The sequence below is a fragment of the Leuresthes tenuis genome, unplaced genomic scaffold, assembly GCF_036924035.1.
Source record: "Leuresthes tenuis unplaced genomic scaffold, fLeuTen1.0.hap1 SCAF_19, whole genome shotgun sequence".
Taxonomy (NCBI): domain Eukaryota; kingdom Metazoa; phylum Chordata; class Actinopteri; order Atheriniformes; family Atherinopsidae; genus Leuresthes; species Leuresthes tenuis.
This window is the reverse complement of record NW_027325373.1, coordinates 6,357,962-6,417,259: the sequence shown is the minus strand read 5'-3', so window position 1 is coordinate 6,417,259 and position 59,298 is coordinate 6,357,962. Positions and strand designations below refer to the sequence as shown.

The 59,298-nt window shown below is 38.6% G+C and overlaps 1 protein-coding gene across 2 annotated transcripts; it reads left to right on the top strand.

Moving 5' to 3' along the window:
* Nucleotides 1–19,568: 19,568 nt before the first annotated feature.
* On the top strand, nucleotides 19,569–53,981 carry phf24 (PHD finger protein 24). Of its 2 annotated transcripts, XM_072372177.1 has the most exons (9): nucleotides 19,569–19,985; nucleotides 31,964–32,382; nucleotides 34,425–34,610; nucleotides 43,211–43,289; nucleotides 45,045–45,247; nucleotides 47,207–47,370; nucleotides 50,250–50,282; nucleotides 51,815–51,892; nucleotides 52,588–53,981. In XM_072372177.1, the coding sequence occupies exons 2-9, from the start codon at nucleotides 31,966–31,968 to the stop codon at nucleotides 52,682–52,684; spliced, it is 1,257 nt and encodes a 418-aa protein (XP_072228278.1). In that variant the 5' UTR covers nucleotides 19,569–19,985; nucleotides 31,964–31,965; the 3' UTR covers nucleotides 52,685–53,981. The 2 variants fall into 2 exon arrangements, with proteins under 2 accessions (XP_072228278.1, XP_072228279.1); XM_072372178.1 differs by lacking the exon at nucleotides 50,250–50,282 and having other exon boundaries at nucleotides 19,571–19,985.
* Nucleotides 53,982–59,298: the final 5,317 nt, after the last annotated feature.

The following is a 59,298-nucleotide window of genomic DNA, read 5'->3' as shown; positions in this document are numbered from 1 at the left end:
TTGAATACTCATGTCATTAATTCAAGACAGTGACGTCTCCCCTTTGTCTTCCGTGTGTATAGTGACATCTTGAGTTTGAATAAATCAAACTAGATACCCAAACAGCAATAGCTTACAGAAATATGCAAAAAAAAAGGGCAAAAGGTTATATAAGTCACACTTGCAGAGACCAGTGTTAAATTGATCAGAGCAGCATCTAGAGAATAGGTTTTAGATTTCACAGCTAAAATTAAAAAGGGGGCAGAGAATACATATGGTGCACTGTGCTTTAGACAGTCATTTCAGACACAGTATCTTGTCCTTTCACAGCCAGTCTGCCTGTCTCCTCTCTGTGGCCGTTTTCACAGCAGGCATTTTGATTTGTCACAACAGGGGAAGCACAGGTGTTACTAATAGCATTAACAATGGATCACTTCTGTGTGCCTGGAAACCATGGCAGTGTGACAGTGAGCCTGCCTGCTCAATGCCAGGTCCATGAAGTGGAAGCAGCTCATGGAACTGAGTCTTGTCAAATATCTTCTGTCAGGAAAAAAAAGCTCTATTTCTGAACCTGTCATTCCCTCATTTTCTTCCAGCCCAGAGTGCACTCCCACCTGTCATTACCTGAGCTCTGGATCGACCTGCACACATGTTCCCACTTCTGTAATCAGTTCCCTGGAAGCCATACCTCTTTGACATGCTGTTTTATGACGTTTGTGCCATTTGTTTTTTCCATCTCCTGCAGTTTGGGGTTTTTGTCACTTCATTTTTGGCTAGTTGTCTGGTTTGACTGCTCTCTTTTATGTAGACCTCTTCCTTGTTTCTGGACTACATAAACAATGCTTTTACCTTACTATTTGTGAGATTATCATTGAACTATGAAAAATCAAAATGACTATTTAGAACAGGTCTCTCTTCAAATAACTCAGATGCAAGTGATTTGTGCTTTTCAATAAATTTCTTCAGTATCTTGTTTCCAAGTAATGTCTTGATAAGTTTTTTTGCAAGAAAGGCATGATAGTGATTTCCAAGTTTACCGCGATGACAGATTGAAGGATCAGCAATAACTCACTTAATGCACTGCTGAGCCCCATTAAATCACAGCAAGCTTTCCTGCCGTTTTAGTCCAGCGCTTGGCCAAATTTAGGCATTTCTGCGTGCCTGGAGGAAACAAAACAAGCAGCTCAATACTTCCTTCCATCTAAGGTGCAAGAAGTGGGGAGCGCTCTGAATCATCTGGGTTCTGATTTAGATTGCATGTGTTCTGCAAGAAACACATTCATCATAAGCAAACCATGTAATAAATATATTTTGTAGAGTGCAACAACACTTGCCTTGATATGGGTTGAGTGTACATTTTTAATCAATTTGCAAGGTAATACATATATCTTGCAAAGGGTTATATATATATTTCCCTTTTGGATATTGTAAACTTTACAATAAGACTAAAATATGTATATGTTGGTGTGATTGGCAACATGCCACTATCCCATTACACCTAATGAAAATTTTGTCAATAGATCTGTGTCTCAGCTCTTTTTTGATCTATCTCCAAGTTGCTATTTTCATCAAGATTTGTTTTATAGATCATCATTGAACAGTTTCATTATGGTTTCTACTCCCTACACATTTTTAAGCTGTTCTGTAGAAGTACTTGCTGCAAACGCAGGCAGGTACTCCATTTTAATTCTGCTCGATGTCAGCTTAGTATCTGACACAGTGGACCATGGTGTTTTGATTAACTGTCTGTAAACCATCTTGTCGGTGCTGTGGCCCCAGATTGGTATATTTCTAATCAATCAGGTAATTCCTTGTGTTGTTTTCAGGAGTCTTCCTCTTCTGGGGTCCCCCAGAGGTCCAATATGGGCCCCTTTCTGTTTTCTGTAAAATGCTTCTTCTTGGCAGAATTTGATACATAATGTCACTTTCCACAGCTATGCAGAAGACATAATCAATTGTTCCACTTAATCCTGACACCTCAAAATTTGAATGATGAAAGATTTTCTGTAGCTCAGTGACTCAAAATCCAAAGATAATACAAATACTCTTGTTTCCTGCAGTATGAGCAATATTAGCCCAGGTGTGTTCTCTCAAAATATCCATAAAGAGGCATGCAGCCTAGGTGTCATATTGAATTCGCACTTTTTTTGACATTCAGCTAAACAAAGGGCTACAGTCCTGTTTTGCACAACTGAGGCAGCTTTCTAAGATCAGTCATTTCCTATCCCCTGCTGATTAATCCATTCTTTTATCTTGTCCAAACAGGACACAATTTATACTGGTATCAGCAAGCAATATATACAAAAGCTTCAACTTGTAGAATTTTGCTGCCAGGTTTTTAACAGGTGCAAAAGATGTGGGCATATTAGACCAGTTCTTGCTGCCCTTCACAGATTGTCTGGGCGTTTTGGAATAGAATTTAAGATATTTTCTGTTGTTTTAAACTTTAAATAATCATGCTCCTGCCTATTTAGGTGACCCTAAACCTTTCATGATCCAACTTGATCCCTGAAATCATCCAGTGACCCCTTGTGATGGTTCCAAAATGATAATTTGTCACTTAAGGACTAAAAGAGCCCCTGGCTTTCAAGTTCCCCAGTGGATAAAAATCTCAGGCAGGCAAGCCTGGTGTCTTTCTTTAAAAATATTTTCTTAAAAACTAACTTTTATCATTTTACCTTTTTTAACTGCTTGAATTTAATATTATATTATTTGCTTGTTTTGTTCTCAGCTCCTGGTTATATTACAGCAGCTGTTTTATATGTAAAGCACTTTGTAATGTGATTTGAAAAGAGCTTTATAAATAAAATATCATGAATGGGCAGAATGACTCTTCTGCAGAAAGTGGACCTGAGTCCAAGTCTCAACTTGTCACCTTTTTTCCTTAAAAGGATCAACGGAAAATCACCAGGTGACCATAATGCCCCCATCTGATTTATCTGCTCTTCCTTCCTCCTCACTGTCTGATTTAACAGCTGCTCTGTAGCTCTTGCAGGATCTCAGCTCTGTGACCTTTAAAAAAAATTAGGACGCAGACATGAGAGAAACCGAAGGTCTCCCGCCAACACAGGAACCTTTTAAAAGCTGCTATGAGTCGTCTTTCACACTCACACAAACAATGTTGGATCAGATCGCTATCTTATCGCAGCCAATCCTTCTCTTTCACACTTCAGTCGCCTACAATCAGGGACTGAAATATAATCACTCAATCAGTCCTAAACCTTTTGTCTCTAATGTCTGTTGTGCTGCTTTTGTTTCCTCCAATTCATGATGTTATTGTACTCCAAAGGCAATGAGTTTATAAAAAGAAAGACACTGAACATACTTGTCTCTGTTCTTCCTGCACACAAAGATGGAAAGTGTATTTGCCCTTTAAGAAATAAAACAACATGGAAAAAAACAGCAAACCGACTGAATGGAGAGGTGGCAGCATGTGAAATACTATATACAGAATCCTGGCATTAGCTCTCGTGGCAGACTCTGCTGATGCCTGAATGGCAGGGTCAACCTCTTACTGTGCATTTTCAAGCTCTTTTTATGGAATTCTTGTTAGTTATTTTCTTTTGCTGGAAAGATGGCATAAAAGGTGTTGAGTAGAGTTTTATCGCAACTTTTTTTTTTTCACATTTTAAAGGCTTTAAAGATCCATCCATTTTCTATACCCGCTTAATCTGTCTGTTGGTCGGGTGGTGGGGGGGCTGGAGCGTATCCCAGTGGTTATTGGGCGAGAGGGGTACACCCTGGACAGGTCGCCAGTCCATCACAGGGCCACACAGAGACGAACGAGACAAAAAACCATGCACGCTCACACTCACTCCTAAGGACAATTTAGAGATACCAATTAACCTAACATGCATGTTTTTGGACGGTGGGAGGAAGCCGGAGTGCTTTAAAGATCCAATTCTCAGAAAGAAAAAAAATCTGCGCAGAGCATTCAAGGGACACACTGTTCTCCTTAGATAATATACACATTGAATAAAGAAATCTCTTCATGGCTTTGACATGGCTCTCTGAAATAGAGCTTACATGCATGGAACCTTATTGATCCCCCATGTATTCATTTGTTTCATATGCATGTAGTTGCTATGATCAGGCTGATTTGTAAGGTCCCAACCTACGTTTGTACATCCCTTCAAGCGTGAAACTCACTTATTCCTAACACAATTCTCTAGTTTAGTGTTTGCCAAGGCTATTAACCCTCAACTGGAATATGTCCAGATGTATGTTATCTATTCTGTGTACATGCTGCTTACACATCCGTGTGTATTTTCCATGTGCAACAGGGACATACAATGCAGTATATGGCATGTTTGTCTTATGGAGAGTTAATAAGGGAGCATTCAGCAGCAATGGGTTCACCTGAACCATGCTGCTGTAACTGCAGCCCAACACACAGAGATACTGGTATCATTGCTCACCAGAGAGCAGATCATTACATTTAATCAATATCATAACATCTGGCTGTCGTATGACAACATGAAAGAAGAAGAAATGAGCATATTTAAGTAGATGATTTATGATTTGTACAATTAAGGCAGAGATAAGTTGTTTCATCATAGTAAAAAAAAAAAAAAAAAACATGGTTCTAAACTTGATTCTCCTAACACTGAAAATAGATAGGCAACCTTCTTCAATAATGTAGAGTGTAGACCATCAGAGGATAATTAAGATCAACAGCAGACACTGACAGCTACTCAGTTTTTCCCATGGGAATCATTCTGTCAGTAATATCGAGCTCTGTGGTCATCTCTGGGGGTAAAACTGTTCAATTTAGCCATCCCACTCTAATTTAGGGGGCGTGAAATACTGCCATTTTGACAAAGCCTATAGCATCTCTGAGATAAGCATGAAGTGTCCTCTGGCATGAGTGCTGCTACACATCAACTACAGTATTATGTGATGCCAGGAGGGAATGGTGCCTTATGCTTTATGAACAAATGCCAAAGTCTGCTCCATTGTTTTCACACATTTTCACCTTGGAGGCTGCAGTTTTAATTTTTTTAGTCTTGTGGGATACCATTGGAAAATATCCTGGTTTGGCTTGAAATACAGCGTTTTCTTTTTGTTTTTTTGCAACTCAGTATGTTGAATACCCACATCTACAGGGAATTCCTACCTTTACTGCACAGCTGTGTGACTTTCTTTTTTGTGGCATTCTGCTTTGAAAAGCCAAACCTGTCCCTTCACTGAACATGTCTTTGTTTTTCTGTCCAGTCTTTAAATTAACCCTTTATCCTCCACAGGTTTCCCTCCAACCCGGAGCGTAGACTGTGTTTGAATTGTCCACTCCTTCACTCACTCACATGCCTATATGGGGTCCAGTACAGAGGACTCACCAGTGGGTCGGTGCAGCCAGCTTCGGATACAATTCAGAGATGACTTTAACGCAGCAGTGCTTCATTATTTTGAAATGTACATCAACAGTTGTGTGTCAGATAAACCAATGCCAGCAGGATGCATACACACCTAAATTGATCTTAATGGACAGCAGTAGATTGCATTAACATTTCTCTCCCTTAAACTGCCTTAAAATTTAATACCTCAATTGCATCTACCCACACATGCATTAACTATAGCTGTAGATATAATTATAGTTATATATTATACTCATAATGAGTGAATAATACCCACAAAAATCAATTGTGTCAAAACATAACTGCTGGTTAAAAAAAAGCTGTTAAACAATTATTGCTTGCCTTAAAAAATTTAAGAGTTACACACAGTACGTATACCCAGCACTGAATAACTTCATTTTCAAATGATTCTTGTGGACTATACAGTGGACAGTATAGTGGGAATGAGTGGGAAGTTTGAACACAGCCATTCTCTTAAAAGTTCTGACCTGATCAGCTTCTGATTCTGTTTCAGATGACACTGGACACAACTACCTCATAATTGTTCATTAGTATACAACTCCCTCCAAGAGACACCATTCAAGAAAACATCACAGACCTGACAAACAGGCCCTGTGGTTCACTGATAGTTAAGGAAGTTAATGTCCTCTCAGAGGGTGGCATACTGTACAGCACAGTGTTCTGTCTGAACTCCTATGTCCTTCTGTTGATGAGTTTTCATCTAAGCTGGCACCAGTAGAGAAAGAAAACATCACTGCTGATGTCATTCCCTGATCCTGGCATACGCCATCATACTGAGTTTTTTTTCAGTCTCATATTCAGTTATTAAAGGTAATTATCAGTTCTAGTCTTTTCACATTTTCATTTTAAGAGGGCATCCAACATGAATGAGTTATGCCCATCTCCTGTTGGGATGGAGATATTCTGCACTCTGATCAAAACTAAGACTTTGCTGTGGAAAATTAAATAATTTTGTCTCACATGATGACTGTGTGCAGTTAAGTGGCAATAGAACATAAGTAGTGCTTAGCAATAAGCTATAAATTTTTACATTTTATCAGTATTTCTGGGAACACAGTCCTCCTTGGTACAGCTATTGAGGAGTCACACACCCTCCTATTTTCTCAGAACACTGCTTGTAATCCTAACTCCTCTATTCTCTGTGGAGGGCTTATGCTCTTTTATGAATGTCCTTCGTTGTGCTGAAATTGTGAAGATTAAGTGTCTCATTTTGCCAGCACTTAAATGTACTGTAAATGTACTGCTTATAAACATTAGACAATAAATTGTAGTTATAGTTGGCATAGACATATCAAAGTAATTTGATAGTTTTTATTTTTTTTAAGTTTTTAAGTTTTTATTCCTCAAATGTATTCCTCTATGTTGTATGAATGACTTCCATTACTATCAAACATACGATAATGTATATACTATACCCTATATACTAAACATACTAGACTGTAGCAGGATTGCTATGCCTTTGTGACATTCCAAGGACTAATATCATCTCATCCCCCCAAGAATGTAAAATTCTTCACTTGCTTTATAAGTATTTAGGATTTAACAATCAGAGACCAAAGGCCGGATTGGAATTGACACAATGAATGTGAGCAGATCAACAGCAGATGAATCTGTTGCTTTAAGGAGAACACTGATGCATATGCTGGATAGGTTAGCTTATTATCCAAAGGCAGTGGATAAAACTCAGTTTTGTTTGATGTTCCAGGAAGACCAGATCAGAGTCAACTCACCCTTAGTTTCACCTTGTATACAGGAATTTTCTTTTGATCAGGTGTAAATTTGGGAGACTGATAAGAGCAAAGGTGGAGGAACTGTGAGAGAGCAATTAGAAGATTACTTGTGCTACAAACAGCAGTGCTGTCAAAGAAAAGTTTGTAAATGTGAACTGGCAGAACCAAGACAGAACTTTATCCAGCTGAGATGTCATTCCCAGAGAACCCTCGCGAAAACTCTGAAATCTGGAGCTCTGACCACTTGCTTCCACCTTAACAGCACCATATGTAAAATGTCTGCTCCTGAGTCAATTCAGTTTATTTCCTTAGGAAAACATTTGAAAACACAAATGAAAGTTAAGAGTAAGAAAATAATTAATACAATACAATATAATATATACATTATTCTGTCATGTTGGATATTTTCTCATAGCAGTATTTCAAATTTCCTGAGACTTTAACTATCAAATTCTTTAAAGGTTAATTAATGATATAGATGAACCAACTTTAAATTACTGCTACACTACATTTGCATTTTTCTGAAAAATTGTATTCATGGCATTCATCTAATTTTTATAGACATATTCTTATTTCAACATCTATAATCATATTCAATAAATAATATACTAACCAGGCATTAGAGAGAGATCAACATTGCTTTTTCACATTTCAAATCTCTCTTGTGATATATTGATATACATTTTATAGGGGGTTTGGGAAAAATTTTTATTTGAGATACCCAGGTTTGATTCCAATAGGAAGATCCATTCATCCATTTTCTAAAACCACTTAATCCAATTCAGGGTCACAGGGTCCATGATGCTCTGGTGCAACAGTGCTTACCACCACACCACTGTGCAGTCCTCCAGTGAGACCTTACTCTGAATAAGATACTGACCTTTGAACAGCATCTTATGATATTCACCGAATAAATTCAGTCAGATTAAGCAATAATAAAATTAAACTATGTGGGATTTTTCAATCCTAGTCGCATTCTATTAACACAAGACGTGTATACAACTTGATGATGCAATCAAGTCCTAAAAGAGTTTCCACAGAACATTATGACAGTGCCGCTGCTTTGCAATTCATATCCTAGTGCTGCGATTGCTATACCAGGAAAGAGGGAAGTCAAGATTAAGATCTTAATGGACAAAGTTGGAAGAATGTGTCAGGAGTGTGATCCACTACTTGTTATGTTTTGGTTATGTTTAAGTTGCATGTTTATTTATATTTTGTGTTTTTGTTACAATTGTGTTAATTATGATTTGCGTTCTTGCATGTATTGTTTTGTTAGTAAGTGGATCCATCTGTGGCTGACTGTGGCGCCAGCCAATCAGGTGCTGGGACTGGCGCCTAGATTGTTTTAAGGAGGCCAAGTAGTCAGAACAAGGGAGGGCAAAACATACACAACAGGAGCGGTTGATCGGCGCGGACGTGGACAAGCGGGAGGGGCGGCGGCAGGAGGGACTCGTGGGCTGTCCAGAGACGCCGGAGCAATACATTGGTAGCTGTTGGGACGCAGTTGGGAAGCTGTGAGTCCCTGATGTACAATGCACTGTTAGCTGTAGGGTCAGGCCCACTGTAGAGGAGAGCGAGTGACCCTCCTGTCCGCATAGTTGTCTGCCGCCCATGTTCTTTGTTTTTTAGGTCCACGTCCGTAACTGGGACCACTGAGGAGCACCGGGGACCAGCGGAGCCGACTAACCAGGAGCCGGGATTGGCTGGCGTGGTGGAGTGGCAGGGACAGTGGTCGTGGCACACAGACTGTATTTTTAGTTTTTATGTTTTAATGTTTTTTTTTTTTTAAAAGAGGGATCCCAGCTTTTTAAGGACATTGTTTTTTATAATAAATGTTTCTTAAATTGTGCGTCTCCGTTGTGGCTCGTCAGTACCGCTCACACTCGTAGTTTTAAGGAAGAACTACAATCGGTGGAGAGGGGTGGTTGGTAGTTTGTTGTGGATTATTGTAAGTAAACGACCACCCTGTCTCCCCGTGACAAATGTACTTGATATCATTCTGGGAATGATACCATTTTCAACCGCACTGGGAAAAACTGGACTGCTGTTAAGTTGGCTCCAATTCTTGTAATCAATTACACTTCACTTAACAAATGAGTTGACTAAAATGCTGTAAAAGTTATTTGATACAGAATGTCTTAGTTGAAGAATAACTACAAAAAATGTTTAGTAATCTCCCTGGGAATGATGTGAAATGAGACAGTGAAGGTTGACACTTACTTTGTCTCTTGACTGGGAAGCCCAAATGATTTCTTTTATATACGTTTTCATAAGAAATGTGGCTCTTGCAATTATTTCCAACATTTTGCTTGTATGTCTTTACGCTTTTGACTGTTATTGACATGTCTTTTCATTCCACGATGGTGGAATGACCTACCAAGCGCTACAAGAACATGGGCGTCCCTGTCTAGCTAAGAAGCTCTTAAGGACCCAGCTCTTCAGAGAACATCTCCTACCCTAGCACTTACCCTGTACTTCACTACCCCCTCTCCTGCATGTTCTCTTCATGTACTTCCCTCTATGCTGGACTCTGTCTCTACATTGTCACGCCTGTCACATCTGACAGTTTGTCTAGTGGTTCCCTTCTATGAAACTTATTGTTAGCTTTGATGTTAGCTGTAATGTTATATCATTTGTAAGTCGCTTTGGATAAAAGCATCTGCTAAATGCATAAACATATTGTATCATTAAATAGAACTGAAGGACTTTGAGCCAAACCCTGTGCTTCTAATCAAGTCTTCATCTGATCCATGCATTCTGTCTAAACTTCACTTTCTTTCTTTTTTTTCATTTCTATTCATGGGGATAATTTGTCTCCCAGGGAAAGTCATTTCTGCCTGTGTCTTAGCTGCAATGAGATCTGCAGTGAAATGTTACATGAATTTTGGCCTGTATACATCAGAGCCGTCTCTTCTTCCTGAGCCGGCTCAGGTCCTTCAATGTCTGCAGTGACATGATGTGCATGTTTTATCACACTATCGTTGAGAGTGCATTGTTCTATGCTGTTGTCTGCTGGGGAAGTGGCACTACAGACAAACCTGTAGCGCCTGGACAAACTGATGAAAAAGGCCAGTTCTGTAGCAGGCAGAAGGCTAGACCCTCTCAGTGCTGTGGTGGAGCAACGGATGAGGAGGAAATTATATTCTATTTTGAAGAACAATAAACATCCTCTCCACAGCATCCTGGCAGGACAGAGGAGCAGCTGCAGTGAGAGGCTCATCTCACTGTGCTGCAGGACTGAGAGGTTCAGGAGGTCCTTTGTTCCCACAGCCATAAGGCTTTTTAACAGTGACTGCTGACATGTTTTTCTTTCATGAATTAGATCATTTATTTATGTATTCATTTATCATTATTGTTGTTATTGTTCTAATATACACTCATTGTAAATAATTTTTTTAAATAATTTTTTTTTGCTACTTTACTAATTTTGAATTTCCCCCACTGGGGATGAATAAAGTATTTTTATTTTATTTTATTTCTATGAAAAAGATAAAGCAAGCGATATATTTCACCATCAAGTCATATTGCTCAGATACATTACTTGGCGATTAGTGATACAATATCATTTTCCTTGGGACATATCAATGTTTTTTTTCCTTTTATTTTCATCTGACGCAAAGCTTGCTAGCTCCTGAAACTTTTCCTTTATCAAAGATGAATTAATCAGCTTTTAAGAGAAGCATCTTAAACCCCCTAAAATCTCATTCCAGTCTATTGTCCTCTTGGGTTTAGTGGATCCCTGTTAATATTTACAAGTATTGGATCCTGACGTCAAACCTGTCATATTTAATCCTTAAAATATAAATGTTTCTTGTAGTTGGTAAGCAATACACAGCCTAAAAAAAAGCTATTTTTATACCTTATCTTCTCTCTAACCATTTATTTCACATGCATGGGATCTTATTAGAGATACACCTTCAAGTGCTCAAATTCCAAAAATATGTTGCTCTTTGTTCACAGTCGGAGATGAAAGTCGATTTCTTGCTGTGCTTGCATGAGCTCCAGGCTGTCCCTATTGCTTCTCCCAAGCCATAAATAGGCTGAAATCTGTGACACATTTAATTAAAATCAGAGCTCAAGCTGTCAGATGTTATGTTTTCCCCTCCCTTCTTGTAGTCCTAATGGATCCTTGTGGTCCATAATGCCTCGATGCCAAACCCCCAGTGTCAGCTGTGATGAGAAATGTTGAATAATGGGGCATTGTCAGATCCTGTAATAAATCTGAATTGCCAGATGAAGATACCAAATTGTCTGAGAAACAGACACGTCTACATATCATTAATCAAGATCGAGGATTGAGGAAATGACCACATACATCCACATTTTAAATTAAATTTAGAAAAAGCTGAGATTGTTGAACATGTGATGGGTAATTGGCTAAACCAAGAGGTAAACAATGCTCAGTCTGTCAGAACAAATCCCCTGTTCCAGTTTGATGGGGAAAGAAAGAAGAGATTTCTGTGAAAGCCTTGATTTAAAGGGAAAGCTATAGCGCAACATCACTTGGTAGGAGCATCTGGGTAAAATAACACCAACTGTGCTTAATAAGTGGATAAGCCATATGTCATCGAATTAACACCACTACGTGACAGAAAACAGATGTGCTCCCGAAGCAGCTCAACAAACAGATAAGTTGGCACCCTTCATTACTTCTCTGTCAAAGGATTCTGCAATGAGTGACAGGTAGATATGAGAGCAGCAGTCTATCGGATTTCAGCAGGAGAATAGATAGTGTAGAATGAGTAACTCGAAAGAAGAGATGCATCGAGTAGTTTCAGAGGGGACAAACACTCATTTTAAAGGAACAATATGCAGTTATTCCCACATTTGGATAACAATAGAAATCTTAAAGAACATAAGTTTCAGAAACAGGGTGCAAGCATGAATTAGGGAAATCAATTAATAGAATATAATGTAGCTTCAAATGTGCATTTTATGCCAAGTTAGACTCTCAGCCTTTTTATTTTGTTTAACTGTTGATCTAACCCTAAGCAAAGAAAGAACTTTTGGGAATAGCTCTACCTATTTGTCCACCAGATTTTTCATACATCCCTGTTTTTTTTGCAGCAGAGGCATTAGATGTCAGCTGAACTTTAAGGAACAAAGTACTAAAGACTCTGAACTCTATAGGTCTGTTGTACTGTGTACGAACACTTTTTTGTGACATTAATAATTTAGATGCTGCAAAAGGTAGTAAAACATGCCAGTATGTGATGTACACTTACTTTGCAATATTGATTTTCTTCACTGAGACGGAAGGCCACAGTGCGTCAATTGTGACAGAACTAATAACAGAAAAACTGAATTAAACAATTTAGAAGAATATTAAACAGGTCACATCTCATGACAGAAGACTGCCTTGACCCCCATTTCAAGATGGCATTAGATCCCAAACACACCCATCAGCCACAGCATTAAAAGCACTAACTGGTAAACTGAATAACATTCATCATCCTCATGCAATGCAATGTTCTGCCTGGAAAATGCTTGTGGCATTTATGGGGATGTTACTTTGACATTTACATGTCTGCCTACAGTAAATGTTGCTGCATGCAAGCACATCCTCTGCTCAAAAGCATTTTTCTCCAAAAGAAATTGATGTGCACAATTGTAGCAATTTTCATAACAATAACATTGTCAGCGTTGTGCTGCAAAGCTTTTGGGACGCTTAAAAGGAACCACACTGCATCTTAGATTTAAATTCTAAATAGAAGACATTTTATTTAAGCCTAGCTGAACTAAACAGGAAACAAACTGCAATCAGTCTGAAATGTTTCCACCTTTAAGATACACATTCACAACCTCCTCCCCCTCAGATATTTTGAGTTACTGCAGTAACACCTTGAAATGGCTTGTCAGGATGATGGTGAGAGTTAAATAGCAATTAGACTGTACATTTTTATAATCTTTATAATATTTTATACTAGTGGTTTCAGATTAGCATCTGGAGGTTGTAATGTGTATTGACCACTAGAATTACATTAAATGATATTACAGTAGAACAGAACTACAGTAACAGAATATTAAGGGTCGTCTTCTTGGAGTCCTTACAGTTGGAAAATGAAATGGTTTGTCTGCAAATGGTCAATAAAATTCTTCTGCTTAGTTACATGAAATAAAATAATCCCCAGCGGGAATTTAAAAGGAAGATTGGAAGCATAAAATGGGAAATCTAATCCATGCAAACTTAATTTCGTCTTTCAAAGTGTGAGCGCAGAGTCAACAACAGTGACTCGAACTACAAACCTGCTTGATATGTTAGCGTCTCAGGGACAGGAAATGACGTTTCCTGGTTGCAGTACTGGTATCTGCATAAACAGGCATTAAAGTTAGGGTGGCTACCTGACTACTTGGATATACATAGATTTAGGAGTCACATTTTTAAAGTGAAATTGATGATCAAATTTACACATGATCACAACAAGATTCCTTGTATACAAGATGAAACTAAGGTCTTGCTGGAGCATCAAACAAAACTATGTTTTATCCACTGTCTTTGGATAATAACCTACTTCGTGTTAAGTTAAGAATTTTCTGGAATTGTTCAGACAATATGACATGAAAAGTAGAGCAGCCACATAAAAAATTTCAACGTTCCTAGCAGTCGACCTCCGTTTGACCACTGTATCTTTGACTTTCTGTGCACTGATTTTGAATAAAACAGCATTGTGAACTCCCTGATAAACAAAGTCAACTATGGATTTTGCTAGCTGATATGACGGTTGTTTGCTGATTGTTAGCTAGCTAAATGAACTAAGGTTGGCTCTATGAGTTAGGGAAAAAAATGCTGTATTTGCCACTATTGGCTACAGTTGGGGAAAAAACTGTTTTCAGTGAGTGTTAAGCTAAAAGCTACACACAAGTGCAAGCCTTACAACATATGAAAGAACTTAAATCTTAAAAAGTTTTAGTGCTAAAGTGTTATACAATATTTTTCTTCCTTGCAGCTTTTTCTTCTCTCCTTGATAAGCAAGTAACATTCTATAATCTATAACAACACTCATCTTCAGTTTCTGTGGGTGGATTATGTGCATGTTTCCAGCTGTCACTGTTTACAGTTAGCAGCTACTACTGTGTAAGTAATGAATCATAGGTCATAGTAAAGAAGGCTACTTAATTTTTAAAAAAAGAAGCAAAGCCACATTGTATAAAGACAATGAATAAATCTGATCAGTTGTAATCAAGTGAAGAAACTGGGTTGTATCACCAACATGCTCATAAAGTTGTCACCGTACAGATTGTATATTTAAATTTTTTTTCACCTTGTGGTCAATTCTTTGTTTTAATAAACCTTTATGCAAAAATGTTTTTTAATCTGAATAACAGGAATGACTGTGTACTTTTTTATTAGTTTCTGTTTCTGTGAAGTCAGCCTTCAGTTTACCTCTGAGTGGTATTTGAAAAGTCTTCAAAATTCTTATAGCTCGCTGGTTTTAAGCTGACCCATGAATAATGCATTATGTGGAATTGAACAATTTGTCAGACATTTTTTGAACAGCTGCAGTTTCACTATTGGAAACCCTCATCAATGCTTGGTGTAAAGGCTGCTTCTTGATGCTGTGTATTTTTGGTTTTCTTCAGGAAGACCTTCTGAATTTCTCTTGCCATATTTCCTCAAACTCGTGAATTTGTCCTTAAAAGTGCAGGACAAGTGTTAATTGCTGTTTGGCGGACTTGTTACTTTACTATTTCAGCTAGAAGAATTGACTAGAAAGCTTAATGTTTCATTATCTTTGGATATTCATAAAAACGAATATGGTTCAATGCAATTTCTTTTATTATTACTATGGTGAAGCACATGTAAAGAGCAGTAGTAATTAACTTAATTCTCTTTAAGTGTCTGACCACAATAATAGAATATTTGTTCTTGCAGCATTCAGTAATTTATGCAGACTTACACTCAACAACATACTGTGTATTTAATATCATCTGATACAACGACTGAGATCGTAGGATCAGAAATGAGTGTTGGTCTCAGGTGAAGGTTTTCCATGAGTCAAAAAGACAAATGTAGCTTCGAGACTGCAGTGAGACTCTGGTATTGCTCTAAAGAATTATGATTAGAGGGAAGGAACAATACATGCAATAAGCACATAAAACCCGTAGTAATTCATAAATAATTAATAAAATAAACACAATGAAACATGAGTGTTTAGAATGAGTGACAATTGTGTATGGAGGAGTGCACTGCGTGAAAATGTGAATGTAGACTGCAGAAAGTAATAATTTCACTTCAATAGAAAACAACTGGACTTCTTTTTCTTGTAGATGTTTCACCTCTTATCTGAGAATTGAAGAGGCCTGTCAGATGAGAGGTCAAACGTCTTCCAAAACCAAGAAAAGAAGTCCAGATTCTTTTAAAAAAAAAAGAGTCCAAAAACATATTGCTGCTTTAAACCACAAACTAGAAGAAACTCACCAAAATTTGGCCAAGGAGATTGATACCACAGAAACAGTCGTGCTCCTTCTGTATGTCCAAACGAAAGAATGACCTACATGAATGCAGGCAGTGTATTAGCTTAGCAAACACACATCTACCTAAGAGTTACACACTGGAATTAGGAGCGATCCCATGTCATCTGGATGCAGTAGAAAATGACAATAGAATGCAATGATGTTGAATGATTTTATTGGCAACAGGTCAGTGACATTATTCAGAATAAAAGAGCACCCTAGAGTGGCTGAGACTCTCACAAGAACAAGTTCTGTTTCTCAACTTAATTTCCAACAGCTCAGGCGTGACTTTGTCTATAGCACATATAATCATTAAAAGATTAAGTAAATCTGAAGAAAATAATTTTAGTCAAGGTACAAAGTTTAAAAAAAAAAATCAGTAGTTCTGCTTCAAAAACAGACCTGATTCTGCAGTTGAAATTATTAAACAGGGCATCAGTGCATACAGTTCACAGCAGCAAGTTAAACTCTGTTATGCATAGAAAAAAACCCATATACAAACAAAACTGTGAAACACTGCCACCATTTCTGGCACTTTTCATTTTCAAAGCTTCAGCAACTGGTCTCAGACTCAAGCACTCAAGTACTGAAAAGAAGAGGTGATGGAACACAGTGGTGAACATACCCCGGCCCCAACTTTTGTCCAAAGTCTTGCTTGTATCAACAGTTGCAGTGATGTTGTTGCATCTGGTCTGTAGATGGTCTGAATCGGCCTGCGGACCCCCCAAGAAGAGCTGGACCAAGGTAATGCACACAGGAAGGCCTGAACGTGTGTCTGCCCCCACAGTTGCAACAACCTTGAAATGGACTAAGTGTCTATGGATGTGTTCATGGATAAATTTTTTCACTCACCTGTAGGTGGAGCTCCAATGATCAAAATCACTCATTCAGTCATACTGTTAGCGACACTAAATCTCTGATAGGTTATACTCACTTGGCTTGAGATTTTAGTTGATAAGAGTATGTTTTTGCATGTTCAAGTACACAGAAAACAGCTGAGTGTGCTGGAACCAAGTCTGTAAGCTTTTCTAAAGCTTTAATTAAATTACAATGTACATTATACTGCAATACTAACACTGACTGGGTCAACAAAGCTGGCAGAATTGCTTTCGGTAACCAATGGTAACTTAATATAAGCAACATACATATTCTGTGTTTGTAGCACATTTCAATAAAGTTCTTTGAAAAATAATTTGTAGAGCGATTCACAACATGACGGTTTCTGCTGACGTGATCAGTGCTTAAAAAAAAAAAATCAATTATCCTTCTCTTAAACTGACCAATCAGGTACAATCAGGCTCATTGTTGTCATTCAAAACAGACATAAAATAAGACTGAAGTGACTGAAGTGCTCCAAAAAAAATCCAACTCCAAATCCATGGGAATGCCATTAGGAATGCAGCTACACTATGAATGGACTGTTAATACTGACAGACTGCTCTACAGAGACCATTACAGCCACTTTGAAAGAGGAACTGAGGCCATTACTATTTGCTATCCCAGTCTAATTCTTCATTTTGAATGGTTCCAAGCTTGGCTCTGCCTCTGACATTTGTCGTCATTTAGAGGCCATTTGTGTGCAAATAAAAGGGAAATAAAGTTATAGTAATGAGTTGTGGCACTGTTTTTACTGGCCTCTTAAAGGATTTGACTCATGCACACCACAAAGTGCTCAAAGCCTTAGATATTAATTCAGACAAGAAATTCCAACAGATGGGCCACCTGTGTGAGCAATAGTACAATAAATGGTAAAATGACAACTTTCATAAAATATTGACATATTTTTCCCAAAAAAAAGGTGACTACAAGGAAAAAAAGTGGCGCAAGCAGGTATGTTGAGTAGGGTAAGGTTACACCGCAGCCGAAAATACCCCCCCTTAAGCCATAAGACTGGTGGGTCAGTGTGCACTTACAGTTTCATCAATAATGCAGGGCATTCCATTTGAAGCAGCAGGCTGTGGAACAACACAGTGGCGCATGGTGGATACAGCTGTGCATATATTAACCGTACATGCTGCTGTGGAGAGGAGTTGCAGAACCTGCTGTCCAAATCACTCTGGTGATACTAACTCAGCTTTTACCTTTTTGTGAGCTGTCCACAGTTTGTGTATCTTATGCTTAGTATAAGTTTAAATTTACATTTTTTTAAAATGATTTCTACAGTTTCTCTGTATGATCATATATTGCATGGATGGATAGCAATGGATGTCAATATAGTGTGTGAAAATCCTCTGCATGCGTTTTTCTGATGCTGGAGCAAATGGACATCACGTTGCAGAGCATACTAAACAGATGGCAATTGCGGGACAAATTTGAAATATTTTCCTGCTCATTTGCTCTGATGAAGCCCAGTTAAATTTTATCAAATTGTCCTGCTATTGCCTCAATTTTAGATTGGATGACATGACAAAAAAAACTAGGATCACTAAATGTGTTCAGGCAGGCAAAATAAATGCTCAGACAGTGCCATTCAAAGGTGAAACAACAACATTATTTCAATGATGATTCTTTCAAAGGTGTAGTAGTTGTTAATCCCAAAGACATATTTTCCTCAAAGAAGTGCACTCCAAAGTTTTTGCCATGAAAATCTGTCATGGCCTTAAAATGTCCTGTGTACTGTATATTTCAATACCAGATACTTTATGTAAATGTAACACTTTGTGGTGACTGAGGTGGTTTGATTCCCAGCTTTTCCACGTGTCGTAGGGTCTTTGTGCACGACCTTAAACCATGCATTTCTTTGTGATGTTCATCTTAGAAAAGATGCTGTATGAAGTAAAAAGTGCTATGACTAAACACCTTGCAAAGTGTTTTGTAGAACCTAGCTAAGAGTAAAAAGAATTTGCAGACCACTGTCTGTTCAGTCCCCAACTCCTATATGTCATCATGTTCTTGGCAAAAACACGGAACGTTAGATAGCTCTACATGGGAAATGAGGGCCTTGCATGGGAGCTGAAGTTGTGATCGTGTCCATTTTGTTAGATGCTGGGGAGGACTGGATCCAAAAGCGAACAGGAGACAGAAGGTAGAAGTCAAAAAGGGATTTATTAGGTGAGGTGGAAGGAGGCTCCGTGTCCTGGTGACTCCGTGCAAGGCTCGGGAGATGAGTGGTTCCAGTGTTCCGAAGATCTCGTGTGAGCTCGTGTAGTGAGTCTCAGATACAGGCTGCGGGTGGGCTCGGTGGCAGGCTGGGTACCGATCTCCGACAGGTGTATCCAGTAGTCATGCGTGTTCGTCTGTTGTGAGGCAATAATCCGACACCGCAAGCCAGAAGGGAGCAGGCTTTAACAGGTGCCAGATTTCTAATGGGACACAGGTGGGGATGGTGAGAGCGCTCCTCCCAGCCGTCCAGCCCAACCTGAAAAAACAAAAGAAAACCAGCCAGCACCCAGGTACAAACATACTTAAACGAAGGCAACAAAACGTCACAATCACCACACATTTTCCTGAATTAGTTACTTTATGACAAAATATCCATCAGTATCAATATTGGTTGCAGTACCTTGAAAAAGAAGCATCTTCCTTTGCATTTATTTTAAACATAACATTGTATGATGATATTCAGAGCTATACTTGATCAATCCTGGTGCTTATGGGGGGAGGAGAGGGTGGTTGGAGGCAATATTCAAACACAGCAGACACTTCATACCAATGGGGAAAACATTAACAAACAAATGGGAATGATTATTGCAAAACCAAAAGTTTCATGTGTCATGCCTCAATTTCACCTAAAGTGCTAAATTCTGTCTACAGCCTTGCCTTAATATGAACCCCCCCCCCTCTCCACTTTTGCCAAAAACGTGACTCAGATGGGTTCAAACCTTCAAGCCGCACGCTGATTCTCAATATGACTTTGTCTGGAAATAATTGGCTGCTCAGGAAGCATCTGTCCGAACGTCACGGCCCGTGTGGTTAGGGCCAATGAAGACACTCCAGGGTCAAGGCTGATGAGCCCTCGAGTTATTAACCTGAATGATCACGACTGAGTCGTAGGGACTCTCTTGAGGGAGGAGCGGGTGCAAATAAGAAGGTCATAAATGAATTAAACTTCAGTGGCCGGCCGTGAGTGTGCACTGAGCTGTCCTGCATGAACTGCCAGCAGGCTGCGCATCTTCTCTGAAGCTGAGGGAGTAGCTCAGGAAGGAGGGTGTGTGTGGGGGGGTAGAAGATTTCAGCACCGGAGCTGTCCGCGGCTGTCTTGGAGGAGACTATCCCTGCAAACAGAGAGGGGCTGCTTCCGACTGTAAATTTTCTCTGTGAGACCGAGGGCAGGGGATAATAAACTGCTGTGCCATCCATCTCTCCTGTGGGACCAACGACGGCCGAGGAAAGGCGAGCATACTACATTCGAGCCAAGTCTTGCCATGCTGGACGACCGGCATTGAGACAGGAAGGATAAAAGTCTCCAATAAGTCGCGCTGAACAGCGGTCTTCACCCATTACGGTGAGTCAACACAAAGACGACTGGCTTCGGTATTCTATTCTTTATTTTCTTACATAACAAACTGAAAACTGCCTGAACGACAGACTGCTCTGGATTCAGTTTTAGGCTTACAGGGGCAGAAGAATATTTAGGTCAATGTCCATTTGGGTGTGGATCCACGCGGTTGGTATCAAACTACAGGAGTTGTCGTTGCAGTCTGGTTGCCTTTGTGTACATCTCTTTCCACAGCATAGCTATAAAAAATAGTTGTAAAAGAGGGGATCCTACTATAGTTAGCAAATGTGCATCATTGAGGGGGTTGAGGCTGTACTACAGAATTTTCATAACCTCGTACAACAAGTTCTATATATTCATGTGGAGGTTCTGCAACTCATGGCATGGCTTTATGATTTGGAATTGACATTACTTTGTCCTTGCTCTGCTTTTCCCAGCACTGTTGGGATTGTTGGGATATGTGGGATTGCTGCTGTCCATTATGCCCTCCAGCAGTCTGTCTTTGTTGTTTTCTTCTGGCCCTCATAGGCTCACAAACAAACCAAAATTGTTGTTAACCTTGGAGTGAATCCTGCCCCCCAGTCTGTGACAGATCCCTGCAGCCTGAGCTGCCTCTTTGCTGTCTGCTCTGTGCTCATTGTAAAACTCTCTCAGAGCGTTTTGGCTGGCACAGGCTCTCTGCCTCGCAGCGCCTGAATGCCAACATGATGTCTCCAGTCTAACGATGCATTGAGATTTAAATTCCTCCTCCATTCAGCCTCTTCTCTCCCTCTCTCTATCTCTATATATTTTTTGCTCCATTCACAAGCCCAAATTTCAAAGCCCTGTGTGCATTTGTTGAGCCTTAAGTATGCTCTATTTTATTTTCTGTTGTTGTGGAAGGATGGGATGAGAGCATATGAAATACCACAGGGAGACTTGTTGTTTCAAAGGCATCCGTACATTTCCTCCAGAAGCAATGAAGAATCAGATCATTATAGGGTAGCAGCAAGCGTGAGATTAATGCACATCTGTGTGTCTGAACGCACGTACATCTGCGTGTTTTGGATAGTTGTTAATGATTCCACTCGCTGGGATCTGGGTGAACTCGTTAGTATAATTAGTTCCAGGTCTTTGCTTCCCTGGTCTATGGGTGAGATCCTTTGCTAAAGGCGGACTTTAGCATTCATTCCCATGAAAAAGCATGCTTTGTGGTCCTTCCATTCAACCCCCTCTGCTTCTCCCCCTGAAACAAGTAATGAAAAGGAGGGCTGGTTGGGATTCAAATCGGCACATACCAGTGACAACCAGCTTTGGAAAGGGAATCATACAGTCAGAGAAACACACACCCCCACATATAATATGAGAGAGAGTCAGGCACAGCTTAGCTTTCTTTTCATGCTCTTACAATTAGAAAACATGCAGCATTGTGTAATAGTGTGTCAGACAATTGAATATAGAGATGTTTTGTCTAAGTTTGAATTTTAGGTGTTCGAAGACACTCCAATGGATGTTTTAAAAAAATGTAGAGTTTGCAGTTAGAGAAGAAAACAAATGACCCCCCGCCCCAAGAAAACAGACCTTGAAAGCAATCTTATTTCATTAACTGACAAGAGAAGTGATAAGGTCTAGCTAACTTTTGAACATGGCAGTGGAAACGTAGCACATCATCATACTGACCTGATGCTACAGTACATCTTAAAGTCATAGGTTCTCTCAAAGAACCGATGACTTACTGATTGGTCATATGTTCATGCGCATAACAAGTTCCTGTAAAGTACTGCCCTTACAAGCGGCATGATGGAAATATGACTCATGAGCGTTTCCACATCAGAGCAGACATCATCTTTGAGTGTTTTCCTTTAAGAAGCCACGTAATCTTCATAAGGAGGATGGAAGGGGGTTGGGTTCGGGGTAGTGCTGTAATGTGCAGCACTTTCAATCATTCATGCGTTTTAAGACATTAGTTCAGTACCTACATTTGTCAACTGCTTTTTCATTTGATAATGATAGTGTTTTACAAAAATACTATTGTACTTTATGGTTAGGTTTAGGCAATAAAGATCAGTTCAGAATTGTTCAGAAAATGGTCATGATCATGTTTTAGTATAAAATATATTATTTTTTTAACGATCATTTTGCTGTTTCTCTTGGTTACGAGTAAATGGAACATATTACAAGAAGACTTTATCACTTTCTGGCAGGCTTTAGCCAATAGTTTAATTTGGTTAGAGTAAGAAATAAAAACTGGTTGCTCACATCTCCAGGACGCTACATGTCTTCTGCAGAGAGGCAGGATTTTTACGAGGTATATAATAAGTGGATGTTTTAATGCTATCCATATTTTCCTAACCCTCACCACGTTTTTGACCCCCAAATAATGCCAGGTTTAAACTTAACGTATTGTAATGGCTAAACATAACCATCAACATTTCTATACCTAAACCAAACATCAGCAGTTGAAATGGAAGGTGAAAGCTTACGTGAGTTAAGAAACCACTGGATGTAATGTGAGAGGACATCACAGTGATGTTTGGCTCCATGCCCAAAGCTATCCAATCTCCAAAAGCAAAGTCTTTCATGAAATGCCGTAAGACTACTGCATACATCATTTCTGCTCAGGTGACCAGTTCTAACATAAATTATTTATTTTAAAAAGAGGGGTTACTATGTTTTTTCTTTTACATTGGTTTGTCTGTCCATTGAAAATGACATTTTCCTTTGACTAACAAACGGAATCTTAGTAACATCCCCACAATGACACTTGAACAATAAGACTACTGACGACTGACTAAATGGAATGACTAGTCCATTTCAACAGGATTTTCAGTTCGAGCAAAACAAACTCAGCTCTTCCCACCTCAGTAACCACAGGTGGAATTAGAAAATGTCAAATGCCGATAAGTTAAGTCTGGACAGATTGGAAAATTAATAACTCAGAGGAGCAGAAATAATCACAAGGTTTTAAAGAGCACTTTGGTTGTCAACTCCCTCATAAATTATCAGTATTTATGCCGATACTCTCCTGAGAACTCCATCAGCTGAAAGCTAGTCTACTGACACTAATCAAGAGCGTAAATCCACATTGAACCTGAATTCTTACTCTGGCTCCCATCTAAATGTACATAAAACATCGACAAAAAGGGTAAATGTACTCCTCCTGGAGCTCATGTTGGGATGAAAGAAAGGATGGGTCGCACAGGACATAAAAACGAGTGACCTGCTGATTTTCTTCGCCATCTCCGGAACATTCTGGTGCAGTGCAACTTGACAGACTAACATTTCCTCAGCCATATATGTCAGGTTCTGCCCCAAGGAAAGGCTCTGTTTTCCCTCCCATCATCCAGATCTTTTTTTATCCTGGGGCATTTAAATCATTCAGAGGGGTCTTGGAGAGAAAGCAGAGCCGCAGACACAGCCGCTTCTATGGGAGCCAAGTGATCGTACAGCCTGAGGGTGTTCCGTCCTGCTTGTATTGCCCATAAAACATAATATGGAGGATGAATCTGGAGAACCGCTTTGACTTAGTGGAATCATTTTAAATATAGGTGGTGGATGAAGAGAAATTCAAAGCTTAAACAAAATGTTGACTGGTGAGTGAAGATGTTTATAAGCCATGGGGGTTCAGCTACCAGATGTTTTTTTTTGGATTAGTTTTTTTTTTTGTGATCATTTCAGAATCGGACTTTATTTCATCTTCTTGTATTTTTTACATTTTCAAATACAGTATTAAACAAATGATTATTACAAGAGCATTATGAATACATTCATTATCCATTAATTATTTTATAATAACAGAGACGATTCAACTAAAACCTGTAAAAAGAACACATCTACACATATAACATTTTTCACATTGTTCCACCCCCCCCACCATCTCTTTCACAATTTGGTAACATGGTTTCTAAGACAACTCTGTTGCCAATGATCTGACAGAAATTCTCAGTTGGCTCAATTTCATTGTTTTAGAAAAATTGCCAAAAATATTTTCACTACAATTTTTGATAAGAAGCTTATAGAGATATCTGCGAGTGTACAGATCTCTGGTGGGGTGGGCAACATAAGTGTCGTCATCAGAGGGTGTGCAGGCAATATTGTGGCTAACTGTGACCATGGGGTCTATGATCGTGACTTGAGTAATTTTGCACATGCACACCGGAAGGTGGTTCTCAATGAGGAAACTATAATAGAAATAGCTGTTACCATGGGGACCCAAAGTTACCCATGTTTGCATTCATAACTGAGAATTGTCACCATCTTAAAGCTTTTACACACCAAGAATCAGGTATTTTTAGTCTGACACTGTTGAATGTTAAAACTAAACATGATGCCACGATAAGTTAATAATATTTTCACATTGATTTAGAAGCTTTCGTCTGTCATTAAAGTTTTTAAACCAAGCTCAGCTTTTGGCATTTTTTCCTCACCAGTCCAATGCTTTTGGGGGGTTGTTTGACTGCCACTGCATGTACAAACGTATCTAAAATGGCACCTGGCAAACAGATTTACTTTGTTTCTCAGCTCAAAGCACATCACGATAATCAATATTAGAAACAGAAATACTGCAATGTAAGCACAATATTGTAGAACATTTTGGAATTGGAAATTAGTAAGCTACAAACCACAAGACAAGAAATGCTGGACAGTTGTCTTGCATATTTAGTCTTACGTGGACTATGAGCTCTTCTGACAGTCCTCCTATTGGCTTCTATCTTACGGACATTTCCATTGTCATATAATTACATATGAATTTACAAATACAGGTAAAAGCATTAGCATCAATGATTGTTCAATGTTTATATTTGTGATATATGTATACTCCAGTTTTGTTTGAAACTTTCCAGTTAGTTATATTTATTATCTGAAAAAACATAAAATATGTATTGTGTTTCAGCTGCAGCCCTTCTGCTCATGTGAGGCTGACTTTAAATTTGGATGGGCAGTAGCTTCTAAATATAGAAAAAGTCATTCTTTAATTCATATCTCCAATAAATGTCTGTTCTTCAGAAACTATTTGGTGTACACACTCAGTAGCAAGCTGTCAAGGATGAAAAGCAAATCCATCACCTATCTCATTTGATCGTGTGATGCACACACAAGTGTTGAGCTGCACAAACGTTTTCAGTCAGGCAGGAAAAGGAGTTGATCAGTTTGACAGGCTTGTGGTTAAAAGCTCTGGGATCTGAAGCTTGCAAGGCGACCAAGTGGCAGGTTGTGCAGCACAATTTAATGCACTTAGGTATCAAAGTCAGGCGCTGACCCATTTGTGTCAGATTCAGCTTGTACATAGAGAAAAAAAAAACAAAGCCCTTATTTAAAATTCATAAGCTAACCTGGAAATATGACAAGGTCTTGTGCGTGCACAGATATTTCCTCATCAGTGTTGGCTTAACTCGCAGCTCTATAAGGAAAATGCAAATGTTGGAGAGTACATATCTCTGCAGCATCCTGCCTCCTTCCATCTGGCAGTACTACAAAATTATTATTATTTAGCTGAATTTGTTTTTTTAAATGGATTTATCAATAAGGCTAATGTATAAAATACACAAAGCTTTTTTGTGTTTTATGATTTATTTACTACTGGCATTGACTAAGGGGACATTAGAACTTATATTTCCTCCCAGCTGTGTATAAAGCCTACAACCCTGGCTGGCCATTAAGGAACAATTTGTTTTCTGTTTATTATCTTGTTTAAAATAGCACAGCCCATTAACTGCACTGAACTGTAACAGAGGATCCATCTGAGGATCCAGCTGTGGTAGCAGCTCTTAACTAATATCAGCCACAGTTGGCCTATTTTCAACCTTGCCTTCAAGCATGCAACATTTCAGACTTTTTCTTCTCCATTTGCTCTTATGTTCAAAACCTGATCTTTCCAGGCATCTTTTGGCATCTAAAGTCTGTCACTGTCTAATGTCTGTGCAAAAGCTGCTCTGAACCAGGGTAGATGTTACTACAGTGGGTAATTAAATCTCTACAATAATTAGAATGCCATAACGTGCTGTGATAACCGTATCTTCCCTCTTTACAGTCTTGGTATGGACCCAAGCATTATCAGGCCTTTTTTTCTTGCACCTTTTTTCTTTAAATCCGTTTGTGCATGTATGGCTGAAATCACTGTGCAGAAATTGTCTTTAAGTTATAGTCTGGAAATACTTTAAGTGACCACAAGTTGCAATGTCTGACTTGTTGCTGCCATCTGACAAAAATAAACTAATTGTATTGGATGTAAATGACAGCAGCTTTACTGCGAATTCAGTGCATGCATTTTTTTTTTTAAATTGTGATTGAATTATTTCCTTTTTGACTCATCTCCCAGTTTCTGGTGTGTCATGTACAATGTAATAAACTTGCTGAAAATTAGGATAAACAGGAGGGCGCAACATCAAGGCCAATGGGACTTAATCTCATACACGCAGATTATTTGTTACAGAGAACAATATTGGAGGTTGCTGCAAGAAACTGGAAGGCACTTTCTAAGAAAATCTTAGCAGCTGATTGAATGAACTGTCTGTCACTGGCGTGCAATCACATGAGCAGAATGGAGCATTCTTCTTTATAATTCTTTAAGTTGAAAAATAATATTCAGTTCTGTCATAACCCATACTAAAACAGCTCCTGAATGCTACCTTATTATGAGTCATCATTATTGACCATCACTATGTCTAAAACTGACCCACAGTTGCCTTTAGAGAATTGTTTCAAACCCCTATGGACTGGCAACAAATGCATTGTCTGAATGGTGGCAATCAAAACTGATTGTGAACCATAGGAATCAAGTTATTGTTCAACATATGGAGGAACCTATACTCATAGATGTGCATTCAACCTGTTTGTTTGAATGTTTGATAGTTGATAAAGAGGTTAAACAGTTAATTCACATGAAAAATTAAACTTATGAATATCTCAGAGAAGAAAGGCTGTTTTTTTTCTTCTTCTGTGCTGAGATTCATCTTCATCAGCCCTATAAAGGACTGGATATACTCCAAAACTGACATGACCAACAAATATGCACACCATTCTTGTTTATTACTTTGGGTATCCATATGCATTAGATACTGTCCACATCTATCTAATGCATGTGGGCAGCCTCCAGATTTTATGTAAATTTTCAATTTATGAGCTAATTTAAATGCAGACAATTTTTTCTTTTATATAGATATAAACAGGAAATAAGGTGTGAATAAGAAAAACTTATGATTAAACCATTCAAAAAATGAATAGACCAAGAATGAATAAACCATGGCAAACAAACATTTCCTATATCAATCACATTTCAGCACTGTTTTCCAATATTTTATGTTCGAGTGGCACTCTTTTGGAGTTCCTCTCCAGGCACTAAAATTGCAGCTTTAGAAGAATTGCTTGTGAAAATTAAATTTACTTTCATGCTTTGAAATGGCTAAGACATAACTCAACATTTCTGATAAATTACTTCCTAAAAATATGCAAACTGTTTTCTGCCTACATCACTTGCTACAGTTGCTTTTCCACTGTCCTTCAACTATGTCTGGGAAACTTGGTTGTATTTCATTGTGACTTGTTGGCCTTGAACTTGTGGCATGAATGCATGCACAGTTGAAAACACTACACTTTATCTCAACGTCCAACCCCAGATTCATTGGGGTAGTACTTTACAGGACTCTGTTATGGTATGTAAGGATATAAAAAAACTACCCATGACCATAAGGCTGGAATTTGACTTGATATTCTTTAAATATTATGATGATTGCAGTTTTTTTTTAAGTTAGGACATTTCATTGATTCTTTTTTCCTCTCAATATTATGACCAATCCTAACCATTTCTGCATTAAGCGATGGAGCAGAACCTTTTTCTGTGAGCTTATCTGCATTAAAAAGACTACTTTCTGTTCAGAGTGTATTTTAATCCCTGCAGTTAGGATGATACTATCTTTTAATGACTACAATCTCAACATGTTTCTGTAGTTAATTAGCCTAACTGCAGGAGACACTGTTCTTGCTCAAAAGAAGAATTTGTGTTTCACGTGCTCTCCACGTTTTCTCCAAGTTTCCTTTCAGAAACTCCACTTGCATTATTGGCTGTAGCTGTGGCAGCTGATGCAGTCTGTCAGACAACAGGAGGAAGAAAATGAGAAAGATGCTTGTTGGTTTGAAATTCACTTGACAGTCCTGTCGAGTTAATGTGGATTTAGAGTTGCTTTTTTTGGAAAGAATATTTTTTTTCCTTAGAGAATCAAGGAGGAAAAATCTTCTTTTGAAAAAAGACTGACTGGGGCTTTGTTGTGTTGGACACAGCTGGTACTGCAAATCCAAGCATCAAGCAGGTGTGCTGTGCCTCTGCTAACTTGACCTCCACTTAGCGAAATTCCATACAAAACAGATTACGTAACATATCAAGTGTGTCTTGCTTGAGTTTTGTCAGTGTGAAAGCAAATGGTATAGGCTAAAAATATGTTTTACTGTTTTATGTTTGTCTCTACTGTATAAAACCACAGAAAATGCAAATTAGTGTTGTAACCCCTACTGTCTATGAAGCACAAGCCCAGCTGCAGCCCGAGAGCACTCGGCCTGGCAGGCTTTTAGAGTTGCAGTCTGGAAAGGAAGAGAGAGAAAGAATGACTCCCATTTCACTCAGATAAATGCGATTACGTTTTAAACAAGCACTTATGTGGAGCATGGATAGATGGGATTGCATATCAGAGCAAAGATGCATGTCCCATGAGTAACGTTTAATCAGCTTGAATTCATGATGCTGCCTTTTTCAACAATGCAATCGCATCTCACTTAAGTGGAAACTAGAACTGTATCTTTTTTTCTTAACCTACCATTCATTTAAAAGTGAACCACATCTTATAGTGCTTGATTTCACTTGGCTAAATTTGGTTCAGAATGATACAATCACTTCTGAACAAAAAGTGTAGAGTTTCTTTGAAATTTATTGGCCAAAAAGAAGGCAAATGCCTACCTTTTAAGCAAAAACCATAAAAGTCACATTTTAGACCATTAAGTGTATTGCAGGCATGCATGGGATTCACAAAGCCCACTCTTTTCATTGTTTAATAAAGACGCTAGAACAATAACTTTGTCAGAGTGTCATAAAAATGCTGGTGTGTAAAGATGTAGGCTTCAACAACTTGCAAAATCTAATTCTGAACTGGCAGGAGGCATGAAGTTAATTTTATCATAAGGGATCAATAAAGTAGATCTTAATTTTATCTCTCGTCATTCCATTTGTTGAGCTGTCTCAAAATCATGATGTCAGTCATCCAGAGCTGGCTGAACTCTGAACATCACCGACGCTATCTCTGTGGAAGTCTTGAAAGGAAGCTGATAGTTCATTGTGCACTCACTTAAAGTTAACTCTCTTGGGTTTTTCTGAACTCTCAACAAAATGTGTCCATTATTTAATCTAATTGACCAGTATGCAATCAGGTGCAGTCAGGATGTATCCTGATGGAATTTACAAAGCAAGGATGGGACATTGAACAGGAAACGCCATCTTAAGATCAAATTAGGTTACCTTTAACATGTGTAAATATGATGTACGTTGGAGGTAAAAGGAGTCTTATCTTTCCTGCTCAAATAACTGAAAATCTATTGACACAGACATTTTTCATGGGGATCTTTCTTTAGGATAAAACTCCAGAGAAAACTCTGCACAGCAATGTCAACAGAGTGTCCAAACATATCTAGGGCATTGGTTTTGGACCAAGGGCCTTGGTTTTGCTGGTCTCTTTCCATTGTTGTGAGCATGACAAGAATTTTTTTTATATCACCACTGAATTTTTTATGAAAATGGAAAAAGCTTGACAAATAGGATCAAAACTATATTTACAAAGTTGGACACCAGCAGAATGTGTGTTTATGTGAACTGCCACTTTCAGTTTTTAACTTTGTAGAAAACAGATAACTATATATATTTATAAGGCTTTTTTAATATTTGTTGTCACTCTAAACTTAGCTTAAAAGAAGAGGTTTGTTATCCATTTATCCAATGTGAAAAGGTTGAGTGATGTGGATGTTGGCACTCGCTGTTCATCACGTACTGATGCTTGGTCTGAAGCCTGCAGAATTCATTTCGAACCCAGAAGGTGCTCCCAAAGTGTCACTTTTGGATTCCTGATCTGGTCATGTAACAGTCACGGGATGTGTCGCCTTGAAACGTGCCAATAAGGCTTTCCACAGTAAACTTAACAAAGTACTTCTAATGCTTAACCTTAACTAATTGCCAAGACATATGAATTAAAGATTGGAAGCCAAAATGAAGAGAGGAAAAATAACTGAAAAACAGCAGTCTAAAGGCTGAACTTAAACACTTCTCTTGCTTGGGAGTCTTTCCCCCTCCTTCTCCCTGACCTCCCTGACCTCCTTAGAGGTATGTGTTAGTTGTTGATAAATCAGCACTACAGAATTACATTTTCCTGTTGCTGTTACTATTGGCGCAGCAGGCGTGTCACTTACCACATCAGAAGGACAGATAATTGGCAATATGCAACTGTAGAAAAGTTCCCATTGCTTCAGAAATTAGGTTAAAAAACTGACACAAAGGGCCCTTGACCAATTTTAGTATGTGTTTAATTGGGAATAAGTTGGGAATGGAGATGTTTTGATGGTGAAGTCTAACTGCTAAGCATTGCTGTTAGGGAGTTTCTTGTCTTTCACACCTAATCCATGACATGTTGAGCTGTAGCGAGCGACATACTCATTAAAACATGGTTTGGATTTCTGCACCGGTATCCACAGGATCCCTGGCTCATGTTGATATGAAGAGGAACATACATTGTAGATGTGCTTGCTCTTACTCTGCCTCTGATTCAGATACATTATACAAGATTTGACTTCTCACACAGTATTTCAATGATTTGTGGGATCAACTTATTGGCCACTTGAATCATTCAATAAAACTTTAATCTCAGTTTATGTCTGCATCTTTATATGTGCTGAACCGTTTCATGAAATACTAGCTGATGGTAAGGGGATGTGGCAAAAGAAACAGATTGGTTGGTTTTAACGATAATGAGTTAGGGAGCTCAGGGGAATTATAGCAGATAGAATGAGGTTTTATGGGACCAAGCTTTCCAGTGCACACAGGACAAACAGACATTTGGGAACACCAGTAACCTGATGAGCAGAGGTAACAACTAATGTTCTTGGTTGTGCTGTAACTAACAGCAATAAAACAACAACAAACTCCTCTTTTAGGTTGAAATAATTCAAATAATTTGGCTTTGATTTGAAAGTCACTTTGTTTTTTATGCTAGGACATTTGTTCCATTTGTTACGGCACTTTATTACTCTACAAAAACAAAGCTGCAGACTTACCTGCAAGGCTGCTGCCCAAGTGAGGCGGCAGAGAAAGCCCATACAAGCAATTCAACATCAGATGTTCCCTGTTGTCTGACTGCCTGCTATTCAGAAAAGGCAGCTACAGCAGCCCTCTTGCCACATTCCTGTAAAAAAAAAAAAATGTATTTGTATACATTTGAGGAGTTGTATGTTTGTATGTATTTCAAATATGTTTAATCTTAATTTTTGGAAAACGTTACAGCACAATTGATCCAACCAGATAACCTTCTTCACTGTTCAGAGAAATTTGCAATGATTATGTAACCCACTTATGTGTTTGTGGTTATCTATTTGCATTTCTCACAGATTTTAAGTGGGTAGAGTTGGTGAAAAGTTTATGTAATTGATTTGCATGCACCAATCACAATGCAGCAATGTTTGATCCAAGATCCAATGGCATCTGTGGACTTATCTGCTTGTGTTGGCAGTGCTGTGAGTCAAAGTCTCTAAGTTGTAAATGCTGGTTTCAATTAATTGTAGATACAGTGTATTTCTGTAATTGCACCAATCACAATGCAGCAATGTTTGATCCAAGATCCAATGGCATCTGTGGACTTATCTGCTTGTGTTGGCAGTGCTGTGAGTCAAAGTCTCTAAGTTGTAAATGCTGGTTTCAATGAATTGTAGATACAGTGTATTTCTGTAATTGTTATCCCCCCCTCTGCATCCGTCTGTAGCCATGGGAGTGCTCATGTCAAAGAAACAGCAGGTGGAGAAATGCAGCGCAGTCGTCTCTGCCTTCCAGTCGGGAATTAAAGATCGTGCTCCCACTGCCAAACCAGCAGAAGGGGAAGAGGAGGAAGGTGAAGGGTCTGCCAAGACTTCAGTCAGTCCTGGTGAGAAAAAGGCAGAGGAGGTGGAGCAAGAGGAGACAGACAATAATGCGGGTCCGTCAACCTCCCAACAGGCCTCCGCACCAGTAAGAGACGAATGTAAAGTCAACCAGGAGGCTTGGTCAAGGTTACGGGATGGGAAAGGGGTGGAACCAGAAGATCTTGACAAGAGCCATCAGCTCACACCTCCTGCATTTGTGCGACCAAAAAGGGAGGCCGATGATGACCAGCCTGTAGATGTGGAGCTGGAAAAGAAAGAGCAGGTATTTAATATCATAAAAATTGTTGACTGAGTAAACTGCAACACTCACAAAGCTGACTAATAACATGGTATCATTAAGAGTCATTGCCAATGTGGTGCTTTTTTGGTGAAAAAAGTCTCGACACCCCTGGGAAAAGTTAATGACTGAGAGCAGGTAAGTAAGCAATATATCATTCAATTTTCAAAATGCAGCTTTCTGAATTTGCTTTTCCTTTTGCTTTGAGGAAATCGGAGTGCTAGAAAGCTGCTCTCTGTAGTTGCTGATTGCTTGGACAAGTATTGCGGAGTCGAATACTTTACATTCAAAGCCATTTCCAGCTGAGAAATTTGCATTACCTGACCTATCACCATCAGCTGAACAAACCATAACCCTAATCAGCTAATTAAGGTTTAAGGACTTGGTAAACATTATCGGAGAGCTCAGATAAATTCTAATGTTTGGGTTTCCACAAGTTTTGAGTTCATTGGGTCTTTTTCTTTTTTTTAAACTTTTTACTATAAAACTGTTAAAAACAAAAGCTATTTTAATCTTATTTGAAATAATGAATGGAAGAAACTTTACACCCTCTGGAAACCAGTTCACTTTTTACTCACTGAACTATCTAACTAAACCCTATTTTCACCTAAATTTTTGGATCCTAATCTATGGCATATTGATAAACTCACATATGCAAATAAACTTAGAATCCACATGACTAAGGAGATGATTACAATATGTCGAAAAATGTCTATGATGATAGTGGATTATAAACTCTATTATTCCCTCACATCAGCTATTATGACCACGCGATTCAGGCAGGCTGCAAAAGTGCCAAAGCATGAATTTGAAGTTGTTTTCTGGAAGACCAGTTATTTCCGCATTTGCTGCGATATGTTGTTCCTGATGTGCTTGAGACTCTTCACAGCGAGCATCTTGTAGGCGGGCTGCTTTACCTGGCTGTGAGAGGTGATTATGTCCAGGGTGACGCTGACTAATGGGACGGAGTTCACAGAGGAACTAACACAGACACCGGGGCTTCTGTTTTTCCAAGAGTAAACATTGCACAACAACTTCATGTATTCACAACAAGAGTTAGGAAAAATAAAAGCATCTCCTGTGCAATAACAGAAATAGAAGCAAAATGTAAATTAAGTATATCTCCGGCATATTAGTCTTACCTGACCACAATGAGTAAAAAACTGCAATGGGGTAGTTTTGTCTCTTGATTAGTTGTCTCTTGATTCTTGACTGTTCATTACCTTTTGAATCAGATTTTGTTATCCCATTTCAGTAAATGTCATTGTCATTTTTCTTTAACTGTATTTTGCATTTATTTAGTCTTTTAATTATTTTTGCTCTTATCAAGTATGTTTAAGCTCAAATCCACCAGGCATCATTATTAAAAACCCTTTCATTTTGAATATATTCAGCCCAACACTGCGAGTTTCCCCCAGGCCAGACTGATAATGCAAGATGCTATTGCAATATTTTAATGAAATTGTGTCTCTGCCCTCTTCGTGACATCCAGCTTTTCACCTCGCTGCCGAATGAGGCCATATGGGGCTTTTACAAACACTTTTGCCTGCCAGCGTGAACAGAAATCCAGCATAATTTGTCTAGACTAAAACAAACACAAACAGCATTTGCAACACTTAAGACACATTCTTTGTATTCTGTAGCATAACAGAAATTGATGTCAGCGGGATTAGTTGTCTTCCTCTTCTTTATGTAAAGTTTTCATCAGGTCAATTAAGGTGGGATGGAACAGGGAGGTTAACTATGGGTGGGCAACATGAAAAAGTTTAATGTGGGATTTATCAACAGCCCTGAACCCAAATCAAAATACTAAGAAAGAGAGATACAGTCTTTGTGTAGTTGATTAGTTGAGTTCATCTTGGTTGCTAATCAGTCTACATTTAAGTCGGACAGAGACTGACCCTTAACATAAAATAGAGGTGGACATCCTTATCAGTCTTTTTAGCCCTTTGGATAGGGGACACTGTCACAAAAAAAAACCTTTATGGAAGCTCATTCTGATTCAAGTTTTCTGCCTTCTCTTCCAGCCACCGAGTGAAGAGATGTGTGACGTTTGCGAGGTGTGGACAGCTGACGATCTGCACCCCTGCAGGATCTGCACACGGGTGTTCCATGATGGGTGCCTGAGGGAGCTAGGATACCTGCGTGCTGAGGCATTGCAGGAGATGAGAGATACAGCCCACACCGTCACTGGCTGGAGCTGCTACTATTGTGTGAGTCAGCACAGCTCACTACTCCTGTTACTTTACTGGCCGAAAAAAAGAAAGAAGAAACATACAGTATATTTAAATGCAAAGAACTTCAATAAAACATTAATTATACACCATCTGGGTTTCAGCATTAAGATTTTTACATTAGTTTTGGTGGTATGTGCACTTGTACTATGTACTTTTAATCAAGATCAGCACAGTTCTTGACTAATGGTATGTATGTATGATTTAGCGGCACCTTGTGTCAACTTTACCACCAACTGAATATCCCCCGACTCCCATTTTCCCTCAGTCTGTAGGAGAAATTGTACTAGTCTCAAAAAATGAATCAGATGAGCTCCAGAATTTGGTTTGTCCATTTGGGGGTGATGAACATAATAAGTATACATTCCCCTAATTCCTATGTACTGAATCCTAAAGATAATCCCCAGATACTGGATACTGCTGTTGATGAACAAGATGGCGCACTGGCAAAGTTGGCTTGACCTCCCGCTGTTTCTCTCTTTACAGTGTTCAATTTCTTATTTGTTATCAAAAACGTCTGGCTTGATTGTTTAGTGATAAATCAGCAAGGGTCTACACGTGCTAACAAGCAAAAAAAAAACTAAGCCTACGAAGACAAGAGACAATGTCAAAGACATCAGCGTTTATGAAAGAATCAATTCCAGCATCTTTACCTGTTGCTCTTTTGTTTTGTGACTCCTGTGATGGAAAGATCTCTGGCATCTGGGATCTTCTTAGCAAAGATCTGGTGGAATATACAATTCAATTGTATTTTTCTGATAATTCTCATCTGAATTACTTTTGAGGCATCTTACCTTTAACTGTTTAAATCAAGATCTGTGCACAATCCTTTGCTCGCAAAGCAAACTTAAACCATAGCAAAACGGATAGTTTCCACACAAGAGCACATCTTTATTTTTCAGTCCTGCTAGTGGGAGATATACAGCTCTTAACGACTTTAGCTCTCTTTGTAACTGGAATAATTGTTAAATATTGGCGAGCTATGAGCTGAAATTGCCTGGGCAGGTAATTGACATCGAGCAGGCAGGTGTACCCGTTGATGAGCTGGTGGAATGTCTTTAGGACAGTCAGGCCAGGCTGGAGTTTGCTGGTCTGGATTTACTGCACATTGATGCACTCCAGATGGAAGATAAGCGGCAAGCCAATGGTGTATCAACTGATTACCTTCCAGATCGTTGGAAGGAATTGAAGGTTGACAGATTAGCTATACCTGGTTCAATTATGGCTCAGCTGGACGTTGAGCAATTGGAGCTGCTTGTAAACAATCATCTGGCGTAACCTGGCAGGTCAAGTTGATTTAATCGCATCAGAAGTTGGAAGAGCCAGTGGAGGCCAGACTGGACCATACCTGTAAACTACACTACCAATCTATGCTTGAGGTAAAAGATGAATAACTTCAAGACGGAATGCAGCATAGCATACCAATGCTAGAGCATCCCAAACATATGCATACAAGAAACAAAAGCAGACTTTTTTTTTTCCATCCAGATTGCCTCATCTTGACCTCATTTCAACCATTTGAAAGATAAATTGGATAAATTTACTAACATAACATTTATACAAATTTAGTCTCTGACAAAATGCTGCTGAATCCAATCCAACAGTTTTTTCCTTTCGACTGAAGCCACCTAGCTTGGACTGCAATTTTTTTTACACAGTTTTTTAAGATAACATTTTCACAACACATACTTTGATTTATCACAGCCAAAACAATCCAGGGGGAAATAATATTGTGCCACCTGTTTTCATTAATCAGGTATGAGACTGTAATATAAATTATTTACAGCTGAAAAAGTATGCCAGCTGTCATTATACTTGGTGAAATCAGCTATGCTGCCCCCTTGCTTGAATTATGGTCAGTTGTAATAAAAGTTACATTTAAAACTTCAGCTGTAGCATACTGAAAAACCACAGTTCTTCAGGTCATAAATGTTTATATACAGGAGTTGCTGCTGCTGTTTGTATCTTTTTAAAGAGAAGGATAAGGAATACTAGCTAGTAGCACCAACATAGTAATTTTGCACAGCATGCAGTTACCCCATTCAAAGAGATGAAGAAACGTGACAGTTGACGCCTGAAATGCAAGTGCAGTCTGTTTGTTTCACCACTGTGAGATAAGGAGAGTGTTCTCCCAGACCTGGACCTCTAGACATTTTTGAATTTCAAAAATGTGAGCGTGCATGCTGTTACTGTGAAACTATTTCTGCTAGAACCCAAATAAACAGAGGCAACATTCTCAACACAACAGCTGCTCATCAAGAATTCAAAGCAGATGCCAAAACTCACAGCTCTCTGGTGATCATCACCCTGTGAGCAGATGATGCAGTCTGTTTTTAGTCAAGTGTAAACAGCTGAAGAGTGCTTTTGATGGAGGACTCTTCAAAGTGGAGTATGGGCTTCACTGTCTTTTGCTTGCCCTGAGAAGCAAAATCACTTGCCAAAGCTTTTAAATTGGGGGGACATTTTTACACAATCTGAAAGAGGACACTGAAAGGTTCTTTGGCTAGCTCCTTCAGTGTGTTACAGGAATGCAAGCGGAGGGAAACAATTCACTGAGTAGGAGAGAGAGTTTTGTCATTTAAATAGTGAATTCTGGTCCACTTAGTGACAGAAAACAACTATTTTTGTTTTTAGCCCATAGTCAGTCAGCTGTTACAACCCCACCATCCACACCTCTGTCACATCTGATGTTTCATTTCCCACAGGCTCCAGAGGCTGCTGCTGGCAGATGGACTGAGTTCTCTTGAAAGTGGATTTATAGTCAGCCTTCAAAGTAGACCACTGCAATAATGACTGAGCCCCAACCAATAGAGGGAGGAGGGGGTTTATGCATGCAGCTGACCCTTCTTTGAAGCATTGGCTTAATTTTGATGCTTGCAGCTAGCCCCTAAGTGTGCAAAGGACTGAGGTGCCACATGGTCACAACACACTCAAGTTGAAAAGTGGATTTTTTTTTGTTATGGTTCAACGGACATCCAGAAAGTTTTATTCTCTTTGAACTGAAAAGAAACAAATTATGATTAAGCAGTAACAGGAGACTTGATTAAGGTTTAGGGCATTTGTGCATTCTCTGGACACAGGTGGGCAGTGGAATCTATTTGCAGTACTTGATATCTGGACAGCATGTAAGGCATATGTGTAATGACTGGCATTAATGAAAGTTCCTTTTTAGTGCCCCTGGAAACTTTGACAACAAAACAGCATCCTCAACAGCAGCACTTCCTCCCAGGTGTTATGCAGACATCATTAAGACACTAATACATTTCCTTCAACACATGAAAATATCTGCTGTGAAAAGAGTCTAATCATATTATACTCTCACTCTGCCTAGTCTTCAGTGTTACTGAAGAAACTTAGTCTTCAAGTATTACTATTCACTTCAATTTAGTTTTATTTAAAAGAAAATAAACTGGTCAATTCTAAATAGATGATATGAATCACATTCTTTTACAAATTAGTAATTACAAAATAAATACTTAACTACCAACCAAAAGTGTGGGTCTTCTATTTTTGAAAATGGACAAACCTTCTGTAACAGATGTTGTGACAGCAAACAGAACTAATATGAGGTGCAATTAGCTTGTGAGCTAAAAGCTGTAGCAACAGTCTCTATTAGCCTGATAAATGGAGGTATTGAAAAGGTTTGTGTTTATTTAGCCTTTCTTACAAGATATAAATGTGCTAAGCATGGTGCTGATGCTATAATGTATATTTACTATTGGTTACAGATGATCTGCTTGGCTGGTAAGCAGGAGTAGTAGCACTTGTGCTGCACACACATAGATCATCAATGATATTGCACTCCTAGAAGTGAATTCACGATGTATGGAAAGATGTTACAGCATGTTGCTGGTGAAATAATAATTTTGCAGATAGAAAAGCTAGCACTGTTTTCACCTTTCCGTGTGATATGTAGCCATGCTTTGACTGCCTCCTCCATGTGCTCCCCATTTCTGTGGCAGCACATGGAGACGCTAGTGTGTTGCTGATTTGTAGTCATTGGGCATTGCTGCATCTGCTGACACCAATGAAAGAACTGGGAAAGCTCAGAAGCATGTGATTCTGATACATATGAAAATTTCTTAAAGGGACCGTTTCTCAATTCTCATCCTTATCTGCACTGAGATGATACGTTTTCTTATTCACCTAAATAAGGAAGCCTTAATTTTCCTGGAAGTCCTTTTGTGAGGTCAGTGAAAATGTCTGTTTTTTTCTGTATGGAAGAAATTTAGGGTGTCTTGAATAGGCAATTAACTACAAATGAAATGTAAAAATAACAAAGATAGAACCTTCAGAGAAGAGAATTAATGTCTATAGAGTTAATACGTTATCATCTGCAAAACACAATACAATGGAACTGCTTTGCGCTGAGGAAATAGCCCCTGTTAGCCCCTCTCTTTCCACAAAACACCATTTAACAGCTTACTACTACCCTACTTTTTTCAGACTCTGTTATGCATGTGTGTTACCTCTGCTGCCCAGGCTGATTTTAGGAAACAGACAAACAAACACACACACACACACACACACACACACACGCACACACACACACACACACACAGAGCTGTAAGTGTTATCAGCTCCTTCCAGACAGACATGTTTTAAACTGACACTGCACTGATAAATATGAACATGCTTATAAAATGCAAGGGATAACTGTTAAGAGTAGGGAAAAAAACAGCAAAACACGAAGTCATTTGGAGTCTCGTTTCATTTTGAAGTCCATCACTAGCCTTTAAGCTTTGATTTTACAGCACCAACTCTTAAGAAAAATTCTTTGCTGGACAGTTCCTTAAGAAGCTTGTATACAGGCGTCTTGGAGAATTTTCATTAAAAAAAAAAAAAAAAAGACAAAAAAACATCTGCTCACGCTGCCGTTAGGGGGAAAAGGTGAAAGAGAGCAATTTAAGTTTACTTATCAGTGAGGGAAGTGTCTGAGAGGAATTATAGTTTAGCAATTAGTCATTCTCATCACTTAAGACATGATCTAGTGATAGATAGCATAGAAATAGTGCGATCTCCAGCTCAAACTTTACATAGCTTTTTTTTCTCACATTACTGACTCTTTCAGTTTTCTGACTAAAACAGTCTCAAATAACTATTTATACAAGCTTTCGGCACAAGATTAGAATGTGTTGTTATTTTTATCCTCTATTTCTCGAGGGCCTTTTGTGTGCATAAGAACATATTTTCCAGTCACGTCAGTAGGTGCTGCATAAACCCTTTAATCAATTTTAAGCTTTCGCTGAGTATGATTTTGGAATAAAATCTTCTAAGACATACACAACAACATCAAGAAAGAAGCTATTTTAAATGGGGACTTTGATTGTTGCAGACATTTGATGTTGCTATGGGTGATGCCTGATCAACCAATTAGATTAGAGAGGCACAGAAAATTATGTCTTGCAAAGAGTAAACACAGGAAGCAGTTTCCTGATAGCATAATCATTTGTTCTATTCCTTTTAAATGATACAGATAAATAGATTTTTTTATGAACCCTTGAGCTGCAATAGTGAATACAATCATGACAGTATAGACAAAAAAACATCTCTATCTAACAGGATCAATTAAATCAATGCAGGTGTGAAACCATTGTTCAGAATTGCCGAAAGCTGTTCTTGTTGGACAAGAATCAAACAATCTGAATGGAAAAATTAAGGACATCCCAGTGTGACACCATTGCCCTCCGTTGTCTGTGTCCATAGCTTTCACTCAGCCTTGACACTTTATGGTAGTTCTTAAATTGAAAAGATTTTTGCGAAATGGCACTGTGTCCCAGACTTGAGCTCTGCAGAGAGATGTTATTATCACGATTCAGTATTTCATTTTATGGCTGACATACGAGTTTATGATTGAAATACGAGTTGGTTGGTCCTGAATGAATAAATGGATGAGTTGCAGGAGATGGAAAGAAAGGAGGGGGATAATTTAATTTACGTCTTTTTTTTGCAGGGGTGGGCACATAGCAGAGGCCCTGCTATGTGCTAAGGCCCTAATGAAGACTCACCTGTGGTAGAAGACGAAATAATATACTTTATTAAATAATGAGGGAGGGTGTTCAGAGTGTCAGACCAAGGTAGGAACAGAACAGAACAGTTGGCACAGAATGCAGGTGTGGCAGCCAGCAACAAAACAGAGCCGTTAAACAAGGATGGGTAGCAAATTTAAACAGAAGGCATGAGGGGGCAAGTTCTATGAAGTAAAACAGGAAGTAAGACATACTAGGTGCAAAGAGAAAACCCATAACAAAACAAAACAGAAAGGACCTTGAGTAGAGTACAAAAGACAAACCCAAATCATAAATCAAAGAACCAGACCAGCGAAAAAACAAACCAATAACACAAAAAAAACCAATGTCTATGGTGGTTTCTTGGAGCTGCAGTGTAAACTCCCATCTGTAGATTGTATATAACTGAAAGAATAAATCCTTCCTGACAACACCCTTTGTTTTGGGTTTTGAAGTCTTAATTTGAGCAGTTGGCTGCAACCATGCTGACAATTCTAGAGCCAAAAGTTATATTTGTTCAGGAGGATGGAGCTGAGGAGCGAAATTTGATAGCTGGTTGGACAAACTATGCTTCTTTGAGGTTTTACGGGTGTCTCTTAAATTCCATAATATTATGATAATATTGTATGAAATTTTCAGGAACACCTGTACACTAGTCAGAGGGGACCAATCTAGCCTAGCTTACAGGACCGTCACGAGAAATCAGCAAAATGGGCTTTTAGTAGAGAAGTAGACATTTTCAGATAGGTAGTCTTTGCCTGTATTTATTACTGAATGATAGTAATTTGACGATACATACATGTATTGAATCATTTACAGATCAATCTTAACTTAATCAAATCTGTTATTCAGGAATAGGTGGTTTCACATCTCATAATGACCCAGACCATGTGAACAAAAAAGAACTCACTTACCTAGAGATTCTCAAGTTTCATTAAACTTTTCTGATAATGTACTGTATAAATTAATAATACAAATTCTGTATGTCCTGTGGTCGACCTCTCCCATTTATTTGCTGATATTTAGGCCAGACTGTAAGAAAATCTAATATTATATTTTTACATCAGACTTTTCAAACTCTGGTTATCAAAGGGTCATTTCTTATTTTTGTCACGGCCTCGAGTACACGGGACACAGATGCAGGGTCAGTTCAGAGTCAAGAATGTTTTTTTTATAATAAACAGCAGGAGGATCTCCAAACAGAGCAAATGAAGAGGCTGTGAAACTCCTGAAGCACTCTCCTCTATAACTATGGTGGAGGAGAGTGTAGAAATGAAAATTAACAAACAAAAACCTCTCCACTCTGGGAGGAAAACAAAGGGCTATGAAACGATAACAAATAAAACTCACGCTCTCTCACTGAGGTGGACTTAAACAAAAGAAGCTCTCTAGGAAAACAGAGGCACTAGAAATCTTAAACAATTAACTTAAGGCACACCTTTAACGGCGGCGCAAAGATCTTAAAGAACGAAACACAAATCGCTCCACTAACGGAGCTTTCTATGAAACATTAACAAATCAAAATCTCTCCAAACGGGAGGAACAAAACCAGGCTATGAAACGTACCGTGGTGAAAACTAAAACTATGGCTTAAAGAATAAATTACAACAAAAGGATGTGCTCTGCAGGAGGATCGCTCACTGCAGACTCAAGGATTCTGTGGCGGTGGAAACTAGGGATGTGGCACAAGACGCGCGTAATTAAGCTCAAAACGGAGACAACACACTGGCACAAGACAAGGGAGACGCAGACTATTTGAGCACATGAGGAACCAAGGGGAACAGGTGGAAACACTTTGGGAATCAGGGAAGACAATCAGACACTTGACACTGGAGGAAGGGCAAGGTACCTGAAACGAGAGGGAAGTCAGTGTTTCAAAATAAAACAGGAAATGACGCGCAAGACATGAATCAAAACCTAAATCGTGACAATTTTCATGTATTATATGGTGAAACAGTGGTGGAGTGTCAGTCAGAAGATCAGTGTTGCGATCACTGGCTCCCTGGCCCCCTGCCAAGACACCGAGCCCCACGAAAGGACTGTGTAGCCTCTAACACCTTATAGACTAAGATATGCTATGAGTATGCATATGAGTCAATAGGTGAATGCGACCTGTAGTGTAAAAGCACTTTGAGTGCTCAACAAGACTAGAAAAGGGCTATATAAAATAAAAACACATTATCTGACTTGTTGAGGAGAAAACAGATCTCATAATATTAAAAGGAGTGAATTGACTGTACTGACTGTACTAAAATGTCTTGGAAAATTTTGTTTTAAAGCTTTAGATCACAAATTGATTAAATGGATTAAGTGAAGTAAGTGCAGGAGGACCATATACAAATAGTATGAACAAACTCGCTTATCAGTATATTTGTCTATGTTTATGCATGAATGTATCATATATGCTTGCTTTCTCATGTCTGTGTTTAGACACATTGGTATAACATGTAATGAAATGTGCTATATAAATTCAACTGCCTTTAAGAAATGCACCGCTTGGTTTTTAAAGAAATAACATGCGTATCGCTTTTCAAGTGAAAACATGTGCTCTAATCTCATTCTACCCTGCAGGACAATCTGAATCTACTTCTAACTGAAGAAGAGATGTACAGTCTAATGGAGACATTTAAGCAGTGCAAGATCATCCCAGGTAAGTCACTGCAGAGCTTAGAAAATTCAGTTAGGTATCTCAGTCGGCCGCTTTGGTCTAGAGTCTCCAGACCTTCAGTAATCTTGGCTGCACTGACCTTTCCTCCAACATCATCATGAGGTAAGTGTTAATTTGCTCAGTGCTTTTGCTTATGACCACATACTTGACCACAAAATTTTCATGCTCATTAGCAAATGTTGGCAGTCTGTCCAGAGAGTAGCCTGCTTATTGCCCCATGTCAGAAGGGATAGGCTCCAGCTCTCCCGTGACTGGAAACTGGATGAATTAGGTGTAGAAAATGGATGGATGGATTAGCAAATGTAATGTGGATATGCAGAACTGTGTTGAATATAGTATGTGTTATAACTGCTCCCTTTCTGTCCGGGTTAGTGGTGATGAGGGGACCCAAATGCAAATGCAGACTAGACAGGAGGTTGTGGAAGAACCAAACTTCACTTATTTTTAAAACTATAGTAAAAAGCATGGCCAAGCCAAAAACTGTGACTATAAACATGAACATGAAATTACAATGAAGAGAAAACATGAGTAGTAACAGCAAGGACCAGACAATGACTGAAATGACTTAAATACTAGGGAGAACTGACGGGTGAATGGTAGCAGCTGAGGAGATTGAACACAGGTGAGTGAGAGGAGTTAATGACCTGAATATCGAGACTGAGGAAACTATGGGTGAGAAATGTGAAACAAGAAACCTACATGACTGCAAACAAGATCAGACAACAGTCTCCAGAAAAAATGACAAAGATAAAACATGAGTGTAAACAAGACTTTGCAGAATAAATCTTAATAAAAAACCCATGACTACACAAAAAAAAAAAACTCAGAATAGAACGAAATCCAGATAAAAACAAGACAAAACCAAACCAGAGTCCATAAGCCCTAACACTATCACCACGTTGCTCACTTTGTCTAATCTGATATAGTAGTATTTAGTAAGTGCTTACTTTTGTATTGTTGGAATTTTGACAGGACTGTTTTGAGGTAAAAATAAAAAATGACAAGTTGTGTTCTTGCTGAAAATGTCACATCAAAACACCTGATCATAAATGTTGAGCTGTCTGCCACAGCTTTGGCAAATTATCAAGACTAGATTAGTATGGTAAATAGTATAATAAATCAATGATTCACACCAAACAATGCTACAATACATGTGATAAATGTCTGATGAAGATCTGATGCTTTAAGTTAGCTATTATTAGCATAGCCACTGGTTGGTTGTATTTTTCCTATCTGTTGTATACCCAGCGTGGTGAACACTGAGGGTGAGAAGTGTACGCTGCATCTTCCAGGGTGAACTTATTTTTACACTCAAAATATGAAATGCAAGTACAGAGATAATGAAAATGACACAAAGAAATTGTCAACATGTTAGCATGCCCACATTATCTAGCCTAAGCACTGCTGTACATTTTTACCAAACTTCTAGCATAACTATAGACTCATAGTGTTGAATTTGTATTTTTAAATGCCAAACAGAATAAACTCAAAAGAAAAAAAAGCATAAAGATAGAAATTGTCTGGTGTTCACAGCTCCAGCTTTGTGACAATACTACTTTGCCCTCAGCCTAGTCTTTTTCCAAAGTTGTGCTTTAATTCCACAGCTTGGCAGGACAACAGTCAGTGGGAGGGGGTCTTGCCTTTGTTTAAGATGAGTCATCATAAGCTAATTATATCTGGATGACTGCAAGGTGATTAATTTGTTCTGATGTGATAAATTGTTCCTCACTGTTGTAGAGTCGTGCCTGGTGTCAGATGAGCTGCTGCAGTACCGCCACTTTGCATCCAAGCAGCAGTTTGATAAGGATCTGACTGATGAGCAAGAGGAGGAAGTATTGGCCCAATTTGCTGCTCTGGATCCTGAGAAGAAGGGTCACATCGAATGGTCGGATTTTCTCTACTTTGAGTCTCTGACTATTTTGAAGAAGTTTCGCACTGAGGTATACTACTTGATTGAGTAAAAAAAATATTGACATATTGAAATACAAAGTAGCTTGCACAATCCCTGCTTTTTTAAAAATCATCCAATGGGACTTTAAGATCATACATGTCTTGACACTAACATTGGGTGTTAGACCAGAATGGCATGTTGAGATTTGGTATTTCTATAGGAACTATGTTCAACAAGCCAGTGTTGTGTCTTATGAGCCATACCATGGAAATGTATGGACAATCTTTTATTCATTGTGTCATGCAGAGCAACTCTTTTTCAATTTTGAGATTTTACTTATCAGATCTTAAAATGAGGTAAATACAAGCCTCGGTAAACAACACATGACATTAGAAAGGCTCTTATATAGTCTCTATAAAAAAAGAACATGACAGCACAGCTGAGGTTAAGAAAGTTGCATCTGAACAAATCACAAGACTTCTTGAACAATCTCCTTTGGACAGACAAGACCAAAGAAGAGATTTCTTGACATAAACAGTGCAGCGTTTGCTAGAAACCAAATGCAGGACATCAGCACATAGACCTCAAACCTACATTCAAGCACGGTAGTGGAGCGGTGATGATTTGATTTGGGCACCTAACAGTTATTGAGTCCATCATGATCTCCTCTGTAACCAAAAGGGATTAGTCAAATGTGAGATAATCTATCTGACAGCTAAAGCTTGGCCAAAATTGGATCACGTGACTCACGGCAAGACAGTACCTATAAGAGGAAACAGTAGCCTACCAGCTGCCCATGGTCAAACTTCAGATGAGGGAAATGTTAGTAGGCTATTCACTCTGTATGCTCTCTCATAAAGTAATAACATGCTCCAAGAGTTATTAAGTACTACAGAACTCAAAGAGGCAGAGACTGTGGAAGAGAGGGGTGGATTGGGGTCGACTAGGTCACTCCACGCTGTAAAATTATCTGCTTGACTGGAGGTGGTGTAAATTAATGGAAGAAAAAAGAAGCTGCAAAACTGCCTCTGTATCATTTTGACCAAAGCATGTCACAGACACTTCATTTGGACCTCAGGAAAATATATCAGCTTTTAAAGAAATAGCTGGTCTCCTATAAAAGCTGTGCAAATAGGAATTGAAGCAGTGTTGTAAGGAAGAGTGGGCCAAAGTTAATCTACAACAATAGAGGCTGAAAATATCATTGAAAAATCATTACTTGGCAGTTCGACAGGCTGTTGTATCAAGGGGTGTCCTTAGGTTTTCCACATTAGTTTTTCCTGCATTTTGGCTTAGTTATATGTCTTGTGTTGCTGTATTCACCTGATTTTAAGACCTTGTAAAAACTGGTAATGTTCTGATGCATAAAAATTTTGAATACTGTAAGGGTGTGCATCATTTTTCACTTCACTGTAGATGCATTGATTTCATGTTTCCAAAGTAAAGATGGGTATATTTAACCAAACACTGCTAACATTAATGCCAGTGGTGTTTTTGGCTTGCATCCATCAACTTTAATCCCTTGTTTTATTGTCATTTGGTAAATGCAGAACTGTTTAATATTGTTCTTTGTGTATGGCTTGGTAAATAGTTTTGCATTTCATAGACAGTGTGTCTCTGGGGTTTGTGTGGGATAAAGCAACATTGGTAAAATTTATCAGACAGTGCTAATGTAAATGAGCATGATTCACGCAAAAACCTAAACAATACCTTTGCCAGACTCCTGAATTAAAACAGCTGAAATCATAAAATGTGAACAGAAGGAATATGATTGACATGAAGGTGTACATCCAGAGCGCCCAGTCACTGGGGTGCACGAGCCAGTGTATTTGGATGATGAATTGTGAGGGTTGTGTCAGAAAAGGCATCCGGCATAAAGCAAGTGTTAAATTGATGATGCGAGATCGACTCGCTGTGGCGTCCCCTGTAAAGGGAGAGGCCAAAAGAAGAAGAAGGTGTACATCCAGGCCACCTTGTGTAAAATCTCTCTTTTTTTCCCTATTTTTAGAACTCAATGGTGCGTCTGTTGACTGCAAAAGAAAGAGACAAGGCAAGGTCAGTGTTCCTTGATCTGGACATGGATAACGACAGTATAATCACAAGAGCAGAATGCCGCCAGGCCCAGCAGTCCTGGTTCCACAAGCTCAAAGACTCTCAATCCTGCAATGTGAGGTAAGGACACCACGTTACTTTTAATGGCAGGAGTCGAGTTCTCATCTGTATGCAGACAGCAGCTGTCAGAGGCAAAAAACTAGGTTGCTTAGAGAACAGTTAGGAAGAAGCAAGATAACAACAGTGCTCTTTTCTCATAACATATGCTTGATCGCGTGAACATAAATCATCATTTCCATTTATATTGCAATCTGTTGACAGACAAATTCCTGCACAATGCATGACAGTGTTTCCACAAGTAGTTTGGATACTGCATGAAAAGTAAATGAAACATAAAACAGTCTTTTGGGAATCATTTACATCAGCCTGTACTCAGTACGTAGTATAAATGCTCGTTGAAACTTGGAAATTGTATTGTTTTTTAAAATAGACATGCTCTTTTTGAATTTAACAACAAGTATATATGACGTTAGAACAGGAACATGTTTACCACTGCGTTGTCTCACCTCTTCTTTTAACAACTTTTCTTTTACTTGGTGTCGCTTTGAAAAAAATTAGGGCAGGGACTTGATTAAAAAAATGTTATCTAATTAATTAGAGGCTTTTTAATCGCAAATAAATATTTGACCTGAGAACAGTGAGAAGAATTTTTTTCACATGGATTTTAGTATACCATTGAATAATAACTGAATACATAAGCTTAAGCAACAAAACATTGTTTATTTTTTTGTACTTAACCAACTGTGCTCTTATCGACGCTTCCATCCATCCGTCCGTTTTAAAAAAAAACTTTTTTTATGCCCTTTAATGGACAAGACAGATAAAAAAAGACAGAGCAGAGAGAGAGGGAATGACACACAGTAAAAGGCCATCTGATGCAGGATTTGAACCAGGGCCGACTGCAGCGAGGACTGTAGCCTCTGTACACGGGGCGCCTGCACAACCCATTACTACGCTACCGACCACCCCATCCATCTGTTTTTAAAACAAAATTTCCCCTCCACGGGGGCCAACCAAAGCGGTCTCAACAGCTTCTTTGTTCATGTTTAACTATTGTTCACTGTGGTTTGTTGTTGTCTGAAGTCATGAATGTTAGTTGGTGCTCAAGTATAATCGGTATGCCTAAAACTCTTCCAGTGAGAAACATTCTGCGGTGCAAAAATAAGTGCGATTAAACTGCGTTAATTAATTAATCTTAATTAACGCGTTAAAGTCCCGGCCCTAAAAAAAAAAAATGTTTTTAAATGACTTTAGTCCATTATGCGCCAGCAAGGTGATAACACTGTGAAAGGCATACCTTTCAAACTAGAGTTTTTCAACCAACTGCTGTTTTGGTTCACTGTTACTGTTACAGAATTTCCACCCTCTTGAAAGAAGTTCTAAAATCCCTTGGACGCTATAGGCATAGCCCAAAATGATACACCTACTCAGTTGGACATACAGATAGTAATGTAATAGTAATGACTTCTGATGTGTGATGATGGCCCAAAAAACATCTCTCCTGCCTCTTCAGAAATATAGTTGTGGTTTTTTTGTTGTTTTTTTTGTTAGAGAGACTCCTACACGATTGTTGGAATGCTGTCAGTTGATGAAATGTCTGTTGGCACCATTTGCTGATGATAAATTTGCACATCATTATGCTTTTCTTCCAACATTATGAAAAATAACTTAATTCATCATCTCATCAAGGGAGCAATGACAAAATAATACTCTAACAATACTTTAAGTACATATTATAGTTTGAACAGTCTTTAGAAAATGAAATCACACAACAGCTAAACAACTCTGTGCTTCTTTACATTCTGCACTTGTGGGAGGATTTATTATTTAAAGTGTTCCCTGGCAGCGAAAATCAGGCTCCTCAGAGATGTGCTTTAGCTGAAGTCTGCTCAGGGTCACGAAATATACTGTCTTTTGCATCCAATCATCTCAAATATAATTTTTGATTTCTCCCCTTGTTTATGTTGACAATGAAAATGTAGGAATGGTCAACATGCACTGTAAGAAGACCACCAAACTATGCTGTTTTTCTGTCCTGCAGCAGAGGAGCTTTGGGCTTAGACAGATAGCTGAAGAATCCACGGCATTGTTTCTACTCGGCATGAGGACCAACGTAGAATGCAGTTATGGCTTGAAAAAAACAACAACAACAAAAGCACCAAAAAATGTGTCAAACCTGGCCAACTTAAATCATGTCAAGGAGAAACATTTCAAAATGGGAAATTAAAAAGCATACAGAATCTAGCCCATTTTTTTTCGATTAGACTAAAAGCACAGGCGGTAAGCTGCCTTAAAATTCTAAATTTTGTGAATCTGAATTGAGGCAGACAGTACAGAGCTGTTAGTGTGTCATGTTTTTGACAACCCAGTGCAGCAGTCTGACAACAGAATCCACCTTTTGTGGAGCTTTTTGGTTGAACCAGATCAAAGGAGAGACCTTCTAAAATATTATGCAATCTGGTGCAACATCACAACAAAGTGTAACTTTATTCAGCACCTCTCTGACAAAACCTTAAAAAAAGGACAACATTGTAACCTTTGAAACAAGTGATAAAAAGCAGCCTTTATTCCATTTTCATTGTACAGTGGTACAATTCGTGTTTTGGGATGTCCTTCTCTGAAATCTACATATTTATTGGAATTTTTAAAAGTAGAAAATGCTACAAAGATGTGCCTTACTCCCTGCAGGTATTTCCATTTAGTCCCAGTATTAGTATCATCAGAAAACATGCTCTGAAATAAATAACAAGGGTTGCACCAGTGCAGTGGATTATATTTTTAAACTCTTTTCTTTTTTCCTTATTAAATCTTTGCATTTGTTCTGTAATAGATGCACATTACTTTCCACAACTCTTTGTGTGCATGTGCTCGTCTTAACATCTTGTGCTGTCAAATCTCCGCTGCTGTACCATTCCATACCTCTCACCTATTCCCCACAGACTCATGGGATTCTGCTCTCCTATGAATTGTGGGTGAGTGTGACTCAGCACTGCATGGCTCGTCTTTTTCTCCTCCCTTTAACAGCCTCCTGCACTCTGCAGTCTTTATGCATTCTCAGACAAACCCTTGATTTAGACTTTAATAAAGAAACTGATAGTGAGAACCCTCTTATCACCAAACTCACACCCTTACTCAGCATGAATCAATCAAAGATGCACGTAGCCCTAGAAGTTTAATGAGAGTTCTTCATATTCTCAGGTCTTGTTAACGGAGGGCATGTATAGGACTGAGGGTGGCATCCAATTAAAGGGATCAAATGAAAGCCTTTTCCTCTCTTTAGAGGAGTTTCTGTTTAAAAGCTTCACTTAATGGAGGACATGGTGGACAGCTGGAGGTTGTGTGTGTGCACGGTAATGCAGCTTCCTTCGTCCTCATTAAATAGCCAAGAAATATATGTGAGATTTCTCAGTGTAGTTATATTTATTGGACTGTTTTCATAATATGAGAGTGAATGGGAGTTTCTCAAGAAATCATTACTCACTGGGCTTATCAGAGCAGATTCAATCAAAATCCAAGCTATTCAAGCTAAGAGAAGAAAATCATTTCGGTTTCTAGAGAAATGGAAATTATTCGAGTCCTCATAAACTATATTTCTATTAATGCCATTCAGCTTAAAAAGCCAGCCAGATAAGGAATTGACACGTCCTCTTCATCTGCTTCAGTGACACAATCAAAATATTTTTTAATTCATTTGGTTTTTATCAGCTAAATGTGAGCTTACTCCAAGTGCTGAGGGGGATTCTGGATGTATGACATAAACGCAACAATTAGAGTAATTGAGTTACCTCCGCTGATTTTCAATCACATTGAAAATTACTCCCAAAGATGAAAGTAATTTCAGAAGAAGAACTCTCTATTTTCTTTTTGGGGCTGTCCACCTCAGTTGTTGTTACTCTTTGAGGTTTGTTTTAAATCTAAATCTTGCTTCCTCTTCCAATGCTGCATAGCCTAGTTTATTTACCCTCAAACCAGTCACAAATTTTTTTTTTTCAATTCACTTTTCTTTTTTTGCGGCTTTTCAAAAGATCATTTCACATTTGCAGAAAAAGCAGAAAAAGAGAGTACTGAATAATTGCAGTAATGAGAGTACTGAGAGAGTACTGAGACGAGATAACTATTCACAATTTTCTCCTTTAATAATTATTCAATTCATGCCAAAATATTCCCTTCTGTCATAGAGAGATTAACATATTTGAATGGCTTAGTGCATTAAAGGTTGACAACTTAAATATTAACGTTTCACATATTTCTTACCATTTAGAAATGAGAAAACATTTAATTGCAGATTTTTTAGGTAATTATATTGATAGTCATATATCCCGATATCAGAGTAAATGGGACTCCTCATGTTCATGTAATGTAGGTGGAATGATTATTACTTTGATGCATTTTCCCTTTTAATGATTTACCACTTTATTTTTCATTTTGTTCAGGGCAAGGAACTGTTTATGTTTCTAACTGTTAACTGTTGTGCCATACTATTCTTCCCTTTTCTTTGATACAGTATAAGTCATGTTGGCCCAATATGTGAGAGCAGTCCAGCCAGCTCTGGCAGTGAAAAGAGCAAAACTGATGAAAGCAGGTTTGTCATTTTATTCTGTGTTCTTAGTGATTGTAAGTAGTCAAAATGATACATATAGATTATAAGAAATATGAAATACCAACAGTAAATTGAAGCCCTTTTCTCACAGGCCCTGCACTAATATTTAAAAATGCCTTGCTCATACTGTCAGCATAATACTTTTCCCACATGGCTGTTATGACTCTGCAGTGGTCCCCTCTGTCAAAAAGACTAAAGACTGTTATGAGGCAGACACATTAATTTTGAGTGAAACAATTCAGCCCAGAAGGCCTCCACAGGGATAGTGATGAGCTGCCTGCTTCAAGCTTAGCTGACTTTAAACCCTTTTTAGAGCTGTCACCCGAACCCTTTATGGGACAAGATCAGATTGTTTAGACTTTTCTGCATGCCACATTAATTGATTTTGCAAAAAGCACCAGCTAATCACAGGGTACACCAATTAGAAAGGGAGCTACAGAAGAAACTGCAAATAAGTTGAGTTTTGATTTAAAGAACATGTTTCTCTAACTTTCTAGCAGATTTTTCAAAGCATCAAGAGGATGATGGGAGAAAAAAAAATTCCAGAAACAAAAAATATCTACAGCATAGAGAAATACAGCTATCTATTGTGAAAATCAAGAAATTCGGTCTACGTTTTGATCTTGTCTTACCGTAATTCCAATAGCAAATTCTAAAGGCCTTTTTGTATTCTGCAGGCCTGTGACCTGGGCAGACTTTTTAAGAGAGAGTGCCATCTATATCTTGGCTGCTCGGCCCAATAGTTCTGCCATGCACATCCGGCTGCCTCTATAGTCCAGGATCCTCCATTATAGCCAGCAGTGAGTGGGAGCACGATATAGGCCATGAGACAGATGAGCGGGGAAAGACGGACATGCTGACACAATGACATGAGGATGGCGGCGGAGAAAAATGGCTGAAACTGTGATCACTAGTTCAAGCCATCGACGGAAATCACTCCTCCTCTGCATCACCTCGACACCATAACACAACACACACAATGACTTACATACTGACGATGCAAGTGATGAAGCTGTCACAGGTCCCGACTCCAAAACCTGACAGTTCCCAACACATTTGAGAGACGGGATGGTAAAGACAACCACCCACTCAAGATTAGTTGGGTTGTGATATTTCTGAAGCTTGGCATCGTCACATTTAGACAGGAAGCTAGGCAGTTCACATGGGTGCAGAGCAATGTAGGCCGTATAAAACAACTTTGCAAGTGGGTAAATTAATATGACAAGACTGCAACTCTTTGAAGTATTCATCTCTTTGGGCTTCACTGTGTGCTCATGCTACAACTTCATGCTACAGTAATGGGATTGTTTTCACCCTCAAAATCTTCATCACTCTCCACGAAGGCACGTACAACTTTATTGTTGGTACTGTTTGTTTTCCGGGAGATTAATCCCACTGCTGCCATTATCATAACATACACGAAATAAGAATAAAAGCTATCTGCATACAGTATATTACAAGTGAACTGCAACACATACTGGTATAAATTATTATGCATTAAAAAAATCTGTATTTATTCCTGTATCCTATGATATATCCTCTGTTTCTCCCATTCATCCAATAATCTGTGTTCTTTTTAAATGCTAAATATTGAAAAGGAAGTCTATATTGATGAAAGCTAACCCTGTAAGTGATACAATATATAAATAAATTATAATATATATATATATATATACACAGAATTGCTCTTTCTGTTCTAATGTCATTAATAGCACCGTGGGAATGACAGAGTTGAATTATTGTGTGATGTAATCACTGTAAAAAAAAAAAAAAGAAAAACATTAAGATGTGGGACATATTTTTCCTTTGTTAATATGCAGAAGCACCATTTAAAAATTGCTATGGAAAAAGTGATGAGAATTCTATCATGTTACATGTGTTAAATGCACATCAAATTTCCCTTTGAATCACTGGAAACATACTGTAACCACTAGGACATTGTGTAGTGTTTATGCCATGTAATGAAGGCTATGTTCCAGGTCCTTGTAGTGAATAAAGTATTGTAATGACATGAAACTTGTTTGCTCAGAGGGTTGTGTCACAGTGCTGAAATAAAAGCATGGCATTTAGACTTTTTTGTGAAAGTCTTGAGTTTTTGTCTTTGCCTTGTTTCTCTTTTTCATGAGTATAAATGCCAAGAAAAAAAGAAAATAAAAGTAATTAGAATGTGAAATATAATTGATTTGCAGTTTGAATAGAATTAGTCATTTGGAAATATAGTTAGATTGTATTAACTATACAATCTTGATAAGGGTTCTGTGAAATTATGCAACATTGATAATTTTAATTTAGTCTTGGAAACCTTCAAAACTCTTAGGTTATTTGGAGGAAATGTATATACAATAAGTATACGTTTAGTAAGGGAACCTGTCTTAGATCAGCGAAAAGTTGGTCGAAGTGCAATAATGACTGAGGCAGGTGTTCTGTTTAGTTTTCTTTCCAAAACCAGAAACATACATGGAGAGGTGTTAAAATATGTTGTGGTTAGAACTGAGTATATCCCTTATAAGATATACCAGGCAGTCCAGGCAAACTTTATTTTTCTATCTTCTTTTTCTTTTAATGTTGCCATTAAAAAAAAAGCAGTTGCCACCTTCCTAAACCAGTTACCACGTGGTAACAGAATACCCTTACAGTGACAGCTGCCCTCAGTAGGACAGTAGTGGGCCCCATAAATACTGCTTAGGAAGGGCCTTTAAGAACATAATAGAGAGTCTGCATTCAAATTTCCCAGATACACATATCATGAGATCTGATAGCATCTATTGGCAGAAATCTCAATCCAGAAAGATCCCACCTCACAATCCACAGGGGCCGAAGAATCCCATGCAAATTCCAAACAATGTGGATCAGCACTTGTTAACTCCTCCTTCTTTAGCAGCACCTCTGCAAATGTTTGTTAACGTTTATTTCATTTCTTGATTGAAGAGCCCTATTCAGGTCATGCCACAGAAATTCAGTTCTGCTCAGATCTAAACTTGGATTCCGACATTAACAGAACAGTACATAATATTCAACGTTTCTTCATTTAAGAAATAAATCGGAGTAAAACTGAAGTCCCAGTTGAAATATTATATCATTGGCTCTCTTTCAGTTTAAAAAATGCCCACAGTACACTATTCCATTCAGAATGGTAGAAATGTGGCTACATCGATTACAACACAGAGCAGTCATGGAGCAGATCTGAGTGTCGTGCTCTACGGTGGCTATGACCTTTCAAATGCCTGCAAGTAAGATGAAAATGGCTGTCTCTTGTGCTCTCCTACCAAGAGGCTCATTGCTCACAAAAGGGAGTTCCAGTTAGGGAATTATATAGAAGGTGATTCGCCCTAAAAGCTGGACAGGCAATGGAGAGCTGGTAAAAGTGGAGAAGGAAACACTGTCTGTAGTCTCTGTTATTGTTTCACCTGTTGGTATAAGATGGCCTCGATAAGAGTCCAGTAGTTTCACTATCCCAAATGTTAAATGGAAGGTCAAAGTGCTGGGATAAAGGAAGCGAAACACAAAGAGTGTGGGAGTAAAATGATTTAGATGATGTTATGTAATTGTTTCATAACAGATTCAATGATCATGTTCTTGACCAGGCAAATTGCCACATTGAGTGATGAGTCAAATGCGAAACTAAATTACAGTTCATGGTTATCCCACCCAAATGTCAGAATCAGAAAATCCCCATGCTGGCAAGAAGGATTGATTGACAGCTCTGTGATACAGAGTTTAGGGGAGAATTGAAAAAGATGTCTTACTTACAGGGTTGAAAACAGCAAAGGACATGGTAAATATTCTTCATATTCTTTTTTAAATGACTTGAAGTGTAATGTGAATGTTAAACAATTAGGAAATGTCAGTAAATTCAAATGTGCCTGCTTTTAGTTAACACTGTCTGACTGTTTGCAGGTTCACCAGCCATGTCAGCTGAGATTGGCTCAGAGGGGACCATAACAAATCTTTGCAAGAATAGTGGCCAATTGCTCAACTAAGCTTTAAAGAAGTCTTTAAAAAAAATAGACAGACATGTCCTGGAGTTCCGTAGGAGTATTTTTATTGTATAAATTGGACCTCTTTAGTATTGTTTGGGTGTGTCTCTGTGTGTCTGTTGACGAAATAACACAAAAAAACTACCCATGAAAGTTGATGGAGAGTTTGAGTATGGTTAAAGGAAAAAAAAATTGCCACTTCTGTTCGGATAACAAAAACTGTTCTAAGTTTATTCAAAATATGATGCATTCACGCAAGTAAGTTTTAAGACTATTATTACTGTGCATTTTATAGAATTTTCCAGATGTCATGGCTGGCATGTTAACAGAGACTCGTGATGCCATTTTTTTATGAGTCTTAATAAAATCTCGGTGACATGCTTTGATAAAAAGGCTTGTACAACAGCTCCTTTCCAAACCATGAATTTAAACACCTGTTTACAGTTGCCAGTGTAAGATTGTGGAGTGACTCACTCCATCCCTCTTTTCTGCAGGGCATTTGAGATCTGCGCAACCATGCAAATGCATTTTGGATGCAAATTCCACTTTATAACGCTTTTTTGTGGAAACGCATATGGTATTTTGACCGAGAGCTTACTCTCTTATTTACAGCTCTCGGGCAAAATACCATATGCTCAAAATCGCATTCCCCTTTCAAATGTCCGCTCTATAAACTCTGGGGTTCACTGTTTGTCCATTCCTAAGTGTTTGGTTTTTACAGGCTAAAATTGAAAATGCAACATAACTAATAGCTGAAACATTGAGGCATGATCACAGGCAAAACAAGCATCTTGACTTTAATAATCAACTGGATGGCAAAAATGTGGTCCTGTGATGGACTGGCGACCTGTACAGGGTGTACCCCGCCTTTCCCCCGATGACTGCTGGGATAGGCTCCAGCCCACCCGCTACCCGATTAACGGATTGACGGTATAGAAAATGGATGGATGGATGGATGGCAAAAATAAATAAACAGATGAATTAGTGAAGAAAGAAAGGACAGGGTATTTAGATGTGATTTTACAACTGTATCCTGTATCCTCCTTGATTCACAAGTTAAAGAGTCGAGTTTGGCTGAGAAATACTTGGCTGAGAAAGACAATTTTTTTTTTTAATGTTTTCTTTTACACGGATTGCAAGTGATTTAAAGGAACATCAGATAAGTTTGTGAACCTTAAAACTATGTGTTTCTGTCTGCTTTTGAAGGACATTAGCTTTTTTTATGCATATTCCCGAGGCTGAAACTGCCCTGGAGCTCCCGGAGGCAGAGATACTGCAGCTCATGACTTTGCTTTACAGCCCCACATCATACCATTTTCCTTTATGGTTGCTTGACATTTTGTCAGGTTTTGATAGCCTCTTCAATGCGACAGTAAGTTCATGTGTATAACATTTGCAGTGTATATTGTGACAGTGGTGTTGCATCCCACAACAGCAGAAAAAAACTTCCTTCATCTCACTTAATGGAGCAGGTTGACGGGCCTGTGACTGATCACTAATGGAAACAGTACTCCGCTTCAAGTCCACTGTCAAGGAGGAGTGCTCATGTGGGCTGCTATCATTAACACTCAGCTAGCCTTTTTCAACTTGACGGTGTTCAAAAAGATCCCAAACCCACCGCCAGTTTCTGTAAAATACTGTATTCAAGCAATGGCACATTAACAGATCTGCAATATTGTAGAAAGCCATGAATTTTTTCAAAGGACAAGGCTCTCTTACATTAATTTCAAGTAGTCCACTGCTTGGCTAACTGAAAAAGCTTTAAAGATTCCTGAATGACTGCCAGGCCCCCATTGTCTCCTGTGTTAAATCCCGTTGAGAACTTTTAGCTTGTCTCAAAAGGGAGACAGTGAGGAGAAGACAATGCGCTGCTCTAAACAGCGTGGAAGCTGTTTTTGTTTTTGAAAGGGTGCAAAGAAAGTGACAGACTTTGGTTGAAAGCTACATGGCAGCTTTTGAAAGACTGGGGCTGCTAAATCAGGCACACAATATATCTGAGAGGCTGTTGTCTGTATCTGTGGTCTTACTGTCAGTTCAGAAAAACTGCCATTGTCATTTAGTTATCTATTATTCTGTGCAGTCACATAGTTCCCCCCAGAAAGACTACACTCACCTTTCATTTGTGAAGCGTTCAGGTTTAAAGGTTCAGTAACATTTTGGATTGACTTTGAGCATCATGCTTATTTGATATTTGGCCGATGATTCTGCATGAAATGTGCATACCGTATTTGTGGCTATTTCTTAAGAGAGTGACATCTAGCTTTTTTTTCTATTCATGGAATTTATTGGCAATGTTGATCATCCTTTAATGCGAGATATCAAGATAATTCCTTTCCTGAATGTTTTATTTTGTTGCTTCAATAAAGCAAGCTGTTATTCACTATTTCACAAAGAAACAAATGCATTAACACAAAAGTGTTGCCTGTGTGACACAAGTGTGAGTTTTTTTTTAGTCATCTCTCTCCACAAGTGTAGTCCAGAGGGGCTCAGTACAAAGGTTATCCCGTGTGAGAGAGCATATCATGGCCAGCTGCTGGCTATTGTTGTGAGATGGCCTCACTCAGCAGGGAAGAGTGATGGTAACAGTGGCAGTGCGGTCATGGTCCTGGGGAGAAGGTGCCAGGATGGAGCCACAGTAAAATGTCAGTGAATCTGTGTCATGGTGGAGCCAGTCAGCCTGTTTGTGAGCCCAAACATGGTTCAGTGAGACTGTAGGCACTCCCATTCCGATTATTGCTCGCATGAAAAAAAAATAAGTCACATGAAAAAAAATACTTTTTTGATTTTACGTACTAAGATATGATAAAAAAAAATTACAAAAAAACTACCTTACACAGTCTAAAAATCCAGTTAATAAAATAATCAGCTTATCAACAACAGTCGGCATCTTACACAATGTTTGTATTTATTTGATTGAATTTGAGACATACTACAGAAGCAGTGAGTGAAAGACTAGTAACACCCCATGAGACAGTAGACTGTGGAACCACCTTTAGTAGCAATGACATGTGATAATTGATATTGCAACATTTTGATTATTTTCTTCCAAAGTCAAATCTGTTGTAGATTTGCTGCTGTGCTTGGGGTCACTGACCTTTTGCATTTTTACCAATCTTTAGCAGTCAGACAGATGGACTCGAGAATACTTCAGTTTACAACCCTGTGGCTGTTCTTATTTGAGAGAAGAGTTTTTTTCTCCTGACAACCCTAATAAGCAAGCCACTTGGATTGTTGCTGTTAGATGACAGTACTAACCACCACAGAGCTGTGTAGCCCACAATTTATTTTTAAATACCAAATCATCAGCCCTCCACCACTGTGCTTCATAGCTGGTATGATATGTTTGTGCTGATATTCTGTGTTTGGTTTTCTCCAAACGCGCTGCTGTACATTATAACCAAGCATCCCCAC

Bases quoted from the DNA above. Each gene is read 5' to 3' on its own strand.
- phf24 (XM_072372177.1), top strand. From the start codon at position 31,966: ATGGGAGTGCTCATGTCAAAGAAACAGCAGGTGGAGAAATGCAGCGCA. The intron at 45,248-47,206 runs GTATACTACTTG...CCCTATTTTTAG, and splicing joins TGAAGAAGTTTCGCACTGAG to AACTCAATGGTGCGTCTGTT. The intron at 47,371-50,249 runs GTAAGGACACCA...TATTCCCCACAG, and splicing joins TCTCAATCCTGCAATGTGAG to ACTCATGGGATTCTGCTCTC.